General features: G+C 33.5%; 5 protein-coding genes and 1 long non-coding RNA gene across 7 annotated transcripts; 3 read left to right on the top strand and 3 right to left on the bottom strand.

The window, feature by feature from the left end:
- Positions 1 to 4,225: 4,225 nt before the first annotated feature.
- Positions 4,226 to 8,578, top strand: LOC120081677 (alpha-galactosidase-like). Of its 2 annotated transcripts, none has more exons than XM_039036751.2 (16): positions 4,226 to 4,390; positions 4,465 to 4,690; positions 4,910 to 4,968; positions 5,059 to 5,115; positions 5,213 to 5,247; positions 5,329 to 5,432; positions 5,585 to 5,660; positions 5,758 to 5,816; positions 5,884 to 5,949; positions 6,049 to 6,132; positions 6,336 to 6,400; positions 6,783 to 6,865; positions 7,090 to 7,180; positions 7,372 to 7,421; positions 7,528 to 7,668; positions 8,354 to 8,578. In XM_039036751.2, the coding sequence occupies exons 2-16, from the start codon at positions 4,479 to 4,481 to the stop codon at positions 8,435 to 8,437; spliced, it is 1,266 nt and encodes a 421-aa protein (XP_038892679.1). In that variant the 5' UTR covers positions 4,226 to 4,390; positions 4,465 to 4,478; the 3' UTR covers positions 8,438 to 8,578. The 2 variants fall into 2 exon arrangements, with proteins under 2 accessions (XP_038892679.1, XP_038892678.1); XM_039036750.2 differs by having other exon boundaries at positions 4,250 to 4,390; positions 7,369 to 7,421.
- A 2,387-nt stretch (positions 8,579 to 10,965) lies between these two features.
- Positions 10,966 to 15,308, top strand: LOC120082019 (structural maintenance of chromosomes-like protein, putative (DUF3531)). The gene is made up of 8 exons (XM_090315413.1): positions 10,966 to 11,446; positions 11,541 to 11,628; positions 12,422 to 12,507; positions 13,488 to 13,566; positions 13,738 to 13,797; positions 14,598 to 14,719; positions 14,816 to 14,887; positions 15,018 to 15,308. The coding sequence occupies exons 1-8, from the start codon at positions 11,139 to 11,141 to the stop codon at positions 15,118 to 15,120; spliced, it is 918 nt and encodes a 305-aa protein (XP_090171539.1). The 5' UTR covers positions 10,966 to 11,138; the 3' UTR covers positions 15,121 to 15,308.
- A 1,172-nt stretch (positions 15,309 to 16,480) lies between these two features.
- LOC120082018 (katanin p80 WD40 repeat-containing subunit B1 homolog KTN80.3-like) lies at positions 16,481 to 25,642 on the bottom strand. Its single transcript, XM_039037226.2, has 19 exons — positions 25,344 to 25,642; positions 24,738 to 25,021; positions 24,327 to 24,457; positions 23,665 to 23,782; positions 23,295 to 23,521; positions 21,971 to 22,073; positions 21,695 to 21,765; positions 21,496 to 21,570; positions 21,265 to 21,408; positions 20,923 to 21,148; positions 20,078 to 20,746; positions 19,722 to 19,781; positions 19,523 to 19,641; positions 19,041 to 19,169; positions 18,051 to 18,125; positions 17,815 to 17,927; positions 17,497 to 17,613; positions 17,334 to 17,402; positions 16,481 to 17,194 (listed from the first exon to the last, which is right to left on the bottom strand). Exons 2-19 carry the CDS (start codon positions 24,763 to 24,765, stop codon positions 17,131 to 17,133), a joined length of 2,538 nt encoding a protein of 845 aa, XP_038893154.1. The 5' UTR covers positions 24,766 to 25,021; positions 25,344 to 25,642; the 3' UTR covers positions 16,481 to 17,130.
- Positions 19,151 to 26,064, top strand: LOC150035192 (uncharacterized). The gene is made up of 2 exons (XR_016530593.1): positions 19,151 to 19,248; positions 25,820 to 26,064. It is a non-coding gene; the product is annotated as an uncharacterized LOC150035192 (long non-coding RNA).
- An 18,097-nt stretch (positions 26,065 to 44,161) lies between these two features.
- LOC120081931 (uncharacterized) lies at positions 44,162 to 45,063 on the bottom strand. Its single transcript, XM_039037115.2, has one exon. It carries the CDS (start codon positions 45,021 to 45,023, stop codon positions 44,478 to 44,480), a length of 546 nt encoding a protein of 181 aa, XP_038893043.1. The 5' UTR covers positions 45,024 to 45,063; the 3' UTR covers positions 44,162 to 44,477.
- Positions 45,064 to 46,515: 1,452 nt separating this feature from the next.
- Positions 46,516 to 52,702, bottom strand: LCBK1 (long-chain base (LCB) kinase 1). The gene is made up of 9 exons (XM_090315350.1): positions 52,480 to 52,702; positions 51,521 to 52,084; positions 51,065 to 51,436; positions 50,685 to 50,778; positions 50,540 to 50,577; positions 49,835 to 49,981; positions 48,865 to 48,964; positions 47,222 to 48,159; positions 46,516 to 47,094 (listed from the first exon to the last, which is right to left on the bottom strand). Exons 1-9 carry the CDS (start codon positions 52,576 to 52,578, stop codon positions 46,945 to 46,947), a joined length of 2,502 nt encoding a protein of 833 aa, XP_090171476.1. The 5' UTR covers positions 52,579 to 52,702; the 3' UTR covers positions 46,516 to 46,944.
- Positions 52,703 to 72,089: the final 19,387 nt, after the last annotated feature.

Below are 72,089 nucleotides of genomic sequence, written 5' to 3' on the forward strand. Positions count from 1 at the left end.
TTAGATATGAGTAAATGCCAGAATGAAATAACTCTTATTTTATTCATAACAATATGTATAAATTACAAACAACGAGACTCCGGGAGAATTAGGACACAAATCCCAACAATTTAATCGTTTTAGCTACAATCTTCCCAACCCATGAAGCGATTTAACTATGCATGATATTGGTGAAAATGATGGACAAGATGTATAATAAACATGTATTCATACTGCAACTCTGAATTGTCTCCCACAATATATCCCCTAGTATAATAAGAACTTCGAACGCGAAATTCTAACTAACAACTAACGACTCTTCTTCTCACTCCTTCTGCATGGCATTTGCATGGGTATTTATAGGCGTTTACGATCACTACTTTTCTTAAGCTCATGATTGCGTTGATGGGCCGCATTAAATTCCATATCCTGCTGCGCTGACTGCAACGTGTCAATGGTTTATTGAATCTTTAACATAGCTTTTCTGTCGGCCACCAACGCAACTTATGATGTGACACCCATTACCCATGTCATGTCATGCCTCATCACTTGCAACTTATGCGATCGTCTTCATTTTCTTCTCAGGCCACCTCTTACTTTGAATGCATTAATGGGCATGCGATCATGCGATCATCAAACTATTGAAGGGTATATTGCACAGAAGTAGCGAAATTAGTCTGGAATTTAAATATGTTATACGTTAGAAGTAAATGATTGTATGCTTTTTTTTTTTTGTTTAAATTTATTGGCAATATTTATCTAAGTATGTGCCTTTCCCTTATTATGTTAAATAAAAGAGATATAATAACTTGTATTTTTACAAGATATCGTACGCGATGAGTATTGGATGCAAAAGATGTTTATTTATTTTTAAAGATAGTCTCTTCTTGTTTTATGAGGTTTAAATCCTTTACTTTCTCAAGCCTAGATTCATTCTATTTTAGAATAATCTTTCGATTCATTCAAATAGTTTATAAAACATATATAAAACAAGTTTTATATATGGTCTCCTTTATCAGGGACATTTATGCATACCTACAGATAGTGATTTTAAGAATGAATTGTTGGATCATGGTCTCCTTTATCAGGGACATTTATGCATACCTACAGATAGTGATTTTAAGAATGAATTGTTGATAGAAACTTACAGTTCCCCATTCTCGATACATTCTAGTAGCACCAAGATGTATCATGACTTGAAATGGTACTATTGGTGGTTGGATATGACGCTACCGCTCGAGCCAGCCGTCATTCATTCGCCTGGTCTCGCTACCACATACAGTCATGCGTAGTTCTGCTCATCGGAGTCAGTCAGGCCAGATTTGGGTCGTTGCCACTATCGGTTAAGCACCATCACTGCCAGGGTGTTGTGTTCTTGCCAGAGTTTGATTTGGGGTAAGATTGTACTATCTTTAATTAGTTTTTTTTTTTTTTTTTGTGTGTGTGTGAATTTTATGAGGCTTTTATGGAGTTTTTGAGTTGAGGTTGAATACCTAAGAAGTTTTTGGACTAAACTTACTTTACCCATATGATGTTGATTTTAGATTTGAGTTTTGAGCAGAATTTCTCTGTTAAATTGTTCCAACAAATCCTTAGTAAGTATGTAACGTTTCGAAGATTTTTATGGGTTGGTTTAGTTGCTGCAAAATTTATTCTAAATTCCTATTGTTGGTTTGTGCATAGGATGGAATTGAATTTGGAGGATTGGAATTAATTTTGGATCAAGTCACGTTTTAGGTAAGTGGTTTAACGTTAGTTGAGATAAAGCGTGATGTGGAATTATGCTCTATGGGTTGAAACTAACTATGATTTAGGTTTTAGGCTTTGGTTCAAAAAGTTTCATAAACAAATGAACAAAATTACTTGGATTTATATTGAGGTAAGTGATTTACTACCGATTCGTCCCCAAACCTCAAATTGATGTTAAGATTATGAATATGTCGAATGCATGCTTCTATTTGATGGAATGTTTTGCAATGTTGGACTAATGGATGGATGGTTAATAGTGTTATGAAGACCTATGGTTATGTTACTAAGATTATGATATCATGGTTTGGTGCGAGATCTAAATGTCATATGTTGCATGATTAGACTGATGACAATTGTTATTGTTCTTATCGGACTGTGTATATCGCATGTTTATGAACCTCTGAGTTCACTTTATGTTCATGTTTCAGTGTCCCTATGGGATCACCACTCATGCTTATGATTGTGATATGTCGAATCGCTATTTATGAAAGCGTGCTCTCGGGTTCGCCCCTTATGCTTATGCTTATGATGCATAACGTACACTTGTGTCTCGATAGGAAGGCTAACAAATCACCTAGAGGGCTCGGTAGTGGGTCACTTACTGGTATTTTTATGCTCACTCTTTTCCCTTCATGTTTTCAGATAAAGGAAAGGACGAAAAGGCGAATGACGAGAAGAATCCGTGACCAAGTTGTTGGGACTTGACTTCGCTTCCGCATTTATTTTTCTTTAAAAAATGGACATATTTGATTTAGGGGTCAAGCATAAAAAACTCTTTGGTTAATTTATTTATTCATTTTATTAATTTATTTATTTAACTAATTTATTCAAAATTAGAGTCAGTCGAACCCTAAATAGTGAATTTTATGTTCTTTATTCCTCCGACACATCACTTAATAAAAAATGGTTTTTCCTCTTATTTAAGTTTGCAAAGTCTTATTTTTTCTAATACGCATCATGAAGTAACGTTCTTACGGTATGTCTAGAGAGTCGGGACATTATATTCGCCATCTAAATTAACTTGTCTCATCAAATATTTTAACGCTAGAGTTTAAGGCTCCCTTTGGGATTGTTGTAGCTTTTAAAATAATTGTTGGTAACAATACTTCTAGAACAATCAGCTGTGAACAAAAGTAAAATAATGCTTAGTTTAATCTTAAGTTAGAAAAAATTAATTATGATGTTTGGCAAATTAATACTAAACTAGTGTAACTTAGTTACATGAGCCAAAGTAGCTTATTATTTCAATTTTTATCATATTGATAATTAATTGAAAGTTTATTATAATATTTTTATTTAAAAATTTGTATGATTTGAATTTAAAAATTAATTTTTTTAATCTAGATTATTCGATAAAAGTTTAAGAAAAATAATTGTTATAAAAGAAATTGAATTAATTAAACTATTATTATAATTGTTGAACGAGAAATTTCGGCCAATCAAATTTCGCCACATCGTCACAAAGAAAGCAAGTCCTAGGTGAAAATTATAGATGGAATCGGGTTGGGTAACTTTTGCTCGGGCCAAACCCAATTCAAGCCCATGACATAAATTTGGACTAAAGGAAAGACTGGGCCCAAGCCCAACTTTAGCCCAAACCCAAAAACAACTAGGCTCGGGCCCATGGAAATCTTATCCCTTCGTTTGGAGGAGGGGGAATATAACTCTCTCAAATTTTGAAGATTGAAGCTTTAAAGCTCTGAAGACTGAAGTTCTAAAACTTTCAAAATCTGAAGTCCACATGATCAAAGCTTTGAAGATTGAAGCTCTATAGCTCTTAAGATCTGAAGTTCGTATGATCAAAGTTCTGAAACTCTCCTAAAGTTTTGAGGTCGATCCTCGGATCATCAATCCCAAAGGTCGATCCTCTAAGAAATCATCAAGCTCAAACCGATCATCTAAGAAGATCATCAAATCTAAAGGTTGATCATCAAGCCCAAAGCCCGATCCTCCAAAAAAGATCAACAAGCCCAGAGGCCGATTATTAAGAATATCAATGAGCTTGAAGATTGAAGTTTATTTTTTTCAAGAGAAATAATGAAAGAATCATATATTAGATATTGTAGTCACTACACTATACTGAAATTAATATAAATGCAAAGTTCAAATTCCACAAACTAAATTTGTCAAGAAACCTAATGCAAACAACAATATATTTATTCAAATGGTTAAGAAGTAGCATATTTTTAGAAGAACTAAACCTAAAAGTTGATATTTATAAGCTTTTATATATTAGTTAAAATTTAAAAGTGATTCTAGTAAATTAATAAATAAGTTATTTTACAAAATAAAATACACAGTTAAGATTTTTTTTTTGTCAATTACAAACGTAATTCCAAAAGCGTCTAAAACTACACTATTTAATTAAATAGTTTCAAAACTAATATTAAAAATAAAAAAATAAAAAAATAAAAATAAAAATAAACCAATTAAAAAAAAAAACCAATTAAAAAAACTCGAAAACTATTTCTCTCAAATAAAAAATAAAAAAGTAATTGGATGGAATTATTGGGGTACTGGTCCTGGCTGTGTTTGTTAATCATGGTGGGAACCGCCATTAATGGGCTTGCATGGACAAACCGCACTTCCTCCATAAATTGCTTGTAGTTCACTGAAGAAGCATTACCAAATCCTGTCTCAATGGTGCACTGAATGCTATGAGGTAACGAATCAACCTGTTCTGATCTTAAAACTAACTCTGTAAATGGTACATTCACCATTAATGCTTTATCACAGGCTAGGCTGCAACCATGGCTTCTCCCCCATTCCTGCTTTCATCTCCACCTTCGACTATTTTTCTACTCTGCTCCGTCCTTTTCTGGATGTTCTTGCTAGGTAGCAATGGCGGTGCGGTGGCCGGAGCGATTCGATCGAGATCTCTACGGTTTGCCGCTGGGTTTGATTCTGTTTCCACTAGAAGAGTTCTCCTCAACAATGGACTCGCTCTAACTCCTCCTATGGGGTAAGTATTATGCTCTGATCATTATTTTTAAGTCTTCTTCCTGTTTCAAGAGGTTCGATTCGATTGAATGAAATGTTGTTTGTTTGTTTGTTTGTTTGTTTGTTTGTTTGATTGTCGATATTCTCAGTTTCGTTCAATAGTGTTTATTGATAATTTGATGATGGTGATGGATTGCTGATTTTTGTTATGTGTTGCTTCCGGCTTTTGTAATCGACGCAGATGGAATAGTTGGAACCATTTTCAATGTAATATAAACGAGAATTTAATCAAGGAAACAGGTGATCATTTTGATTTGAAGGCGTCTTTCTGTTTGGATTTGTGTATTGTGAGTATGTGACTGAGATACACATCCTATTTCTTTTGCTAAGCGGATGCAATGGTATCCAGCGGCCTTGCTTCATTAGGATATGAATATATCAATTTAGGTGATGATTATATTTCTACTTTGTACATTTCTTTGGTTTTTCAACTTTATGCTTCCTGTTTTTGACATTAATATGATCTTATTTCCATATGAGTTAGATGATTGTTGGGCTGAACTTAACAGAGACTCTAAGGTAAATTTCAATGTCCTATTTCCTGTCTAGGAATGTCTATGAAAATTTCTATATTTGCATTGTTTTCCATCAAAATTTCAGGGTAATTTGGTTGCTAAAGCTTCAACATTCCCTTCTGGTATTAAGGCCCTAGCGGATTATGTTCATAGAAAAGGGCTCAAGCTCGGAATTTATTCAGATGCTGGGTAAGTTTATACACTCATCAAATCAGCTTAAACAACTTCCTTTTTGTCGTGATTCATCAAAATGCTGCAGATGTTTTTTTAGCATATAGAAATTCCACTATCAACACTGTTTTAGTTGAATCTTCTTTACCTAAGTTATATAATTTCTTCAGGATCCAGACTTGCAGTAAAAAGATGCCCGGTTCCCTTGGTCACGAACAACAAGATGCAGAAACTTTTGCCTCATGGGTAATTTTTCTGCTTTACACTCTGTCTTAACTTCTTTAATTCTTGTTTATAATAAATGATTTTTCGTTTAGAAACTGATATATATACAATTGCATAGGGGATTGATTACTTGAAGTATGATAACTGTGAAAATACTGGTACAAGCCCAAAAGAAAGGTAGGATCAGCTTTCAACATTTAATTATCAAAATTTCCAAATGACTGCAACGATTCCAGGGGTACAGGTACCCAAAGATGAGTAAAGCTTTGCAACAATCTGGGAGACCGATACTTTTCTCGTTATGCGAATGGTTAGAAATCTTTAAACACACAAAAAAAAAATGTATTGTTCTAATGTTCTCCATTCTAAAGCACAGACGAGTTCCTCTCTAAAGTTTTTCCTCATTTAGGGGACAAGAAGATCCAGCAACTTGGGCAATAAATGTAGGAAATAGTTGGAGAACGACATCAGATATTCAAGATAACTGGATTAGGTAGTGAGCATATATCCTCACAAGCATATATTTTGTTATCATCTCTGGAAACGTGCAGCATTTTCAAAAAATTTGTCTACATTATTTAATTAATTTCTTTTGTCCCACTGGCCATATCTATGAATATGCCTGTACTGAAGCATCTTTCGAGTTGAGAACAGTTTCTTTAACTAGCAACTAATGCTCCTACTTAATGGTTACAGCATGACAACCATTGCTGATCAGAATGACAAATGGGCTTCTTACGCTAAACCGGGAGGATGGAATGGTAAATTCATAATTGTAGTTCAATAAGAAAACTAGACACGTACTCTCTTGTATAAAGAAGTATTGGCTGGTTAGTTTGTTGGTACTAAAAGATTCAAATGATTGAATAAGTCGATCCAATTAAGTGATGTAAACTGAACTGTTAAACTCAACCTTAAACAATCTTGTTGGAAGAAAGCTAATTGAAAGGAATAGTAAAATATAAAAGTCCGAATATTCATAGTTATTAACTTATTATCAAATAATTTCTTTTTATGATTATGAATAAATAACTTTTTCTATGCCTTCAGAATTCTTTCCCTTTGGCTAACCTCTCTGGAAGAGTACAACAATCTCAGAAATGCCAAGGAAAACAATCTTAGTTTCAAATTTCTTTTGTTCAGATCCTGACATGCTTGAAGTGGGGAATGGAGGGATGACCACAGTAGAATACCGTTCTCATTTTAGCATTTGGGCACTGGCAAAAGTAAGTACCATGAGTAAAACATTTTCCAGAGTCTAGGTTTTAGTTTAGATAGGTAATTTCTTGTCCCATACTAAGACATATTTGGAATTCAAGTTCAATAGATTAACTCAACCGTTTAAAAAATTCATATTAAGATGGGACTGAGTATCATCTGTTCCTTGATTTGTGGGTTGAGTATCTCAATCAAGTTATAACCGATTCCTTTCTGTTCTTCATATATGAAGGCTCCATTGCTGATTGGATGTGACATCAGATCAATGGACAACATCGCCTTGAAATTGTTAAGTAATAAGGAGGTTATTGCAGTTAATCAGGGTAAGTAAAAACCAAAACTGTTTCTGGCAATTCATAGAAAACTATGAAATAGATAACCAATCATAGTATCAATTTCTCTCAATAAAATGGAAATATATATTGTTATATTCGGCTGCACCCAAGTATTGATCTTGATCTTTAACTAAATATGACACTATGTGCGCCATCTAAAAGTTTTTTTATCGAAGTAGATAAGCTTGGAGTCCAAGGGAAGAAGGTCTATAAATATGGAGATCTCGAGGTAAATTTTCATCATTTAACGTATCCCAAAAGGAAACTGAGAGAGAGAGAGAGAAAGAGTAAAATTTCTACTATACTCTTAACTTTTCTACACAAAACAAATGCAGGTTTGGGCAGGGCCGCTGAGTGGTAAAAGAGTCGCTGTGGTTCTATGGAACAGAGGTTTATGGCGAGCCAATATCACTGCATCTTGGTCTGATATAGGTTTGAGTACTTCAACTACAGTTACTGCTCGAGACTTATGGGAGGTAAGATATATGAATTACCTTGTAACTAAAACCATTTTTCAAAGTTTAGGCATTAAGTTACCTAGGTTAAAAAATACTTTTAGTCTCTGAACTTTTATCAAAGTAACAGTTTAATCCTTGAACTTCAATGTGGAGTAAATCTAGTGATTTAGTTCATATACTTTCAAATTTATAAAACTTTACTCACCAAACTTTAGTATGTAACAATTTATATACTCTAGGTGTTGTATTGATTTAATCTCTCACAAAAAATATTGTTAAAATGACAAGTTTATTTCATATGTAGATTGATAAATTGATTAGGGACCAAATGTATTAACCATAAAATTTAAATTTACTTTGACACTTAGTTTAATGAAAATTTTCACAGTGAATATTAAATTGTTACAAATGTAAAAGTACGTCGACTCAATTATTACATCTTAAAATTCAAGAAATAAATGGCTAGAAATTTAAGAGTACAGGACTAACTTAGGTAACACTGGAAATTCATGATTTTGAAGTAAGCACATAATTAGTACAATTCTTGTAAACAAATGCGAACTCTGTCAAAATTGAATTGACCCTATTTTCTATGAGAGTGCATATTTGTTCATCACTCATAAGGGTTTGTTGTTGTTGGTTTTTTTTTTTTAATTTTAATTTTAATTTTATTTTATTGATTGATTATTCATTCCTACAACAGCACTCCAGCCAGGTGGTTCAACATCACCTTACTGCTCAAGTAGACTCTCATGACTGTAAGATGTATGTTCTCACACCCCACTAATCCAAAAGCCATAGTTTAATTACCAAATGTTCTTGTGAATGATTATTATCTTCACAGTTCAGCTACATGTTCTTCCATTCTATGGGCTTGTATTTTTTGAGATTTTACATTACACATTAATTACATTTTTGCTTCCTTCCACTTCAGTTCTAACTTTATTGGTTAAGGCATATGTACGTTTTCCCACTTCACGAGTTTTTTCTCTCTTATTGTCTATTTGTTGGTTTTAATTGTTATATTAGATTTTCTTTAACTATATTGTATTAATGATATACGTTTTGACTCATCTTTTTTGATACTCTTACACAAAAGGGCGGATTTAATATGGATCTTGGGAGTTGAGCTTCCCCTTAACTTTATGCTCTTTATATAATATATATAAAAAACTAATTATCAAAACCACTAACTAGTCCAGTAATAAATTCGTCTTCTAATCCCCTCTAGACCTAGTTCAAGCTTACGCATTGTATTCATTTTTACTAAATTATATAAAGCTCCTCGTCAACAAAATTTTTGGATCTGTCATTGCTTACATGTTTCTCTTGCTATTCTCTACCTTGCCAACCATAAGAATGTTTTAGGTATTTTTTTTTTTTTAAGATAGAAATTTAATTAGTTGGGGGAGTTGATCTCATTACTTATACAAATTTGGAGTTTATTTGATGAAGTTAAATGTGTAAAATGAAAATTACCATATTGTAAATAAAAGTGAGGTTTCCTCAAAACACATTATTGTTTATAAGTTGATATTTTCTTGGTGTTGTATATTCACATCTTAAATAAAAATCTCAAATTTGATTCTACCTAAATAATAATAATAATAAATAAATAATCGATAAAAGAATATTTTATGCCTTATTAAATTCGATAAGGATCCATTTCTTTCCCAATCAAAATGAGTTAATTATCATATAACTCTCCATTTTTCCTGTTGGACGCTATATTTTTTTATTATTATTTTATTTTTGTTGTCTTCACTGCTATTTTCTTTTCATGACTAGAATACGTGATTAGAGATATTTTTACTAGTTCATAAAAGTAAAAAATAAAATTAAAAAAAGAAAAAAACAATACTGGCGAATGGACATCCAAATATTGTCAAAATAAACGTAGTTAAAATAGTTAAAATATATGCCTTTGATTAAAAAGTTAAGAGATGTGAATCTTCTACCTTATGTTTTTTTTTACTCAACAAAATTAAAAATTGGTTCAAGAACACTTTTAATCCCTAAATTTTCATGTGAATGTAACAATTGTATAGTTTATAATGATTTGGTTAATGTAATTTCTATCCCACATAAATTTAGTCCTTAAACTTTAGTATGTAACGATTAATTTAGGTCATATATTATCAAAAATTTTATAATTTAATCCATATCGTGAATTTTTTTTTATCAAAATTAAATGTAGTATTTAAGACTTTGTAACTTAAACATTATTGGGTCCCTAATTAGTTTATTGATCTACTCATGCAACAAATTTCATTAAATTATAACATTAAATTCACTATAGAGACTAAATCTTTACTAAATTTTATAAGAATTAAATTATTATATGTTAAAATTTAGAGACTAGAGCAATATAAAATTAAAAGTATAGTAACTAAATCATTTGCAAATCAAAATAATGATCAATTTGTTAGGGCAATTGTCAAAAATAGCACGTTTAAGTTTTACCTTACAGAACTAGCATCTTTTTTTAAAACTCGTAAAAATAGTTTTTCTTGGTCGATCTAGCCCTTCTCGGTCCATCTCGGGCGAGATCGACTATGAGATTTTAGCTTAAAAAACCAACTTTTTCCAACTTATCGATTATTTGAGGCTTTCTCGGTACATCTCGTCATATTATACACCAAGATTATGTGTATCTCGACGCTAATTTCAAACAAAACAACACCGAGATTCTATATATTTGAGCTTTTTTGGTGAAATTTCAGGCATAATTAACACCAAAACTCATATATTTGAGCTTTCTCAGTGAAATCTCAACCAAGATTAACAATTCTTTATATATCCCAAGTCTTACAAAAATTTTCGAAAATTTTGATCTTTTTCAAAATTTAAAAAGGTTGAATCAATTTGAAAAATCTAATTTGATAAATGAAAAATGCATTTGGAATTTTGGAAATTCATAAAATTGTGAAAACATAAGTTATGATAAAGATTTGAAAAATTACGTAATTATTTCATATAATATTTAGTAAACATAACCGAATTTGATAAATATTTGAAAATACCAAGTTTGGTTAGATTACAAAAAACAGCAAATCTGGTATGTAATCAAGTGAGATGTACTAGGAAGACCCAAAACAATCAATAATTAGAAAAAGTTGATTTTTTAACTAAAATTTCGGTAACTGATCTCGTTCGAGATTGACCAAGAAAAACTATTTTTATGAATTTTAAAAAAGTATACTAGTTTTATAAGATAAAAATCTAAATGTGCTATTTTTTCCCCAATTTTTCAGTTTGTTACTTAGGTAAAATTTCATTAATATGTATATATATGTTTGATACTGGATAAAATATATATAAATATCAAAGACATAGACAACAGTTCAGTTCGGGGTCCTTGAGTGTCGAGTGGATATAACTGTAATTTCAAAATTGGCTTGCGATTTGCGGAGGAGGGAATCATCTTTCCTGAGAATTAGCGCGAGAGTTTCTGAAGAACAAGGAGAAAAGCAGAGAAGAACAAGAAAATGTCCGTGTTCAAGGGCGTCGGATTAGGGTTAGCTTTTACGAATTCCAATTTCCCTTCTAATACAAGAATCTTCCCCCAATCTTTCACTTCAAATCCTGAATTTCATCCAATTTCACTTCGTTCTCGTGCATTGCTTTCTGAAAATGGCGATGATTCTAAGTTCGACGCCAAGAGTACTTCTACACGAACTACAACTGATGCTAAGAGCTCTGGAACCTCTGCTAGAAGTCGTCGATTGCTTAAGCTTCGTGAAGAGAAGCGCAAACGGGAACATGATCGTCTCCACAATTACCCTGCCTGGGCGAAGTCTCTCTCTCTCTCTCTGTGTGTGTGCGTGATTCTGTATGCTTGTGTATTGCTTTTTGTTTGATTGCTAATGAAATCGCCGGGAAAACGGCAGAGTGTTGGAAGATGCCTGCAAAAACGATGCGGAATTACGCGCTGTTCTTGGCGATAGCATTGGCAATCCAGAGGAAATGAGGAAAAAGGTATATCGGTTAGGCTTATATTCATTTTCCTATTTGATTTTTAGTGAATATCGGTTTGTTGTAATTGAATTTGCTCATTCGTTATTTCATTTCCTGTTTGCACATTTCTTATTGTGTCATTTTTTGAACTCGTTGTTCAGATTTTTTTCACTTCCGTCTGAGCGACGAGAGACCTCAACTAAATGATTGAAACTAGTTTGTAGCATATTCCTTCATATATTCTTAATTCATTGGTATGGCGTCTGAGAAGATAAGATTCGCTTTACTATCTTCTCGCAATTACGAGCATCCAGTAGTACTGTTGTTATATATCTTGTTGATATAGTTGAATATGGTGCTTACTGTCAGAAACTTGTTTAGTTCTCTAGTAATTTTATCTCAACGAGGAGCATTTTCTGGATAAATAACGGGACTGTTTAATTAGTTTGTCGTTACATAAGCTCCTCATTTTACTTATATTCTAGTATTGGCTCTTCAAAACATTTGGCTGGGGAAGTTTCTCATATGACTAATAATTCGTATGGAAATATCTTGTAAATAAACTTATTTGACATCTATTGTCAATCATAAGCCATTAGCTTCTTATTAGAATATTAAAAGCAGTCTGAATCTCATGTCTTGAACATTTATCTGTGATTGTATTCACATGCAACTGATGAACAGAACAAGCTTCTTTCTGTGAGGTATCAACCAGAAGAGAAAAAACTTCTAAATTTTTTCATGTAATTCCTGTTAAATAATGGCGTTTTCTCATCTTTCTGCATAGTTACATCTTCCAATGTGATTATGACAGGTTGAAGAGAGAGTACGAAGGAAGGGTAGAGATTTCCAAAAGTCTAAAACGGGTTCCATCCTTGCCTTCAAAGTCAGCTTTAGAGAGTAATCTATTCAATAAATAGTCCCTTATCTGTTTACTGTCCATTTTTGCCCTCACTGGTATAACCTTATATCTGGTGCCGAAACCAAAGCTGGATCCTCCATCATAAAAGAAAAGAGATATTACTCCATTGTTAATTCCATTTTTTTCTTGCAATCGATTGCTCTTTAAATATGATCTAGTTCTTCTCAATTGCTCAGGTTTCAACTCTGTTTTGAAGAAAACCTTTAAGACCCAAAAGGTGTTAAGTCCTGGCTTCTACTAGTTCATTATGGCTTCAATACACGATACGATTTAGTTTCAACTTTGGGTTTCCCGAATATGCAAGTCAAAAACTTTTTCATTGTGCTTTTCTACATTTTTGATACGTCAAAGAATGTTGGATATTGTTACTGCTTTACAGTCCCTATCATGGTTAAAGATTTCTTGTCTTCTGAGCTAATTTGAGGATTAGAATATGCATTCTGGTTTATTGTTTATCTATTTGCTCACAAGTGTACTAGTTAACTATCAGAAATATATTGATGGGGATTAGTCATAATTTAAATGTTTAATCATGATTAATTTCTAGGTCAATGACTATACAATCACGTAAAAGTTAAAACCCCATAAACTAGTTTTTCTTCTTTTTGGTAAATTTTGTAATAGTCCATTTCAGAACTGAACAATCCGGGATACAGGAATATTGGAGTTCAGCTATGCATTTGTTGACATCTTTGAGCATCCTCTTGCTTATTTTTGTTATTGTTTCTTGATTAACTGATCTTTAAGTATAACCATTGTTTTTTATGCACTTAGATTTGTCTATGCTTGTTTACAGCATGTCTTGGGAAATTTTTAGTCATCCTTGAGCTGCTAATGAATTAAAAATTGTTCATATTATCGTTGATGTGGTGATAAATTGTTCATTTAACTTTTCAGACGTTAAAACCTTACCATTTGAAGTTACTGATCATCCTTTTCCCTCTGTTTTGCCGCACAGTTTCAATCCTCTTGATTCCTACATATGGTTTGAGCTGATTGGATCACCATCCGATAGAGATGTTGATCTTATTGGCAGTGTAAGTTACCTCTTATTGCCGTAGAATGATTTTCTTTGTCAGAATTATTATTTTCCTTGAGCTGCTCAAACTTTAATATGACCATCTTCTATTCTCCCTCCATTCTCTGTGCATCAATGAATGGCTTTTAACTTGTCGTCTATATTATTTACATTACAAGTGACCATGCAGGTTATCCAGTCATGGTATGTCATGGGTCGATTGGGGGCCTTTAACTCTTCAAATTTGCAGGTTTCATCATGTATCCTTGAACCTAATTGATTTATACTTCACTGAAGCGCCTTACCTTAATTGATCTGAAGTCAATTATACGTCTTTTTTTCCCACCTATTATGCAATTGTAAAGAATTTGATTTGGTTGACTCTCTTGTGTGCTTTTGGAGTTTATGGGATGAGTGAAACAGACGTCTTTTCGATAGCTTTCTTTATACAATTAATCATTTCATGGACTCTGTTTTATCAATGGCTTTTTCCTAGTGTAAAACAAAGCACCCTTTTATCCACTTTAGTTTATCTTCTTTAGTCAATAATTGGCGCTTTCTGATGTAATCTTTCTCCGTATTTTGGGGTCCTCCTATTATTTCATTCATTGATGAAATGTTTCTTTTATCCACAAAAAAAAGGATTGGAACAAGGGAAGATCTTTTTGCCAGTATTTTCTACATGACATTTTGTCTTGTGGGGATATCATTTACCTGATGAATATATTGCATAACTGCTTAATTAGCTTGTCAGCTTTATATGGTTGAAAGTAGGCACTCTAGTTTGGATGTACTCTTGATCACTGTTCCCTTCATGCTCAGACTACTGAAAAACAGAACTTTGGTCAATGTCAAAACACTTTTTTTTTTTGTTGTAGAAGGAAAAAACAAGGTAATTAAATACGAATTTGGTTTATTCGAAGGCTGTCTATATATCTTACAACGATTAATTTTCTTTGTGCTGATACCCAAAAGAAACCAAATCTTTCGCTGCCGTCGTGAATTGCGAAATTGTTGGATTAAAATTTTTCATTGAATTATTAATTGCAGCTGGCGAATTCATCCATGGAGTACAATCCTATCTACGATGCAGATAAAGGGTTTAAAGTGATGCAGTCATCATTTCATGATATCAGTGATGTTGAGTTTCAGGATAACTGGGGCCGGGTTTGGTAAGAGTTTCTGAAATTAACTGTAATCCATTGTTCCATGTTATTTGGTATGCTCCCCAATTATGGAATTCAAACAAGTTATATAATATGTGGCAGGGTTGACCTCGGTACGTCTGATTATTTTGCCATCGATGTATTATTGAACTGCTTGACTGTTTTAAGCTCAGAGTAAGTTTGAGTTCGTCAACTTTATATTTTTTCCTTGCAACAGTTTCCAGACTAATACATGTATCTAGAGTTTTAGATACTCATATTATCTAATAGAGGAACTTGTTTAATTTTTTACTTTGATCTGCAGATATTTAGGCATCCAACAAGTTGTCTTTGGGGGACGTCGAATGGGCGATTGGGAAGAAGGGATGACGAGCCCCGAGTATGGGTACAAGTATTTCAAAATCTAACTTATGTTTAGAATTCGAGTGTATATAATGCCTCTTCGATATTCTAAATCTTCATCTTTATTTAAACTTCCGTCAAAATAGTAGGAATTTCTTTTTTCAATACAATAGGGGTAGAGAGATTTGTACTACAAAAATCTTGGCCGTTAATGTATTTGTATGCTAGTAAAGCTAGGTTCGTTTTGGGAATAGTAGGGAGTGTTTTAGGCTTAGATTTGAGAATTCTGCATTCATAAAATTTTAAAATGGCCCTTCCCCTCCAAGAAAAGGAATACCAAAAAGTTCAACAAGGGAAAGGAGTATGTGAACCAAAAAGTAGTCCTCCATCAAGAAAGGCAAGTAATGATTAATGTGTGGGCTGGTTAAGTTGTACTCAATAAGAATCTTCATTCTTATGTCTCATCCTCACTTTATGCCCACTTCAATTTATTCGGAGAAAATGAATGTCTAGAAAAATGTCTTGGAAGAGAGAAAAAAAAAATGCATGGTAAAAAGTAAACAGTCCTTGAAATCAAGGATTTCCATGTTTAAATAATCCATGAACATTTTCTTTTGTTAGTACAACAAATGAAGAAAAGAAAAGTCGTCCAACCTCAAGACGAATAAAACACGTCAAAGATGGCTTCGGTGTGCTCACTTTATGAATATTTGTAAATCTATGGTCACGTTTACCTCAGGCGAAATATAATCCATCAATTATATTTGTTGTTTATCTATATTTCGTAATCATAATGAACTATGGGACTTGCCTCTAAATTTGTAATCGAAATGCGTAATTTAATCAATGTTCAATCTGATTGTATTTAAAAATTAATAGAAAGCCTTTATATCAATCATCATTACAAACGTGCCCATATTCAATGTATGTCTGAAGATATGATTTAAAACCAATTTTTCTAATTTTATTTTACAGATTGGATTACTTTGATCTTCCTGCCATTTTAAAAAGAGTATTCCATCATAGCCACCTCTTTAATATAGGTTTCTTCCAATTTCCTTTTCTTTACAAAGTCTTCGTTCATTCACTCCAAGTCGAAATTTTCAGGAATATTCCTGGTCAAGTTTCTGAAGACTATCCAAACATATGGATCATGCTTAATCATTCCACCTCTTTGATGGGTCATTATTTTTATAAACCCCATCCCCAAAAAAGCTGTTTATATAAATTGGCCCTAAAATTATAAGAGTTCTAATTCAAGAGTCGAATTTTAACACTTTCATATTCAAAGGATCAATTTTTACAATTAAAAATATGAGGATATAATTATTACCACCATATTTTAAGAGTGATTTTTACCATTTACTCCTCTTTAGACAGTAAAGTCAACAATAAATGCAATAATAGAGGAAGAGATGCAACTCATTAGAAGAAAATAGCTTATAAATTTAATGAATTGGTGAGTGAGATACACGAGAGGGCATATGTGGTATTACAAGAAAGAGCCCGCCCTCCCTCGACAAAGACAAGACAGAGAGGAAGTGGACCAATATAAACAACACCCACAACATAACTAATAATATTCAGTAACAAAGTGAGTTAGATGAAGAAAATGGTGTGGTGTACAACATTTAGGGAAAGGGAAGGGTTAGCCAAAGAAAAAGGTAGTTTTTAGGGGGTCAGGTAACTCACTCAACTCCTTCACCACATAGAAAGGGGTGGCTTATGAAGATGATGGTTCTCCAAAACCAAAACCAAACGCAGTCCTCTACTACAAATTAGCCCTCCTTTTTCTTTTTTTGGTTGTCTCCTGTTTTAGGTATGTGCAGAATTAGGCAGTGGTCAATAAAGTACCTGTGGCTGTACTTTGTTTTACTACTTACTTATAGAGTAAGAGGAAGGAAGAACTGTGATGTGATGTGAAGTGAAGTGGAAGATGGCAAGGTATCTTCATGATGATGTGTTGCATATGAAATGAAATGAAGAGAAGAAGAGTGGGAAAAACTCTCTTTCCAAAGCAAAGCAAAGGAAGCCACAGCAGGAAGAGTGATGGATTTATTTTGTTTTATTATATGTCATTGAAATTCCTGGAGTGCAAGATTCAACTCCTGTGCTGACTTTGCTACTGATCCCCTTTTTCTGCGAAACCACCATCAAATTGCATAATCATCGTTAATCGTAAGTATTATTATTCAAAGTAATTGCAAGTAATGCATTGTTTAATTTATTAGTGCCTCTCCTCAAATCACTTATTATAAAGTAGTTTGTAACAACATACCTTATAAGGGCTGGCAGGCAGCGCTTAACTTTTTCAAGCTCGATGAAGCAGAGATTACATCGCTCCAACCTACAAACCACCCAATTTAATTTAATACAAATAATTTCTTGAAACAAAGTCGTGTAAGAGCAATCTGATAAATTAAAAGCTTATTAGCAAACACCTTTGCTCTGCCTCAATGTTAACTCCAACAGATGATGTTGCCGATAACGTTGAATAGATCACCGAACCAAACGTCCTCACCAGCTTCACTAGCATTTCCATAGAAATGTCTAAATACCTATTGTTCCAGAACTAAAACAGTGTTAGAAAAACCAAAATCTAAATACTTTTCGAACGAAAACCTAGTAAATGTCAGTTTGAAAAAGTTTGACTTCAAAAGTTGCAATATAAGTTTTCCAGAAAACACTAACCCCATAAATTGTGTGTGTGTGTGTGAGAGAGAGAGAGGGGGGGGGGGGGGGGAAGAAATGGATGAGACCTATCCATGTCACTTTCAAGGAGGCCAGAAAGAACAGGCAGAATACAACTGCAGATATCCAGGGTGACAACTTCAATTCGATTGGTCATAATACTAATTACATCGGCAGCAACCTGTATCGACAGGGATACATGTTAGAACAGTTTACATCAGAAGAAAAATAGTTAAAATAAAATAAAAAAATAAAAAATAAAAAGATAACTTCAATCCACTTAAAAGAACAAGATTATACTTACTGCATGATCAGCCATTTTCTCCATTGCAGAAACCGCCCCTTTAATGTCATGTCTTTCCCAATATCTATAGACGGCCTAAAAAACAATCAGATGGATTATTTTAAAATTTTAACTCTAACTGCAGCAACTCATTTGCAACATATAGCTACTGAAGCGACCATAATGCCAGCCAAAGTGCAAGTGCCAAGAATCTCAAATAATTACACATGTGCCTATATGAACCGAGCCATAACACTTTTCATACTTTGAAGACCCCCTACGGCCTACCCTACTGATTTTGACAATCCCAGCTCATGTAGTTCTCTAAAAGATTGTCAGCTCATGTAGTTCTCTAAAAAATTAAAAATAAAATAAAAATAATAATAAGTTTCTTCAAAAACTCTTTATCTATTCATGTTCCATACAAAAATGCTAGGAGATTAACAAAAGAATCTCAAATTATATAAGTTAAACTATTAGTATAGTCCTGAATTTTGAAGTTTGTTTTTATTTGGTACCCAAACGTTCAAAAAGTTTCTAATAAGTCCATAAACTTTCAATTTTGTGTCTAACAGATTTTTGACAAATTCAATTTTTATTTTTTTTTAAAAAAAAATGATCTATGAATTTTCAAAAATTTGAAAATACAAATACTAAATTTGTAATTTTGAAAGTTCAAGGACCAAAGAGACACAAATCTTAACTTAAATGGCTACATTTACAATTTGACCTATTATATAACAATATTAGCAAAATAATAAACCACTCCTTTAGTTCATTTCTCCTTTTTGTGGGAATATCTAGGGGCAAGCTAATTGTCACATTGCCATTGGTAATATCAAACTTGCTCTATCCTACCTCAATACTAGGAAATTGGTATATTGATTGATACATTGGTTTGGAATTTTAGTTGGTTCATAATTCAGATAACATGATAAATGCATAAAATCAGAGTTAAATCTTTTGCAGATGTAAGCATGCAATAGTATAGTAATTGGAAGTTCTCATTACTTGCAATTTTGCTGACCGAGATTGCATCGAGTTGATAAATTGATCATGTTGTTGTAGAACATCTACTATGGTATCCTCATCACTTGCAGGTGATACTGTTTCTTTCTCAGGAGATCGACGATAACCTCTCTGTCAGAACATTAGATTAAGGAAGAGAACAGAAGTGTAAGCTGATTGACTATATGACAAACACAAGACCACGTGAGAGGTTAAAATTTTAATCAGTATTTCATTTAACTTTTCAGCCACATTTATATTCATAAATCTATAATCATTCGTGGTTCAAGAAAGTCACAACTAACAAACGACCAAATCTTGTTCAACAATGAGAGTTGAGAAACAGAACAAAGAACCTCAAATATCTTGATGCTAAGACCAAAGGCCATCGTAAAATGGTTGTAATAACAGTAGAGCACCGTGAAGAGGATATAAGAATATAAACAAGAAAATGAGTTCCATACAGATGAGTTCATAAATCATACCCCATTATTTAATGGAATATTTTCCAGTGCAGCTGCTCTTCCAGGGGAGGCATTATATGTTAGCCGGCTAAAATTCGATCTCTCTCTTTTCTCCCAATCTACATGTGAACGCAATCTCCCTATATATATTATCCCAAAAAAAAATGTTAGGGCATTATCTGTTGTCAACGGGGAAATCAATATCTAAATATGACAATACCTCCTTTTGTAGCTTCAGGAAAAGATGTATCCCTGCTTATTTTATGGCCTCGAGGATCATCTAGAACAAAGAGAAGTTACAAGAAAGCATGAGAACAGAGTATAATAGAACATTTAAAAGCAAGTTGATAACTAAAACTGGCCAGCCAAATAAAAGACACGAATGCAAAATGACATCATGAACATAGCCAAAAAAGAAAAAGAAAAAATTGAAAAGACTAAGTGGGTTATGAAAAAGAAAATGAAATCAGATAAATGTAAAGACTAAATTATCAGATAATAGACCCATCTATGGGATAACAACTGCCATTAGTTAAAAAACGAATCATATAAACTGATCACTACATTGAGTACAACCTTCGTGTTTGTAGTTTGCTGTTGTCTCTTTTGATTCCGTTTCATTCTTCCCAGATCCAATATATCTTTCTTCTTTCACAATCTTCTGTGGAGCAGATACTCCTTGAATTGAACCAATGTCATGCAAGGAATTCCTATTATCCATGGTGCTCATGTCATTAGCCTTCAAGCCTCTGGATTCAGAAAGGACGGAGATGGTTGGATTACCAACTTCATCTCTACCATTTAGAAACCTCCTATTGTCAGTAGTTTTTGATAGCAATGGTACTGGAACTGCTCTTCCAGCAACATCAAAGTCCTTTCTAGAATCATCCTGCTCATGCCTTGAATTTGACCTGGACAGTGGCATTACTCTTCCAGCAACATCTAATTCTTTTCTAGAATCATCCTGCTCATGCCTTGAATTTGTCCTAGGTACAGGCACTGCTCTTCCAGCAACATCAAATTCCTTTCTAGAATCATCCTGCTCGTGCCTTGAACTTGTCCTAGGTACAATTACGGGTATCACATCTGATTTATTGAAGATTGGGTTGCTGAATGTTGAAGTAGCCTTCACGGAGTTTCTCTTTGGCACCACTGCACTAGGTACTGTTACTGAGCTAACCGGATTAGTCTTTGGGCCAGCATTTAAATTGATCTTTTGAGGAGTACTTGGTCCATTTCCTGTGGCTTCAATCAGTAAGGAAAAAAGATCATGGATATTTACTCCAATTTTTAATAAATGGAGAGGTAGTGCCAATCAAAAACAAGAAAAATCCAATACGAAGGGTATATTTAAAAAGTGACAACGAGAAACAGAAGCGAAATCCTATATATGAAAACAAAGACAAAAGAAAATTGCTTACATGACAAAGATTTTGGATCCTTGACAACGTCTGAATTTTGAGAAACTGACAACCTTCCCAATGTTTTGGTTTCCTTCAATAGTGGATCAGAAGTTTGTGATACCGACAATCCACCAAAACCAGCCTTGGTATTGTTCTCATTTTGCTGTGGTAGATTACTGCTGGATTTAGGTTCTGATCGACCATTTAGTCTGTTAACATTGTTAATTGCATAGGGCTCTGTGCGCTATGCAAAAGGCAAGGAAATTATTATATTGAGTTTTTTTTTTTTTTCGGGAATAATGCATTCAGTTAAAGAATAGTGAGAAACTAGAACGAGTGTCGATGGATAATGCATTGTACCGTAATGTCTACAACCCACACTCCAACACAGCTCTGATTGTATGAACAACCAAGAAGTTTCCCCTCATGAACATTAAGATCGGACAGCCTAGACCAACCAACTTCCACACCATCATGACATCTAATTGGTTCCCATGAAAAAACCTGTGAAGTAGCACAATCTTACAAATAAATTTTTTTAAAAAAATGAAAAATTGCAGTTCTGGACAGATGAACCATTTCAAATATTACCTTCAAACTTTCATGCAATCCGCAAAGCAGTGTCCTCCCATCTGGATTAAACGTTAAACAACGAACTCCACTGGTCTGAAACAAACACAGGAATAAGAGATCTCCTAAAATAAATTATAAGACAGTCCTCTAAAAAATATTCACTCTTAAGTATATTTATTCAAAAGCCAGGACAAAAAAAAAATGCATAAAAAGATACCTCGGGTCCAGCTGAACCAATCAACTCAAAGGTTTCCAGGTCCCAAAATTTAACTGTCTTATCTGCTGAACCTGATCAACAAAAAGAAAATTCAGATAGGATCGAATAACAACCAGATCTAATGTTTAACACATGCAACATCTTTTAGTTAAATTTAAGGCCTCATATGAAATACAGAACTTGATAATGCACATATTTTTTATTTATTTATTTATCATTGTTTCATTTTTTGCTTATATAGTAGTAGAGAGACCAAGGTAAAAGTGCATTACAAACCTGTTGCTAGCAAAAATTCATGAGGGTGAAAATCTATACACTGAACCTGACCCTCGTGACACTTGAAATCATGCAACAACTTTCCAGCAGTTAAATCCCAGAGCTGTTAAAATAAAATATATTAAAGATATATTTGAAGGTTCCTTTGAATTGGAAATGATAATTAAATGAAAATACAACTACAAATTCTGCATGTGAATAAAATATCCCATTTTTCTAGAAATGACATAATAAATATATAATTTTGTTGACACAAATTATACAATAAAGAAATGACATAATAAATAACTAAAATTCCACCTTCATTGCCAAGAGCATTAGCATTATGAAATTGTGCTCAACTAATTCTTTACACTCACCCACCCCAAAAAAAACCCACAGTTGCACCAATTGGTTCAAATACACATCGACCAATGCCTTTCATCAAAATTTGGGGGGGGGGGGGACCCTCTGTATACGTCTAATTGAAGAACCCACGACACAAAAAACCCACAGGAGATGGTTTAAACCAAACATGCCATAAAAAATCGCAATCATCAAACCAACTATCAATACTTTCGATCTTCTCTATCAAAAACCATGAAGAAAACCAATACTACCATACAAAAGCTCCTCCATGGCTTCGTTGTAACTTTTAAGGTACAAAGTGAAGTCCAAACCTAATTGAGCTAAGACATTGAATATATGTGAGGTTAAAAATATACCTAGAAGAGTAAATATCTAGGCATATCAATGTCGTGATCTATTACCATTTAGGCACATGGATATCACCTGCTAGTAAAATAAAGGAGCAAAAGAGCTAAAGAGGACAAAAGTTAGAGAATGGTAGGAATGTGAAAGAAAAAAGAATTAAGAAAAAAAACATTTGAATATTAAAAGAGTTATCCTTGGTGAGCACACCTAAGCAATGCAAATGATGCAACGTTATTGTAAGTCAACTCACTTGGCACCACGCACCAGACAATACATCAAAGTCATTTGTGCCCAATGCTTAGACACTTCTAGGAAGACAAATCGAGGAAAAACATTCAAAGAAACAAATAATATAAACAATATTAATAGAAATGAGCACAAGAAATCCTAGTTCCAAACTATAACCAAGGCCAAGGGTAATAAAGATAAAAGAAAGCTCTCTGGGACATTGAGATGAAGGAAAGGCATTCCAGACTCCTTTGTGAGGTCAATATTTTTTCTGGTAAGAAAAACGAGACTCATATAGTTACACTTGCTCCAAAGGTTTTATCAAGAAATCACTAGTTACTCTCCTCTACAAAGACTAATAATTCGTAAAACTAAACTACAAGGAAAATGATGGATGTCTAACCTTCACTGTGTTGTCTTCTCCACCAGATACAACCCAACGCCCATCAGGAGTAAATCTGATTGCATTGACTCCTCGAGTGTGACCTTTGTATGTGTGGATACACCCTTTCTTCCGGATATCCCATATCTTAAGATTTGTATCCAAGGACCCAGAAGCAAAAAATTCCCCAAAGGGATGAAAATCCACAGAAATGCAATTGGATCTATGACCAGTAAGCGTTCGAACAACTAGGAAATATCACAAGAGAAATCCAGAAAAGGGAAAATATAAGTCTAGCTTCATAGTACAATTATCCATGGAAATCAGCAATATCAAACTGGACACTGTCGGCTAAGATGAAAGAAATACATAGGGATGATAGAAAGCATACTTTTAGCCTCCTCCAAATCCCAAAGCTTGATTGTGCCACTGGCAGCCCCTGCAGCTACCAACACTTCTGATGAGTCAAAGCTTACAGAATCTATTCCGCTCGTATGGCCAGTCAAACTCTGGATGTGAAAGCACAGCTAAGTTAAAGTGCAAAAAAACATGATACTTACAAACACAGCTCTTTTAGCTTTTTAGCTAAAACAGGTCTGGTTAATCTTTGTTAAATTTAAAATAACCTAATATATATATATATATATATTAATTCCTATTAACCATAGTGCACATGGATTTTTTTTTTTTTTTGCGGGGGTAGAGGTATTAACGTGACTGAAATTGGTTGCATGTTGTTTTCATCACAAGATCTGTTAGAAGTGCTATAATAAAACGAGATATGAGTGATTCAAGAAAAAGAAATTCAGAAGAAAAGGATGATAGAACAAGAGGGGAAGAATTCTACACGAGAATGTTTAAATATCCTGGACAAGAAGTACAAGACAAATCTAAAATGCATGGGATTTCAAGAAAACTACAAAATAATTGGTTTGTCAATCTTTGTAATGATATTTTTGTTAACTTGAGAACAAACTAATAGAGCACTTCTTCTGAATTCTACTAACCAGGGCCAAGTGATAGGAAACCATAACAGGAGAAATTGAAACATACCAGTATGGCATTGGGTTTACCAATAGCCCATAGATTGACTTTGAAGTCTTCTCCTCCTGTGACAAGAACACGGGATGACTTCCTTCCAATCTTCAGGCAATTGACAGCGGAAGAATGTGCCACAAATTCTTCTGTTTGAATAATTGTTAAGGCAAAAATGATGGAGCCTTCCTCAGTCTACAACTGTAAGCCAGAGCTATTTCTAATTGGCAAACCATAAACTCAAATCAAATGCTTCAAAATAAAAACATAACACTCGCAGTCACACACTCAGAGATCTGATGAAGATACGGAAATGAAAATCACAAAGTGAAGATAACGAGGCAATACAAGCAGATCAAGTCCAAGTAATAATATTTCAGTTTGAAAATTTAAAATCCTAGTTGAACCCGAGACATTGAGAAAGGATACGTAGCTTGTACGCCCGTTTGGTAGTCATGGCATGTATAGTCAAGAATTTAGGACCAAAATAGCATCAGAACACGAAGAAAACCTAGAAATTGAAATTGCAACAGCGGCATTCCACTGTAAAAATTCCCCAAAGTATTTGAATCCGAGAATAGCGCAATATAATTAGTGACACTGCTTCATCGACTACTTCTAAGAACCGACGATCTCCACTCACAACACCTTTAGATCTCAAAAGTAAACTCCACCTATTCTTCCACCACCGCTCCCAGCCCCAAACAGCGTCACTGTAAACACAAATTTCCAAAGAAAAAATAAAAGTTAAATCAAGAAACCACCAACAGCCAGATCAACGTTAGGGAAAAAAAAACACACACGTAAACCACCAAAGAAGAAAACCAGGAAGAAGTTAATCAGTTTGCTTCAAGCAAGTCAAGAAAAAAGTACAGCACGCTACACTTCCAACTCAAGTTAGCTTCATCTTTCTCCACACTCACAAACATAAACCACAACAGAAACAGAAAAAAAAAAAATCCATAACCAAATTTCAAGACGCGAAGACAAAGAAAGAGAGAGGGAGAGATAGAGAGAGAGAGAAGAGCACAGTACAGTATTCGAGACGAGAAATTCGAAGTTTAAGGCGTCGGTCGAAGTTTCAGAGACGGCAAAGGCGGCGGCGGCGATAAACACTTGGCTTTCTTTCAACTACAGCGGCACCGCCATGGGCATATCCCGCCGAAGCAACGCTCTTACAGAGAGAGGGACAGAGAAGGACAGAAGGCCAAAACTCAATTTCAAAAAAAAAAGAATAATAATAATTAAAAGAAGAAATAAAAAAAATGAATTTGATTAGAGAAGAGAGTAAGGCGCTTTCACGTTTTGTGTCCCCTCTTCCTCCGCCAACTAATAAATAAATAAATAATATTCACATCGTTTTTATTCAAACGAAAGGAAATTTTTTTCAAATTATTATTTTTGTTTTCTTTTTTTTTTTTTAATTATTTTTTAGTTGTCACTGAGAGAGGAAAATTGTAAAAAGAAAAATTAAATCTTTCTATTTATTATTTTTTTTTTTGTGGAAAAAGAGGAAGCAGTGGTTTTGGTCAGTGTGAAAGCGACGTGCCACGGACTGTCCCGTGCGGAGATTTATGGGCCAACCCAAACTTTAATGGGCCGATCGGGTCGGCCCATTTTTAGTTTTCATTATTTATTATTTATTTTGTGATTATTATTATTATTACCACATTAAAATATTAAAATACCGTTTAGTCATGTGGTTTCAAATATTGAATCTTAGTCGCAATAGTTGTAATCAATTTTAAATTTAGTCCGTCTATGTTAATTTTTATTTAAATTAGTTAACTAATAATAAATATTTTCATATAAAAAAATAAAATACGTTAATATACTTCCAAAATTTATACTGAAAATACTAATAAATCATAAAATTCTTTGAAGAAACTAAAAATAACTAGCAATAAGGTCTTTATTAAAAAAAAAAATAGCAATAGGGACTAAACATTATATTTTATCCTAAACTTAATAGTATGTATCAATTTGTATTGTAAATTTTTTAGTTTCATCAAATTAGACCAAAATTTTTTATCCTAAATTTTTATACAAAATTTTTGCCCTTGATACACTTTCATTTATAAATTAATCCATAAAAATACTTCCAAATGCATTTAATGAGTATAAAACATATACATAGCTTAATTCTTTCTAAAATTTTGGTGGGTCTTGAACGACTTATACAATTTTTCGATCTTATACATTAATTGGACTTTTCTTTTTTCTTTTGAGTTGAACGAGTAGTGGAAGATTCAAACCTCACACCTCCTAATCAATGACATATGTTTTATGTCAATTGAGCTATGTTCGTGTAGCCTATAATTAGACTTTAATTTATATAATACTTTTTTTTTATTCAACTTGAAATTAATGAGTTTTAAGAGTGTGTAGATGAGTTTAACAAAGATTGATACATTAACCAAACATGTTTTGGTTCATGGTTCAATTTTTTAGATAAAAATGGATACAAATTTGATGGAATTATTCCCTTTTTTTTATTTTTTTTCTTGTTTGTTTTATCAATAAAGGAATTAAATTGATGCTCCCTCCTCTTGTGATTTAAAATTTGTAAAAGGGGAAGGAGAAGCAATACCGTTAACCCACCACTTTTGTTCCAATGCCTTTGACGCATTGATTAAACTTTACTAAAACTTTGGGTTTTTAAATTTGATATTCACTCTTTATATTCAAATTGTCCTTTACTTGTTTGACGGGAGTTTATGTATAATCATTTCTACTCATTTTTTTTATAAATAATTGTTGCAAAATAATGGTTGGTCTTCTTTTAGTTCTCACAAGGATTTTTTTTTTTTTTTTTTTTGAGAAATTTAAAATAAGGTAGTTGACAATTTTATCATAGAAGGCACGAAAGACCAATTAAAATTATTCTTATGAGGCTCAAATTTGGTTCTCGATTTATGCGTACTTCAGTAATAAAATTTGAGAAGAGATGATATGAAAATAATGAAAAATTATACACAGGTGTGGATCACACTGCCTCCATACTTAAATTAGTTCATGGATTTTTTTTTTAAAAAAAAATGGTAAGAGTTAAGAAATTTTAGAATTAAAGCAAAAGGAAAATATTTATAAGATTGTTTCATCTATGGTTACTTGTTGTCCTCTCAAATTTAGAATGGAGAAGGATAAATTGGGTAACAAAGAGATTTGTAGCTTCCTAGACAAGGTTGAGGTGGACAATTGAGCCTCTTGACCCAATTTTCTTATTCTTTTGAGTCTGATTAAGTCACGAATTAAATTTCGAGGCTTGAATTTCTGTTTATCTTAAGACTCATCCAGATTGTTTTAGAGAAATTGTACTATATGGCCAAAAGAAAAGGCCGGTTTTGAAAAATATAAAAAATGAAATCTCTTTTGTTTATGGCCATCCTAAATTTAGATCTCTTCCTCCTATGTTTTTTCTTCCATTTTTACCCCTCTATTAATGTTGGCAAAGAGGATCCACTATTTATGGAAAATCTTATCTCCTAAAAGGTTGGTTTTTAAATTTCATATCACCCTCATAAATCTTATTTTTATTTATGAAATCCAATATCTCTTTTAAATGGTTATATTATTTTTCCATATTATAAATTCAATTACATTTTCTTTCATTTTCTTTTTTAATCCTAAAATCTAACATGTATCTAGCAAACTTTCTTGTTACATTCAAACCTTTATCTGCAACCTCAACGTCAACATTTTCTGCCTTCAACTTTTAAAGGTTTGTAAATGTAAGTTGTGCACAAAAGAAAGTTGCAAATTCTCTATACAAAATATTCACATATCTACCTTGAAGTAAGCACAAAAGGGGAACCAACGAGTGTGGAAGATAACTTTAAAACTGCCAAGGGAAGGGACTACCATTACAGTTGCAAGAATATGAAAACTCGAAATATTTTGTCAATGATTCATGTGGGGTAAGTGTGTAGTTATTGGTCTTGGTTAGGTGCCATTATTTACTTAAGAATGTTACCAGGTACAATGATGTTATTTTTCAACGTATATACCATAATTACAAATAAATATCATGTGTTTTCTTTTGATTTTATCCGTTGTCGGTCATATTCAAGAATGTTACCCACATAGAGGATTTTCAATATATATATATCGTATACAAATAAATATCACGTGCTTTCGTTAGATTTTAGCATCTACCTACCATATTTCAGGAAGCTAGGGGGATTATGTGTTTTTTATTTGTAACCTATTTGTAGAAAAATACCATGTACTTGAGGTTTTTATATTTGTCTACCATTTTAAGGAACTTGTCCGTTATCTTTGGGGGCTGACTTTTTTTTAATATAGTAATAATGAAAAGTATTATATTATATTATTTATCAAAATTTAGATGATTTTGTGCTTTTATTTGGTTGGTTGGTTTAAATTATTAGATTTTGTTTTAAGTAGTTCAAATTGTTTTAGATGGTTAGATTTTTTTTTTCTTTTTAAATATACCGTGATCTTACGGGTTTGTTAGAGGGTATTTTTGTCCACGGTTAAATTTAAAGAAGTATCAGAATTAGTCACTTGACCATTTTTACAAAAAAAAAAAAAACGGTTTGGACATCTGGATTTCTATCTAAAAGGCCTAAAAAATAGACTCCTTAATATCTTGAACATTTCATTTTTAATATATATATATATATATATATTGGTTTCCATATTTTCACTAATTTAAGTGACTATTTGGCTCTCACCTACGTTATATATATATAATTCTCTCCTATGCTTCAAAGTCATTTCTTCCTTTTTTTCCCTCTCTTTTCTCCTTCTTCCACCATCTCCTTTATCTTTTTTGGCAGTGTGAGTTTATAGGCGAGAGATGAATAGCATGGGGCGATCTAGCGATGAGGTGAGCACAAGACGACAAGAACGAACGACAATGACAGATTCATAACAAATGAACGACGACGGCACACTCGAGCAAACGAACGGCGACGGTAGACTTGGAGCAAATGAACGGCAATGACGGACTCGGAGCAGACGAACGATAGACCCGATTCAACTTTTAGTTTTTTTCCTATTTTTTATATATATTGTGATATGTGTACTTTTTTTTAGCTTCTGTAAGAATTTTGAGATATACTGTGGCATATGTATTTTTTTATTTGATATAAATGAGAGTGTTTTTTTATTATTATTATTTAGACTTCATGTAATATGTTATATATACGGGCTGTTTTTAAATATAGAAAAATAAATCAAAATATTTACAAAATACAGCAAAATTTTAGAATTATCAATGATAGACGTTAATAGATACTGAAAGACTTCTATTAGTGATAAGTGATATTGATAAACACTGATAGAAGTCTATCAGCGTCTATCCTTGATAGTTCTAAAATTTTGCTACATCTTGTAAATATTTTCAATAGTCTTACCATTTGAAATAATTTTCTATATTGTGGTGTAAATGAAATTTATAAAGATTTATATAATGTGATATATTTCATATATTGGTTTATACTGTGATTTATGTCAAACATTGAGTCAATCTATAATTTATAAACTGTAATATATTTCATATATTGGTTAGAATATTTTCAAATATCTAACAAAATGTTCTAAGATATATTTAAAATAACCACGAATCCGTCAAAACAATAAATTGATATGTGAAAACCAATGTAAATAAAAAATAAATTTTCATTAAAGGCATTTTTTTCCAAATTGGAAAATGGAAAAAAAATTACAATAAATGTATTTTCCCTCCCCAATTCAAATGATAAAAACTATATTAAATGCATTTTCTCTCTAATTTTCTCTCCTCATCATTAAAGTAGCTTCGAAAATAGGAAAAAATATATAAAAATCGGATATAAATAAATGAAAAATGGTATAATTGTCCAAAAGTAAACCTACAAGTTGTATAAGAAAAAAATTTAAATTTTAAGACATTTATAAAATATAGGAGTTTCTTTAGGCCTTCTATGTGGAAACCCAAATACCATTTTATGTTGGTCATTTACCCAATCGTCCCTTTGTTTTGCCACAATTTTTCACCCAGTTTCACTTGTTTTGAGCCTCTTTATTAGCCCAAAATTATCCACAACAAGGTTTAGACGTTGAACCGAACAAAGTAGTTAAATTGAGTTAATTCAATCGTACATCAATTATGTTCAGAGAAATAGAAAGGAAAAAAGATCAATAACTAAAAAAGAGCGAGTCTAATTTACAACAATTTTCTTCATTTTGGACGAATCAACCTTTAGTGATCAATTTATGGTGTGTTTGGAATACATTTTCAAGTGTTTAATTTTTTTTAAAAAAAAAGTAATTTTAGAAGAAATTGGAGTGTTTGACAACCACTCAAAATAGTTTTTCATGTGTGTTTTAATTCGTTTTATCGAGAGTCTTTAAATAAAAATGAGTTTTTTTTTTTCAAAAACATTTTTTTCTCAAATCAATCCTAACCGACCTTTAATAATTCCAATTTTCCAAAAGATTATTTCTTATATTCAAACCAATTCACTTGCACACTTACTTTTTATTTATTTATTTTTCATTATTCACCTACTATGCTTAAAATTAAAAAACAACTATTAATAAAATAATTTTTTTTAAAAAAAAAAAAAAAAAAAATCTCTCACCCTCCACTCTTGAAAGTGGCCCACAAACACCTTCCACTTTGTTTTTGACTCTTTTTGATATGAGTCCATACCAAAAGTAGCATCCTTTTCTTATTGGCATTTCAAAATAATTTTTTTTATGATATTAAAATTCCAATATATATATATATTATTATTATTATATTATTATATCATATATAATGTCGGTGATTGAAACTCTTAATTATTAGTGTGGGAACATACAACCACTATGCAAACTAATATTGAGTCTTTTCTTTTTTGGTTATGCTTTTATTATACAAATGTCAAAGAAGCACCACACAAAAATGATTATGCAAATATATCACATTTGAATGTGACACTTAGGAATAATTGAACCATAACTTAATTATATCATGGGATGAGGAAGGATGGACAGGCTTCCAAAATCCATATTTCTTTAACAAATGGTTCAATGAATTTAATGTTTATGTGTATCGAGGAAGTTAATCATATAATAAATCAATAGGTAGATAGGACGATTAAATTCTTAAATAGGACTTGAAAAAAGAGTTAGATATCCCAATATTTTTTTTTTGACAATTTGTAAAAATCACCCCTGAAATATGTTGGTAAATACAATAACACAGTCAAACTTACAATAGTTATAGAAATTGAACCTCCAAATGATAAAAATCAAATCCTCAAACTTTTACAATTGTTACCGTTTCTACCATTATACAAATCAATTATGTGAGTTTAAGGACCAAATTTTAACATTTGTATAAGTTTGAAAACTCAATTGTTTAGATCGAAAGGTAAAGGATATAATTGCAACCACCTTCATACTATTTGGGGTGGTTTTGCAATTTTTTTTTTAAGAACGTGGCTTTTTGGGTATGAGTTTTAACACAAAATTTAAGTTGGTATGGGAGATGGATTCAAATAAATGGGTTTGTTTTTGCTTTGCTAATATTAGGTTCGTTTTATACTTTTAATTTTGGTCAATTTCACTCGTATCCTTTAAAATTTGGTAAATTTTTATCTCTGTATTTTCAAAATTTTTATTTTAGTCCCTTAGTTTCATTTTAGTTAATCTCATTTTTCTCTCCATTTTTACGTTATAGTCTAGCAAATATAGACTCAAATGATCCTTTCCTAAAAGTATATGAACAAACAGAAAATGATATAGTGAAAATACTTGAACTAAATTGAACCGAATTAATTTAAAAGTCAAATTAAATATTTTAAAAATATAAAAACCAAATCACGTAAACTAAAATAATATTTACACGTATTTCAAAGACAAACCATTACTATATGTATTAGTAATCATTTTTCTTTCTTTTCAAGGTTTATTGTATAATTTGTTTCTACCAACCTTAATATATTTACCTAACTCTACTCAGATTCAAAATAACATAATTGATTTTGAATTTCTACCTCACATGTTAATTGTTTTATTGACACAAAAAAAAAAAAAAAAAAATCTTAAAACACAAGTTTTTTTTACTTTTTTTTTCTTCTAATTTAAAAGAAAACAAATCGTCTATTTTTAAATGATAACTATCACATTTAAATGACTAATAACTATATTCCAAAACAAAATGGAAAAGCATTAATACAAAATACAGTTGTTGCAAACATTATAGTACAAGACTATAAGTACTCCTTTTATCCAACAATAAAGGAGACAAGTAATGAGATCCATAAATGTTTATTATTATTTATACTTTCATTTCACACAAATCATCCTTATAGATTATTTTGTGTTGTGAATCTCCAAGAAAAGACTTAATTTATTCTAATGTTTGTTTTTAAAAAAATGGATTTCATTGATTGTTTTCCTTTATTATTACAACCCACATGATCATTAAAAAAAAAAAACAATTACATTGTCTTTTTGTGTACACTATTAATTTATTTTCGTTTGAATTAAATATTTATGTAACATGGCCAATGATTTCTTATCCAACAACTTTACATATGCAATACACTCATGTAATTAATGTCAAAGTGAGTATAACTTAATTGACATAAATCTTGTACTATCGATCTCGGATTAGAGGTTCGATTTTTCTGTTCCACATTTTGTCAAAAAGAAAAAAAAAACGAAAAGAAAACTTTCGTCTTATCATGCCTTGAATGTATAGAGAAGGAGATGAAGGAACTTTAATTACAAAGAACTTTTGAGTGGAAGCGGATCGTCCAAACTCTATTGTGAATAAACTCATACATTCACAGTCAAACAAAACAGATTATGCATTATTAACTAAATTACAACATGCTTTGAATAAAATACAAAGGATAAGATATTATACCTTTGAAGAACCCTTCTTCAAGTATATTCCTTCGATTGTTCACAAACACAGCGAACAACTCGATCCCTCAAATAGCAACAAGTAGAAACTCGATCCTCAGGCAGACTAGACACTACTACAAGATTACCTTGGTATTCTCGGTGTGAGAATCCAGGAGTGGTGGCTCTGGCTTATTTTGGTTTGAGGGAAGGTTTAGAGTGAAGGAGAAAGATGATCGAGCAAACGACAGAACTATCGTGTAGGTGAGGAAGTCTATTACATAGACTAGCTACTTGACCGTTTAGGCTCTCGAGTGATTGTTTAGTAAAACTCTTTTACTCGATTGCTAGACGCGTCTGTTTGTCACTTATCGTTTTAGAATAATTAAAACAATTTTATTTTATCCCAATTTGCCATAGAATCGTATAACTACCCACTAAGGGTGGTTATGGAGAAAAAACAATTAATTATCATAAAATTAATAAATTATAAATAAATATGATATCTAACTTATCATATTATATTTATAACCTATAGTTTTAATATTGCATCATATACAACATACAAACTTTAGTCCTTTTTCTTTATTTTATGACATTTAATATAAATCATATTTATATTAAATTTAATGACTATGAATCTAATTCATAGAAATTATATTTGAATCATATTCAAATATTTTTTCATCCAATTAAACAATAATGTATCAAATACATTATATCAAGTATATCATATATAATTGAATTAATTGAATTATATCATATATAATCAAATTCCCTTTTATTAATTTGAACATTTCAAATTAACCCAAAAACTGATTCTCAACTTGAATCCATTGAGCTACCAAGGGGACCTTATGAACCTGTAGCTTGAAGCTTCAACAGTACGTGAATAACTCACTAAATTCTTTAATCACATTATCCACCATCCGTTAACTATCGGGCACTCCATTAAAGACCGATAGTTGCAATCTTTGCAGTACAGATATATTTCTATGTCCATTGAATATAACCAACCAACAGTACGATGATCTTTCACAAATCGGTTGTAAGTATAATCGGACCAAATTACCGTTTTGCCCCTGTAGGTACATCTAACTCTTTAAGTACCATTGATTCCTCTAATGAACAATATATCATAGTCCTACTATGACTAAACCCTTCTCAGGCCAAGAGAGGGTGTGGCGTCACATTGTTCAAGATCCGAAATCAGCTCTTAAGGGAGCATTTTATCTACTTACCCCTGTTTCGGGGAAGGAGTGAATTTCATCTTGTGTAGCTAAGTTCCCAGCTCCCCAATCAGACGAATCCCCAAAATGTTAGGCATATTGAGTTGGCGATCTGGCCACTCTCACCCATGTAAATCAAAGGACCGCCCTCATAGGCAGGAGTTCACAACTCACTCGGGATTAAGGACATATTACCTATGGTCATCATAGTGAAATGAAAGTCTCAACTATGAGCGACGTTATATAACGAGACTAAACATTTCATGGTCCGGTCTTATACAAACTTCTTTGTATAGAATATCCCCGCTTGCATGTCTAATACATGAATGATCAGGATTAGATCATTTGTAATACTTTACAAAAATTTTAACACCTACAAAGCGGACCATACTCGTAGTGTCACTAGGATAAGGTACCTAGCCTTATCTATATACTACAGACTATTTAGGTTATCACTTAAAACACGATCCACTTGTACGTCTCCACATACATGCTTAAGTTACAACCATAACCATGGATGTAGTTTATTGGTTTATGGTTAATGCAACTAAAATATCATATATTTTATAGATTGAAGTGAATAAAATATCATATATTATAAATCACAAAATGTTTGTTCATACAAGTGTTTACAAACTACAGGACCTTACAAGATTTAGGGCATCAACCCCAATAGGATAAATATCAAAAGTATCAACATTATGAGAGTATGACTAAATTCCTATGTTAAGACTAAGAAAAAGCAACGATTATGAGTATGAAACATATTTGGGTGTATCTTAGTTGCACATCATCTTTATGGAGCTCACCCTGTTATCTACTTGATAAATATCACAAAGAGCATATTTTTACCTTCCATTATGTTATTTTCTTCAGTAAAAGAGTCACTTTTCATGATATTTTGACCCATGATGTCCAAAAACAAGTAAAATGAGTAAACACATGTCCTTTGACAACTTCAAGTTAGTTTAAGATTATTTGGACCAATTTTGTGAATAGTTACAATTGGTTTTGGTATTTTTGCAGAAAAAGTGTTTGATACGCCCACATCGCCTGCTCGAACGAAGTCAATGCTTGCTCCAATTGTTCAGTCTTGATGGTTTTCCAGTCTTCAATTATTTTTCACCTCGATTTCAACTAGAGTTGTTAGAGACATGGATCTTGGCATCCATCCAACCATTATGGCCTAAATTGTGAATAAGTCTTCAAGGGTCATCAATCTCCAAGCCTTTGAAGGAAACCCACAATAATCATCAAGAAACTCTTTACGAACGAAAGTTCCTCTGAAAGTGTAGTTCTTTAGTTCACCTTTACCTGCGAGGACATGTGTAGAGTAAGGAATCACCTTGAGAAAGGTTGAATCCATCCTAAAGAGGCTTTTAGTATGTTGGTTTTTTATTCAATGAGTATTTGTACTCTTTTTCCAACATTCTTTATCTACTATTTTCTATGTTTTCCCTTCATTTCTTAGCATTCTATGAATCGAATACTTTGTAACCTATGACATTTGAATTAATGAAGTTTATTCATTCTCAATTATTTATGAGCTAATTTTCTAAAAGATTCAATCATGTGGATACCCTAAGAAATAATGCCTTAAGGCAATGCAATTGCATCGAATTTACATCTATCTTTTTATTTCTTTTGTTGAATGAATGACATCTTGTTAAGTTAAACTGGACATTTGAGTTAACATGTTAGTGGAGTCTTAATATTGCAAAAAATTAGAACATAAGTGGAACTCACAAAGAATATGAGACTAGATATAGGTTGTCAAACAACCTTAGACATAAGGTACATCATAGGACTTAGAGAATGCATGAATTAATCTAAGATTCAATTAGATGTAAAGATAAAGGACTAGTTGCTTAACTTCCTAAAAGAACTTGTAAACTAAGGTAAAATAGGAGTTGTTATTTGTTCATAGTTGTTGATGTATTTATGATGTAGCCACATGGCCTAAAGAATATTGTCCATGGATTGAAACTTGATCTCCAATCCGTGTTGTCATTCATTATTTACTTTTATTATTAGCAACCAATCCCAAAATCACCTATTTTAAATGGTTACTCTTGATTTGCATTGAAAGTGTTGCCTTAAAAGGAATTGAATTGCTTGTTAATTTTATGGAATACAATATTTGGAATACAACCTAGATTACTACTTTTGTTGGAAATGACCTTTTGGTTTAGGCCCATGGAAAAAATTAAGGGAATGGGAGAGCTTTATCCCACATCGGAAAATTTAGCAATGCCTAAAGGATATAAATATCAAGGCATGCTAGATGTGAATCCAAAGTGTGTTTGTGGTGAAGTATAAACTTTCACCACATGTGTACATTTTTGCCACTACCTGGCTAATCGAATCAACGTATACATTTTCTTTAGCCGATATTCTTCTCATTTGTTCAACACTTGTGATAGTGTATGCTTTTATACTAGATCTTATAAATCCAATATCATATCACTCATGTACATTAATGTATCTTTTGAGTTTTTCCTCAATGTGACTAAACTATATATTTCACAAAGATGAGTGCAATCTAAGATGCGTTCAAGTATTGATCTTAGGGGTATATATAAGTGAAAGGGCATTTTCTTTGTTGGTATAAGGTCTATTGGTGAGTTAAACAATACCATACTATTACAAATTGTTGTTTCTAACAACTGGCATTATTCAGGATCATGTCTTTGACTAAGCTATAAATGTATAATATTTATTTAAGATATGTTTGATTAGATTAAGCATACAAAATAACTATTTACATCGTTATTAGATTACAACTTTATGTCAATGTACAAAAACATATTAAGCTCATAATAAAACTATCAATACATAGATTGAGTGTATAAATATTCTAGTTAAAATGAACTACTCAATAGTAATTGACATGCACTTCTCCTTTTAAGTCGAAGATGAGTTCCTCCATCTCCATAACTGATGTACTAAAAACAATAATATACGAATACTCTAAAATTAAGAAATTGAATCTAGTAAAGTTAAGTATGAAAATCTCACTACTTGCAAGTGCTAATATGAGCATATCTTATTAACGTAAATTTATACCATCAATTTCGAGGTCTAAGATTCAAGCATTCACTACATATTGTCAAACACATCCCTTAGGTCGTCAAATGTTAATTTTTTCCAAATTACAAATCCGAAACACAAAACATAAGTTTTATAAATATAGATGTTTAAAAGGAAATCCTTAGTGCAATTTTAAAAAAAAAAAAAAGAAGAAGAAAAATACTACATTACAAAGAATCCAACGTTTTTAATCTTAAACTACTCAAATTCAAGCATAGCAAACTCATGTACGTAGGTAACGGTTCATGATAAAGTAATCCTCTTCAAAACAAAATATTATTCTCCCTTTAGAAAGAATGTCTCCCTCGAAAGGGTTGATAAAGTCTCAAGAAAAATTCAATATCTTGTCATAATATTTCAAGTGGAAAAAAAGGCAACTTTATGACTCATAAATGGAAATTATAGTTGCTTAGGACTTGAAGAAGTGGCCCAAAATATATATAGTCATTATACTTTCAAAAGTGACCATTTTGATCCCATCATTTTCATTTTTACTTCACTTTTAAGAGGTCAAAATAATTATTTTTAGAAAGTTCAAAGACCAAAATGAATTAAAGTTGAAAGTACAAGGACCAAAATGAACATTATGAAAGTTCAGGGACCAAAATGAACCAAAGTTCAAAATATAAGAACGAAAACGAGCATTTTAAAAGTACAAGAATAAAAATGAACAAAAACTAAAAGTACAAAGACCAAAGTAATATTTAAATCTTTAATTTACCAAAGTAATATTTAAATCTTTAATTTACATATCATCACTACAAGAGAGTATTGTTGATCTTATAGATAATAATATTATCGTTCAACATTTCTTTTATAAATTTTGAAAATATATTTACAACTTTTCTTTTCTTTTTTTTGGTTATCATTTAGTCAATTCTCATAAAAATTAACTTTGAAGATTTATCGATTAGACCTAAATCAAAATCAGTAGCGCAGACCAAAGGGGGGGAAATCCATTGATTAAAAGGGGACCCCTATCATTAAAGTTCAAAACATTACATTATTTGTTGTTAAAGGATGGGGGATGATATTTTTGGTACAACTACTATTTTCGACATTTTGTACCAATCGCCAGCCAACAATTTCGTTCAAGTGTTTCAAATGATTGTTCATGCATGGTATATTCCTCAAATAACCCTTATATATAATTTAACTCTATTTAACAACAATTTCGTTTTTTTTTTTCCTTTGTTACTTATGAGATGTTTATAGTAATTTCTGATTTTTGTTTTATGTTTTTTTTTTTTTTTTTAAAAAAAATCGTTTTTAAAATGGTAAGTTAATTTTAAAAGAAAAAGTTCTAAGGATAAATATTCCTGAATTTTAGACTGAAGGTTCAAGAGTTATATCAATTTAAACTATAGACTTTTATAAACATATTAATTTAAACCATGAACTTTCATAATTGTATTAATTTAAACCTTCCATTATGTTTTATTTAAATACACTTATGAAAGTTTAGGGTTTAAATTGATACAATTATTAATTTAGGGTTTAAATTAATATAACTCTCAAAGTTCAAGGTTTAAGTTGATATGATCACCAAAATTCAGAGTTAAATTGATACGGTTATTAGCTTAAGATTGAAATTGATATGATCCCGAAGTTCAGGGGTATAATTTGATATTTTTCCGAGTTTTAAAAAGAGAATCCATTTTCTAAAACTTGTAATTTTCGTTGGGAAAAAACCTCTAATTTCTATCGTAAAAATAAAGAGGAAAATAATTGAGAAATTAAAATAAAACAGTAAAATTAGGAAAGATAGTAGTTTACATGGAGGACTCTAAAAACCATGATCCACAAGAAAAAATCTGAAAATTTATCAAAATCACACAAAATAGTTTTCTCACCGATCTCAATTACAAAATCACTCATTTAAATCTTTTCTAACTTTTAATCCCACGCTTAATTAGAGATACAAAAAAAAAAAAAATTAAATAGAATTAGCACACCCGAACTTAAAATACTTCTAGCTAGGATAATTTGAACCAAAACCATATGCACTCTCTTGAATATTTTTTTTACGTGAACAACTACTTTTTTAATATTTTTTTTATAAATCCAAATTCAGACATTTTGGTTGAAAGTACACATTTAAAATGAGTTATGATTCTCACTTGCTGGCAAATTCTTACTTTTTTTCTTATAACATTATTCTTCATCTTTGATTTTATCTTATTATTTCTTTCTAACCTTTCTATCTCTCTAAATTTTCCCCCTCCATAAAACTTTTAGAAATTTAATTGTGTAAAATTTTCCATCTCTATTAATTTTCTCTCTCTGAAACTTCAACTTTAAAAAGAAAAAAAATTCAAACTTTTTCTTTAAAAAATTCATTTCTCACTTTACTTATAACTTTTCTCCTCTTTTTCTCTAATTTATCTCTCTTTAGTATATCTCTCTCTCTCACTGAAATTTTCATGCCTATAACTTTTATTTCAATCTCTTCTAATATATCTCTCTCACTTTTTTCTCTCCAAGTTTCAATATTTTTATCAAAGCCTTTTCCTCCAAAACTTGTGCCCTTTTTTTTTTCTTTTTCTTTTTCTTTTTTTTTTTTTTTCTTTTTTTTTTTTTTTTTTTAAAAAAAAAAGTGTCTTCTAATGTCTAACTTTACTCTCACTTTTATCTCTTAACATTTATTCCTCTCTTTCTCTAGTTAATATTCTCTTTCCCAATTTTTCTCTCAAAATATCTCTCTCCCCAAGATTACTCCTCTTGACCATTTGCGGAGTAGTATTCCTCTAACATCGAAGTTGACTAAGGGTGTTAGTAGATTGGGTTAAAATACTTTTTAGACCTAAGCCAATTATTCGATTTGTAAATTTTTTCGACCCATTATTAAGAAATGAACCCAACTCAACTCAACTATAAAATATTTGGGTTGAGTTAGTTCAGGTTGTTTGGATCATTTATTTAACTTTTTGTTCTAAAAATAAGTAAAATGTTAATATGTAGAAATTTGATTGAATTATTTTTATATATTGAATTAAGATTGACAACTCCATTTCAATTTATATAATGCAAATTTTCTTTCCAAAGTGTTAAAAAACTATTTTTTATGAGCCGTTAAAGAATAAATTATCTAAAAATAATGAAATTAAACAAAGAAAAAATAAATATATATGTATATATAATTGAACCATAAGTAAGAAAACATATACATTTTAAAGTAAATAACAAGTTCGAGTTGGTTCAGGTTGGTTTGGGTTACTTTACGTGAATCCTTGAGTCAACCCAACCCAAAAATTTTCATTTATTTGAATCTAATCCAATCCAAATGAGTTGATAGTCTAATCTAAACTACACGGATTGGGTTGGATTGATCAATTTTTTCTAGTTATCGAGTTTTTTAAACACCTCTAAGACTGATAGTACAAAATTGTACCAATTGAACTAGGCTCATTTTCGCTAAGATGATTGTCTCTAACTTTTCTTTTCAAAACAATTAATCTATCTCCCTAGACTTTTATTAATCTATTTTCACATCTATATTGCCTTCTCTAACATCACTCTTTACATCCCTGACCTTTTAAGAAACATAAATCTAATGCAAATATCAAATACATTCAAATTTTTGTTTCCTAGCAAAAAGCATAAAATAAAAACTAGTTACCAAACATATAAACCAAAAACCATCTACCAAACATATATGATCTTTTTTTAATGAGATAAAACCTAAAACCTAAATAGTTATCCAATAAGCCTTAATTTTTCATTTGTTTTAATGTTTAATTACATTGATTTCATTGTCCAAAAAAAAAAAAAAAAACTACATTGATTTTATATATACTTGAAAACATTTACTTTTTTAAGGAAGTCTTCCTCATACTTTGTATTTTTTAAAATCAAATTTTTAAAGACTTTTATTAGAAATAAGAAAGGCATGAGCCTAACTATACAATGGTAGAAAAGGCAAAACTATTTTTCAAAATCCTTTTAAGCTGCTTCCCACCTAATTAGAATTTATTCCAACTTATAAGTAAATACTTTTAAAGCATTTTTCACAAACAAACAAACAAAAAATCCAAATTCAGGAGTCCAAAACATGCTATAAATAGCTTCCAGAACCGAAGTACATTTTTTTTCACAAAAATCATCTAAAATTCTCTGCTAAAGCACTTTTCAAGAGTGCTGACACACGCTATAAAGTAGCTTCCAATGCTATTTCTAGACATGAAAATTCACCAAAAACACATTCATTTACTTAGAAAAGTTAACCCAGATTATCCCCTTAAGCTTGGATAACATTCTAAATCAAGAATTTAGAAGGTGGAAGTTAAGGGCCTTTAGTTGGGGAAATGAATTGAAATTGAAGCAAGCAAGAAATTCACCAAACTTCACAATGGTAGGATCAAACTAATCCAACAATCCAAATGATTTCAAACACCCAACTCCATCTAACCCATGTCAGCCACTGTTACTTTCTCTTTAAACTTAGTAAAATCAACAAAACAAATCATGGTAAATAACCAAAGAGGATAATATAACATATGCTCCTGCTACTACTACAGATTAATGCAACAATGACTTCACAGATATATCCTCATGATTTAGCAGATTAATGAAGTTGAGTGTGGAGCAGAAGAAAATAGATATTTTCTTTGTATCGTTCCAATTTTATAGGATGTCCTTGAAGAGACTAGAAGAAAACAAATAGTTCTGTCAAGTTTTTGTTGTTCCTCACTGTCTCAATTCAACAATGCATTCATTCACATACATCAATGAAGTTCGATGTTATATTATGTTACTATGGAAAGTACTTCTCTTCTCCTTGTCTACCTTGTGCTTTTCTAGTTTTAGATTCAATTACTCGAAAAATGGAACAGAAATGAGAATTCCAACAAGTCATGTAATGAAGCATCATATACACTATATCAGGCTGGAACCAAGTAAGTTCAATATGAGAGAGAGAGATCACCGTTTCTGTTTGTGGTGCTTCATATTTTCTCCTCAACTTTCTCAAATGTTGTCTGTCATCAGTTCCATGCTTATCTCTAGTCAGTTCTTTTAATTAAATGAATACTCAGATAACATCTTTCAAATTCAAAAACACAAATGTACAACCTACAGAACAGAACCTGTTCAAGTAAGGTCATGACTAAAGGTTGCTCTAGAAATGAACAATTGATACATCATGTAACAAAGGTGAAAATTTATTAGATGATGTACCCTGCTTGCTGCTTGAGCTTTAACAATCACATTTCTAATGCATTCAAAGCAGCAAAGATATATAATGTTTTGCACTCATTCCACTAAGAAAATATGTAATTGAAGATTTCAACAAACAAACAGTTAATTGATTCCTTTCCAGTTTCAGCAATACTAGGAAGGTTTGTCCTCAAAACTACTCGATGAGATTTATTTCCCTCCTCTTATCTGCAGAATGCACCTTTCCATCTCATCTAGAGTCATTCATTCTCAGCACTCAAACTCTTTTGAGCTAGGACAGTCATATAGGTCACCATGTACAGTTATCAATATGCACATTGTAATATTTCAATCATAGCAAATAGACCTTTCAGTTTGCCAATTTAGATGAAAAGAGCATTCATTGGTAAGTTCCTACTTTTGTGAACTTCAAACGACATATAACCTCTTTCATATTACGTTTCCATCCCTCCATTTCGCCTTTTAACATATTTTTACTTTGGATCATCTTCATGAATAGGTTTAACACAGAGTTTTAGAAGAAGCCTAATGTATTGACCTAAATCTAGAACTTAGCAAGTTTCTTCAGAAACTAAAGAACAGTACAAGATTTAGTTCAAGCCTTTTAACATATATTGCCCTTAATTGAGAATGCAATGAACTATTTTAATATCCTACATCAGAGTAAATCAACAGTATGCTGTATGAAGTTCAAGCGAACTTTTGACTTATGAGTTCTATACACGTGGACACTCCGAAGCCTAGTCAACTAGATTCTCACCATATAGTAAAAGAAACCCACGATGATCAGAACAAATTGAATTCTTAAAATTATATGCATGTATGATTTAAAGAAAATACATTTTTTTTTGGATAAGAAACAATTTCATTGATGAATGAAATATCCAAAGAGTACAAAAGGGATAAACCCAATAGTGAAATCACCCAAATACAAACAAATGTGGAACCCAAATAAGAACAACATAATCAAGGATGAACAAGGAAAGGATAGTTAAAACTACATGCCAATCCAAGCCAGTACATCAGACACCTTATTAAGCTATTCATCCATAAAATTCAAAACCCTTCACAAAATCAGTTCAATACGGACCAAGCCAACTTAGACATATCTAATCAACCATCCACCAAAACCAGAACCCAAGAAGTGGCTATAACTATTCTTATAATAATCATATTTACAAATACCCCATCAAATGGGTACTACATACCTCAAGTCCATACTCAATAATCATCTAAAATCAGGCTTCATATTTCCTCCCAATAATTCTTCACCTCATCAGTAATTAGCCACAAACAGAGAATTATTGTGTACAAACATGATTAGAGACTGTTGGACAGACAGAAATTTCTTATTCAATGCAAATATAAACAGCAGCAAGTCACAATGAAGCAAGTAAGCATTAATCTCCAAACTGGAAGGCAAGCTCAACCACTTCAAATCCCCATCCTCCCTCCAAGTAAAAGATGAAGCACAACAGGTCGTTGAAATAACAGCCATACAAGAGTAACCAATTTTGAAACCTTTTGGTTCAGATATGTATTCGATGACTAAATTTCCCTCTTGTCTTGGTTCAATTATTTTACAAAGCCACATCGAGAATTGAGAAAGTTAACTAGCTCAAACGAAAAACACCCGAGCAATTTTTCTACATTACAAAGGCAAAGAGTAAATGGTGTAGATAAAATTATAGAAGAAGATCAAACCTTAAAAGGTTGATAGTAATACTGCACAAGGGAGCTTGGTATTAATACTGAGATCGAAAAAACAATAATTGTCTTGGCCTGATGATTCATTAGAATGAAGTAAGACGCGGAATAACAAGCCTGATTAAAGGTATTCAAATTCTTCCTCCTTAAGATGAGCAACGAATTTGACTGGTGGACGGCCTTCAACTGGAACAACAAACTCCACCTTATACGGAAGATTAGCAGATACACGCTTCCCCTTCCAAACACGTACATAATCCTTCAGCACTCCTTCCATTCCCTCAAGATTCGCCTCTGGTAACTTCGCTACATGATACACCTTCAAAGGCACCTTAACCCTAACTCTGGCTCCAATTCTAGCGGCAGCCGCTTCATCAGTCTCTTCCTCCGACAATGACGTCGTCGCCGCCGAAACAGCGGTAGCTGAGGGCGAAGTTCCGGAATCTGATCTAACTGGAACCTCGCTAAACAATCTTCTCCCTCTTCGAATCGAGCAGTTGAAAGGATTAACAACAACTGACGAAAGAGAACAAACGGACGAGGAATAGGACGATTTGACATCAGCACAAGAGAACACCGTCATCGAACAGGCAGAACGAGCTGCCGCCGACGCCGACGACGGCGCCGGCGTTGGTATCACGCCGATACTGTTCGCAATACTGATCATTTCTGTGTCGCCGGTGGAGTCGTTCGCTGAAGAAGGAATTGTATATTATTGAGATTGAGAGTTTTTAATTTTTAATATTTACAGAATTTTCCTCTTCCTTTAATTTCATCCTATTAATTTATTGCCACTTTCCACACACACACACAGCCTTACCTTACCGGATATTTTCCTCTTCGTGAAGAGCCAATTTAATTTAATTTCTTTTTTCTTTATTTAAAAAGTAAAAAGAAAATAGAAATTATTATTATTATTCCTTTTTTCCATCTTATCTGGAACAAGAGAATCTAAACGATGCCACGTGTACTTCCTTATCTCGTGGATATGTGAACGTGAGATTATCGCGTTGTCGTTCTCCATTCCATCGTTACGTTACGACAAATCGTCCGAAATTAGAATTTTTAAGAAACTATTCCCCACTTCACATTTTGTGTATATCTAAATTATAACCATGTTTTATAAAGTACCTATTATTTTTAGTTTAGGAAAAATGGAAACTATCTATATATATTACCTTTTTTTAATCAGTTGAACTATAATTCGGCTGACATTTTACTAATTTACTTTTGTTTCTTAGAATAATCATTATTATCATTACATAAGTGAGAGAAAACGAGATGCTTTTTACTTAAAAGAAAATGAGAGGCAAAATTGGTAAAACGGTTAAAAAATATATGCTCATGCAGTTGGCTATATTTAAAATTTTTTGGCTATTCTTCCATTTGAAAGCAAAAAATATAGCCACCTACAATCAAAAAAATTAAATAGTAATGCATACATAAATACATATACAGGTCTATTTGATTCTAATCTTTTAAAAATACCAATTACCAGATTTCTTAGATCTCAAGAATCTCCTAAATACAAAATTGAAAAAAATAATATTAAATTAAATTAGACAAATTTTTTTGAGAAATTTATTGATAAACTTCTATCCACTTCTATCAAAGAAGATTAAAATTTTATTATTTTGTACCCCTAAAATTTAATAGATAAATTAATTTTTAAGAATATTAAATTCATTAGAAACCTACTGAGAGATTAAAGTTTAGAAACTTTTTACTTCTAAAATGCTCAGGAATTAGATATTTCATAAGTTCATAAACTAAATATTTCTATTATAAATGACGAAATTCACGAGTAAATATATGTTGGTCAAACTCATAATTCATGAAATCAATAACGGCTCAATGTCAAGGATTTGCCAATAACGTTTTTATGACACAAATCAAAGCTGAAATGAAAAAAATTCAAGTTCGTTCATATCAAAGCGTTTCAAGTCCACATAACCTTAATAATAATAACCAAACAAAAACCAACTAAATAAATAATATTAACCAAACACACCTACCAAGAAATATGTCAACTATATTTCAAACCAGCTACAAAACATTTTTAATCACTAACATTAATAACTAATTAAGAAACTCTCACTATGATTAAAATAGGCCTAACTAGGAACATCAAAGAGGAAGAACTGGAAAGGTGAGAAGGGTGGGCCAAAAGTTAACAATCACGTATTTACAATATAAGTATCTCCAGAAAACTTGTGAAGAATGTAAATAGAACTAAATCGAGTTGACCGGGGCACTGAGTGTGCAGCTTATCGTGCTTGTACAATGAAAATGATATGATGGGGATACAAAATACACAACAGGGGAATTCAAGAGGGGATAGGACTGCAGGACAAAAAGCAACGTGTTTTCTGAACAAAAGATTTACAGAGACCTCAATTTTGTTCGAAGGTAGAATAGGACTGTGAGACGGGAAATGGGTAGGAAATAATGCACAAAGATTCTCTATTATGATATAAAGGATTGCTCCGCATGTTACACAACCACACAACGAAAAACGACTCAGTTAAACGGAATGCGATCATCAGTCAGTGGCACATCAAAATATTTCAGATAAGAGGATTACTTGGTTATACGTGATGGCCAGGAAATCGACCAATAAGTCTGCATTGTTCTGGAAGCAAAGAAGAAACGACTTGCCCAGTGAGGGGGAAGAGCTCACCATCGATGCCACACCCATTGTGTGTATGCTTACCAGGTTTAATTTTCACAGACTTCACCTGTATCGAGAACAAACGATGTTTTAGGTTGTGCCATTTGAAGCTTTACCTGTCACTTTCACCCTTTTACAGAATCCTAATTGCAGCCTGAAAATGCAAGGGAAAATAGGAATGTAGAGTAACATACCTTGACATATTCAACAAACGGCAGTGAAAGGTGTCGACCAATCTGAAGCAGCAAAAAAAATCGCAACAGCCTAAGTCGTCCACTCCCATGAACCAAAACCAAGTCAAGAGTATTGTCATCATGCTCAGATCTTGGGGCCACTACCTGAGAACTTTGAACAGTTCTACAAGCATGGTTGCAAACTATGATTCCAAGAAATTTACCCTTCTTAGTAATCCATTTATCTTCAACCACTCGCACAGCTTGCTCTGTTGGACCTTCTTCTGCATCATTTGTTGGACCTGGCAATTCAATTGGATTTTCAACAACCCAATTAGGCTCAGTATCCCACTTCGGTTCGGCATCCCAAATCGGACCAGGATCAGACAGTGTAGAAGATATATCCTCTCTGTCATTATTTGCAGCACTGCCCCAAGAACATCTAGTGGTATCTTGTGTGGTTATCAAACCGGTCCATCCCTTGTCTGTTCTGGACTTCGACCTGGTTCTTGGCCAGTTGGGAGTAGTTGAAAAGGGTGGCTGTGGATGAATAACTTCGGGCTCCGCTGTAACATTACTCCTTCCTGATGAAAGGCGCTTGGATTTGGGATCGAGACCACGCACATACTCAGATGGTTCAGTGCTAGCACGAGTGCTACTACAGGTTGTATCCAAGTCTCCACCAGACATTCGACTAGGTGTCATTATTGAATCAATACTTGATAAACTAGACGCCCTAGGGATGCCCTCTTTGCTCGATCTCCTCATTATATCTGTGTATAAATCTGACATGTCTACAACTTCACGTTCGGCAGAGCATTTTCCTTCATCCTCTAATGATGCAGGAAGGTATTCCACTTCAAAGCTGTACTTCGGTAAGCATAAGAATTTGAGGAATCCAGCAACAAAGTAACGTAGAGGACCAAATCCCTTCTGATACTTTTCAGAAAGTTCCAACACTGTTAACAAATGGACAAATTCAGATCATTCTCTTTTATGAAACAAAATCCATTTCAACATTAAGAGAAAATAATTAAAGTAGGTTTCTTATAAAGAAAAGAAAGGTAACATGATGTCCACAAAAATTGGTGTAACATGGAACTGAAGGCAGGCCAACCTATTCAAAAGCCATCTGCAGCTTAACAAACGCGACAAACTTATCTACTATAGTAGTGAAACATTTTTGAAGCTTCGAGTAATAAATACTTGTTTCAAACTTATATATCACTGGCTACCAAAAATAACGAGAGAGAGGATTGCCCCAGGCCCCCAAGAGGAAGAACAAGGTGCTTCCAACAACGATAACTCAATATCAAACAGAAAGTAGGCCTCATTATTTTGTTACTATTTTTTTAAATTTTTTTTTAAAGATTAAGGTTATAAAGGTTACATCTAATCTATGTTCTTTTATTTTTCTTCTCAAGATACTTTTGAAATGGGGTTAGGAATTCACCATAGCTGTGAAGTGATAAGAGAACAACAAATGACCTATATCATGCAATGCTGCATTTTAAAAGTAGGAAATATAAAAATTGATTGATAGCATAAGCATAAGGCTCAAGGGAAATAACAACTTCCATGAACACCTCACCCCTCGAGTAAATTCAACATTGGTTCAGAACAATAATCTTAAAGACACAATGAACTCCGATATCATTACTTACCATCACTGACAAATCCATAATACGAGACTGTCAACCCAAAATGGATAACACCTGATTTGATCCATTCAACAGCAAAAACATCGGTTGCAGTAAGACCACCCTATGAATAAAAAAAAAAAATCACCGCACAGCATGAGAGAGAAATATAGCTAATAAATCTAATCTTGAAAAAACCAAAATAAAGGTAGTAAAGAATAGTCAGAGTAAAGTCTATAATATTTCCCATGTGGAGTTTATAAAAAGTTCGGTAGTAGGTTCAGACATGGTGATCAGCTGTGCTTCCGCACAAGCATGAATGTACAAGCATGTATCTAGCAATAACATCATCGTGCAGTTCAACTTTTTGTTATGGAATTATTAATACGTTGATATAACTGGTGATTTGTAGTACTTCCCACATCAGTATATCCTAAACTACGTTTCATCCAGGAACCGTAAATGTAAACCCCAATATTTACCTTTGCAAGTACAGGCCTTAATTAGAAAAGTAAATACAACAAGGAAATTTCAAGTTGTAAGACTCCCAAAAAGCATAGAAATCTTATAAACAACAAATGTAGACAGATACTGCATTGTAACCAGGTTCCATGTAGCTTTTTCATTTATCTCAAGGAATACAATAACAAAAAGTGCAAGAAATCTATTTGTTCATGGTGTAACTTTTTTTTTCTTTTTAAAGATTATCCACTGCTTTTTCTTTTTGTTTTTTGAAAAATAACAACTTTCATTGAAAAACAATGAAACAATACAAGGGCATGCGTAAAGTCAAACCCACAAAAACGGAAATCCCACTAAAGAAAGGGTCTCCACCTATACAAAACCATGCCTAACACATAATTACAAAAGGTCCTCAAAATTGAAGCCTAAAGGGACACGTGGAATCTAACAAGGGACCATGCATCACAAGAATCCCTCTCCACCCCTCTAAACACTTTGTATACATCCTAAGTTAACCATAAAAAGTTTTCACCTTCACAATAGCCATTGCAGCAGATATTGGATCTCTAACACCAAGAACAGTCCAAACTAACGAGTTATCAGAGCCTGCAGGAATTATTCCAATTGGAATAGAAATTCCTTCCTTCTGGTTGTCTCTACTTAATAGACCATTCAAAACCTGCATAACCACCAAGGTCGAAATGATTTGTATTTCTTAATATACCACTTAAGAAATAGGTTAAATTACAAATTTAATCCCTAAACTTTTGATCTTTTCAAAATTAATGGATCTACTAAATACTAAACACAAAATTGAAAATTTAAGATTCCATTAGGCATAAAATTCAAAATTTAATCTAATAGATCAATTTTTTTTTTTTTTTTTTTAAAAAAGTGAATATTTTAAGGATCTATTAGATACAAAATTGAAAGTTTAAGGACTTATTAGACACAAAATTGAAAGGTTATGGACCTATAAGATGCTTTTGAAGGACCAAAATAAAGCAATCTCTCTCTCTCTCTCTCTCTATATATATATATATTATATTATATATGTACATAATATATACGTATATATAGCAACTAACTTTTAATGAGAGAAATAAAAGATGCCTCATAGAAACCGAGGGCTGAAACAAAAAGGGGCAACTCAAAACTGTACAATTACATATAAGAGCCCCAACAATTGTTCATACCCAAAGAGAAGCATGAGAAAAAAAAAATAGATGTGGCTAACCTCATTAATAATCCCATCACCTCCGACACAAATAATTCCTGAAAATTGAAGGGTTGGGTTCATCATTTAATGAGGGTAAAGATAATCACATACATACATAAACCAGAAATAACATTGTTTATCAGAGCACATGAAATGGCAATACCATCAGGGCAACTGCTTATGTCAACACTAGATGCGAGCTTCCTAGCATGGCCTGCAGATGTCGTTTTAACCACCTCCAATTTGAACCCTGCAAGCTGTTAAGTTTTGCAATAAATAAGTAAATACATAAGCTTGCACAAGATACTGAATCTTTCAAATCCGTGGTAACCAAGGATGGAAATTATCCAAATTTTCAACTTCATTCAAGAGTAGAAATGTTAACTTCCATATGAGTTTGCACTAAATCAGCAAATCTTAATACAAAATGACATTAATGGCTTTGTACTCCATGGTCATTTGTGTGGTATTCGCTCAAGGAAAGATCTAGTCGAATGGAAACAAAGTCATGATATACAACTCTAGTGCATGAATAAACCATACCTTAAATATTGGTTCAACAATCCCATGAAAAACTTTAGTTGACCGACCCCGCCCAGAGCGTGGATTTAATATCACAAGCATCTTTGGTGGATTCTTGCATTTGAAGAGTAATTCAGGAGGTGTATCAACCGGAATTAATTCTGAAGATGCCTGCTTCTTTGATGAGAGTAAGGGGTGAGGCAAACAGTTTACATAGCAGTGCTGATCTGCAAAACCACCAACCCATTGAACTGCCTCTTCTACGCTAGAAGCCAAAAAGCGATAATTTTTCTGCTTTCTCCTGGTCTTCATAAAACAAGAAAGTCCACATGGACCCTTCTGCAGTGGGTAGGAATGAATTGTAAAATGCCTGAGACCAACATTGTACGAGACCTGTCATAGTATCATTAATTCATCAATACTTCTAACAGAAAATCTTGGACCTTGTGTTTTGGTGAGATGTAAAGAAAAGCTTACTGAAATGACATCCTCCAGACATAGCATGTGAGAACCCCATACCAAGGCCGTGCTAGTAAGTTTAGCATCAAAACCTTCTTGATCAGCTACACCAGTGTCATCAGAAGTATTCTTGTCCGAATTCTTTCTCTTATCCAAAACCAGCTTACCCGATAATACCGTATAGCCCAATAAATCCGACTTTTCATCTCCTCCACCTATGTCAATCCTGTGCTCGAAACTCTTCGGTTTGTCGCGATCATCACTGGAAGTCATGGTGAACTTGGGGATAGAGGAATTAATCTCACTCCCTCTCCTGGAAGAAGACTTGGCCTTGCTGCGCTTCTCAGGGAAGACTATGGGCGAGGAGTGTTGTCCACCAGTTGTTATTTGCGAGCACAACCCCAATCGCCTAATAGACTTCGGAGGCGTTGTCAGCCTCAAAGACGACGAAGAAATATCGTTTTCATTACTGTTCCTAGAGAGGCCTTCACTCTGCTGCATAGCTATACAATTCCGCCCGAATATATGAACAGACAAGCACCGCGAGAAACACGCACATCCAAGCCCCGCACTCAATGTCCTCTGTACACGAAGAATGAGTACGAGACGGAAGATTGGGGGAGTAATTTTTTGGTTCAAGTGAACAACAAATGAGCTGTATATGGCGATCCGACTCTCCAAAATTCCAACTGAACTAACAATTTTTCATTCATTCAACAATAAAAGCTCACAATTACCTACGCAGTTGCGTGAAAGATCGGATCAGCCAACAAGTGCACGCAATTCAAAATTCTAGGGAATACAAAATGGCCTTCAATTCAACAATTAAACGACGAATCAAAGAGGAAAAAAAAATCGATAATTCAGAACGAATTTTGATGCAGGTGCCTGAAAAAAACCTAGGGAGCTAATTCAGATCTTATACTAGTCGAATCTGAAAAAAAACCGCGGCCAAATTTTCGATCAAAGAACCCTACCAATTTCAGTTCATGCCCGCCGTAGATCCTTACTCCCCAGATTGTTTTGCTGGCGGAGAAACGAAGAGGTTGCCCACTCAAACCTAAAGCCTCTGTCATTCGGAGCTCGGCATCAAAAATAATTTTTTGCTTTAATGGCGAGGAACCTTCACTTTGTGTTCCATTTTTTTCTTTTTCTTTTTTCTTTTATATATATATTTTTAAAAAATCCCCCCGTGCTGGGTTTAGTGGAATAGTTGGTGGAGAAAAAACAAAATTGGATAAATAATAAAGAGGCTCACAAAGCTTCCAAATATTATTTTTAGTTGAATTGTAGAGAAGATTGCAAAATTATCACCATGCCGTATGGTAGCAGTACCGTTATATTCTTAAATTTTTAATTTTAAAAATTGAATCTTTTAAATTATATAAATTATAAAATTGAGTTAAATTAGACCTTTGAATGGTATAAACTATAAAATTTGTATAAGTTTAAGAGTTCAAATTTTATAAATAGTGGTTCGTTTCTACAATTATTATAAGTTTGAGGGTCAAATTTAATACTTATAGAAGTTTATGAACCCAATTTTTACAATGAAAAGTTTGATGGTATAATTGTAACTACCAACATATTTCAAGAATAGTATTTTTGCAATTTGTCGTTAAATTTATATATATATATATATACACACACACATAAATACACATACATACATACTAATGGGTTGGTTTCCATAATACCTAAATTCTAAAAAACTTTAATTTAGATTTTAGCCTTTGATGTTTGAAATTTTTTCAAATCGGCCCTGGAAAGCTTTTGCAAGTTAAATTTATTAACAAAAAAGTTTGTGCCCGTTTATGTGTTGCTTAAATGAACAAATCTAAATATAAATTTGGAGTTAATACTAGCAACAAAAAAAATTGTAAATGAAAGACAAGAATTGGGAGTGTCGGGTTTTTTTTTTTTTTTTAGTGAATGAGTGAGGAGTTGAAAGGATGTATATGACAACATGTATGATTCACATGTTTTTACATATATTTGTTAGAATAACTCAATACAATTTTTTCATCAATGGATTTAACATGAAAATCTATCGAAGGTTGTTTTGAAATAAATTTCAAACTACAATGTTTAAAGTAAAAATTTTAAAAATTTAGGGTATAATTTAAGCCAACTCGAATATTTATGGATATTTTTAACCATTTAATTGTTGTTATTATTATTGTTATTATTTTTTGTAAATTACATTATTGGTCTTTGACATTTAGGATTTGTATCAAATTAATGTTCAAATTTTAAAACCAAACCATCGATATCAATCTCTCAATGAATAAAAATCGTTAAGTATCAAGAGAGGTGCTAACATATAAGTTCCAAAAAATTAAATCGTAATAATATTTTTCAAGATGGGAACTACATCGTCATGAGTTAAATCGTAATTCGTTAAAGTTTAGGGACTAAATTGGTACCAATTTAAAAATATAAATACTAAAATTTCAATTATCTAACTAATGTCCAAGGCTAACCCGTTATTTTTATGAAAGTTTAGAGATGAAAACAATTTTTCTGAAAAATTTTCACAGATAGAAAAAATGTCAAATTATTTACAGAAATAATAATAAAAATACTAATAGGTACTGATAGACTATCGGTGTCTATCGGTAATAGACTTCTATCAATTTTTATCATTAATAGATACTGATAGACTTCTATTAACATCTATTACAGAACATTAAAATTTTGTTATTTTGTGTAAATAATTTTATTTATTTTTATATTTTTAAATTACCCGAACAAAAACTATATCATGTTGATTGAACCATATACCAGATTTTACACCTACCGATCATTTGAGGAATCCAATATATCAAACATGTAATTTTTGTGATTTTTAAATTGTAGTTCATACTTGGAAGCATAACCGTGAAATTCATTTTTTATGCATGTCATTATTTTCCAACGAGGATAATGACGGTGACATCATAAAATAAGATATTAAAGAAAACTACAAATTGATTAAAATATTTATGGCGTGGGGGTAACAACGTAATTTTACATAGTGTTTGGATAAACCTAATATCAACCTATCAACGAAAGTGCATGTTATCCTTGCAAATAAACAAATAAATAAATTATGGCAACTTATTAAATCCACCCGTAAAATACGTTTATGATTATAATCATATCTTATGATAATATGGGTTAGATGTATAAATTAATTTAGTTTGAGAAGGAAATAGCAAATACGATAGAAAATAATTAAAAAAATGGTGAAAGTAAAATAGTAAAAACTGTAGCAGATTTAGGATTGGCAAAATTCTTTGCGGGGTCGGATCCCGATCGGGGCGGGGAATCCTTGGTTTGATCGGGGATGGGGTCAAACCAAGAAAATTTTTCGGGGCCCCATCTAGGGACGGGACGGGGACGGTATCCCCACCTCGACCCCGACCCCGATTTGGTAAATTTATGTTTTAAATATTTTATAAATATATATTTATAATATATAAAATAACTTATTTATATGTATATTTATAATGTATAGACTTATAGTATTGTGGAGCCTAATATTAAATATCTAAATTCTAAATCTAAACTCAAAGGTCAGACCCAAATTTTAATCAAATTTTAAATAAATTTTTAATTAAAAAAATGGGAAATCCGCGGGGAATTAGTAGGGACTCCCAGCGGGGAAACGGGGAATGGGGCCTGCAGGGACCCCGTTTCCCGACGGGGAATTGGGTGGGAATGGGGGAGAATTTCCTCCACGGGGCCGGGGACAGGGATGCTCCCCACCCCGGCCCGACCCTAAGTAGACTATAGCTAATTGAGAACTACAAAATAGTATTTACTTAGGTTATTATATTCTTAAGATAATCCTTGCCCCAAGTGTCCCATTAATGGTAAGAATTGAGCTCTCGGATTTATATAAGTGTTAAAATTTAACATTCAAACTTACAAGAAAAAAAATTATTCTACTATATAACTAATACTTCATAAAATACAAATTTGTACCTACGGTTAGGAAAAAGTTATAATTTAGTTCCATGTGTTTATTAGTTATAATTTAATAAAACCTCATAAATAGTTTATATAGTTTGATAAACCCATCATAAAATAGTTTTGGAGTAATTATGATGATTTTATCAAACCATAAAAAATAAATTATAATTATAAATTATATGATCCTAACTATCTCCCAACTATGGGACTAAATTATTAATTTAAAAAAGAAAATGCATGTTAAGTTAGTTGAGTTTATCGTTTTCAAAAGCGCATATCAAATTTTTATTTGATAACTGTTTTATTTTGTATTTTTAAATTTTGCGTTTATATTCTCACAATGTTCTTTTTAGTAATTTTCATACCTTTTAACTAAGCGAAATTCTAAAAGAAAAATATAAATCTTTTTTTAGTTCCCAATATTTAACTTGAGTTTTGAAAACATTCTCTTTATTTATTTATTTATTGAAAACATTCTTAAAAAAGTAATACCAAAACAAATGAATTGATGAGTGGAATAAATGTTTATAAATTTAAATTTAAACAATTAAAAACTAAAAACAAAAGCATTATCCAACCAAATTTTTTACAAGTCTCATTGATTTGTAATTACAAACGATTTCAAAATTCAAACTGAGTTTTAAAATCTAAAAGAAGTAGATCGGATTTGACAACACAATTTGACTTATGAAAGCTGAGATATTTTTCTTTCAAATTAGATTTCATCTCTCTTACGGAGATACATGATTTTTTAGCCAAATTTTAAAAATAAAAATACTTTTTTTTAAGTTATTTCTTTTAGTTTCAAATTGTGGTAGGGATTTTAAAAATATTTGTGAAAAGTAAATAATATAATAAAGAAACTTATGAAATTAGAAGTATTGTTTACAGGTTTGATTTTTAAAAACAAGACCCTAACTTTTTATTTTTATTTATAGAATTGAGAGGAAGACAAGTTTTATTTTTAAAATAGAATAGTTATCCGATGAGACATGAGTCAGTTAAACCAAAACCAAAATGAACATAGCTCAATTGACAGAGTGTTTGTACTATTGACTCGAAGTTTGAGGTTCGATTCCCCTACCCTACATATTGTTAAAAGAAAAAAAAAGAATAAGAACAGTTAGATGAAGTTATAAAACTTACACCTTGAGTTGGAGACTGACGAGAATTTTAGTATTAACAAAAATCTAATACACTCAACTTATAAATACTTGTATTTATGTACTTGACAAAATTTATCATTTTGTATCTTAAAGTTTAGATTGTATCAAATTTCTCTTAAAACTATGATAAGCATAACCATATTTTTTTGTTAGAGATCGTAAAAACAGATGTCAATGAGTTATTGCGTCATGGAAGAATCATTGCCCTGAAAGCAATTACATTGCGACCTTGATGCCAATCGTTGAACCGGTTGCTCTTCAAGGTTAACACAACATCTAAATTCAGGTGTGCACTCGTCGAAAGATTAATTGGAATCAAGAGAAAATAAAGCTTATAACAGACTAAGGAAGATAGAAAGCAAAGTCTCAAAAACGTTATTGAAAAATCATGTTTTTTTACAAATGGTTATTGGTTTATGAAGAAGAAGTATATGAAAATGGCTATAGTTGAAAAAGAAACGGGAAGAAAACATTTGCAATAATAAAGCATAACGGGAAGAATAATAGAACTTATTTAATATTAAAACATTTAATTTTTAGGTTAAAATTTAAACGGATAAATAATAAAAAGTTATTTATTTTTCATGCAAGCGTGGTACCCGAACCTGCCCATCCGCGGATGACGGTGACGGCAGCACGTGCGTGTGGTGAAATGGTTATACTTCCACATCCACCACAATTTGGAGTAACCTCTAGCATTCTTTGGTATTATAACTTTAAGACATTACTTAATTCTCCAATGCATTGGTTTCCTTTTCTCCAGATGTCGATCAAGAATGGTAAGGTCCTCCGTGATCTGTCCAAGCTTGAACCACTTGATGGAGCAAATTATCGCCGCTGGTCCCAAAAATTGCCGATCTTCTTCGGGCACCCGGAGGTTGATTATATTCTCACCACAAAAGCACATGATGCTACCAATAAGGTATTTATTATAAATGATCCAGAATCCTCCAGAGAACCCATCTTTATTTCTGACCAACTGAGACAACCATCCGAGATCGATCCTGATAAATATGAGAAAAACAACAAAACAGTCTGTAGATCCGCTCAACCATATGACATACCCCATGTTCGATTTGTTCATGGTCCAAAAATCAACTAAGGCAATCTGGAACACACTAGAGTCTCGATATGGAGGAGATGATGTTGGACGAAAAAATACGTCGTCGGAAAGTGGCTACAATTTCAGATAACCGTCGAGAAACCTGTTGTCGATCAAATCCATGAGTATGAAAACTTGGTAGCAAACATTTTGCCTGAAGATATGAAGATATGCAAAATTCTCCAAGAAAATGTGTTGCTTGAGAAGTTTCCCCCATCTTGGAGTGAATATCAAAACCATCTGAAATATAAAAGGAATGATCTAACACTCCAGGAGCTGATCAGTCACATATGCACGGAAGAAAGCCAATAGGCTAAAAGATAAGTTAAATTCTAAAATCTGAATTCCGTTGGTGCTACCGTGGTTGAATCTTCTGCTGTTAACAAAGACAGGTTCAAAAATCGCAACAAGCAACCTGGTAAGAATAATTCCTCTCAAAGGAAGGGACATCACAAACCTGTTAATAGGAATATTGAAAAGAATAAATTAATTTTCTATGTCTGTGGGAAGCCTGGGCACAAATCCTACCAATGCAATCAAAGGAAAGAAAGGCCAGATCAGCGATCCACACCACAAGTCAATCTTGCCGAACAAGATGACATAATAAATGTGTTGGGGTTGATGCCCTAAAGTTTCGTGTCCTTTAGTTTGTAAATAGTTTGTACGAACGCTTGTGTTGTTAATATATGATATTTACTTCACATCTTGTATTTTGCTCTTTTACTTGTTTTATTTGCTTTACCACAAACCAATAAACACAAAATCCATGGTTGTCTGTATGTGACTCAAGCATGTATGTGGTGACATACAAGTGGATCATGTCTTGAGTGATAACCAAAATGGTCTGTAGTATACGAATAAAGGAGGGAAACCTTATCTTGGTAACGTTACGGATGCAACCCACTTTGTGGAATGGTCACAAGTGTTATGACTTGCTACAGATGATCTGATCCTGATCATTCGTGTTGGGGACATGCGAGCGGGGGCGTCCTATACAAAGAGTTTGTATAAGACCTGACCACGAAGTGTTAACGTCTCGTTATATAACACCGTTCATGATAGAGACTTCACTTCACTAGGATGACCATAGGTAACATAACCTCAATCCTGAGTGAGTTGGGAACTCCTGCCATTGAGAGCAGTCCTTTGATTTGTATGGGTGTGAGTGGCCAGGTCGCCGATTCAAACCTACCATTTTGGGGATTTGTCTGATTTGGGAGATGGAAACTCAACTACACAAGATGGAATTCACTCCTTCCCCGAGGCAGGGTTAAGTAGATGGATGGCTCCCTTAATGGCTGATTCCGGGGCTTGAACGATGTGGCACCACACACCTTCTCTTGGCCCGAGAGGTGTTCACACATAGTTGGACTATGTTGTATTGTTCATTAGAAGAATCAGTGGTACTTAAGAAGTGAAATGTAACTACATGGGCATAACAGTAATTTGGTCCAGCTGTACTTACGAGCATCTGTGAAGGGTCATCGTACTCATGATTGGTTATATTCGATGGACACAAAAATATATATGTGGTAAGAAGAGTTCAGTTGTTTGTCTTTAGTGGAATGCCTGACAGTTAACGGATGGTGGATCTCGTGGCTAAAGAGTTTAGTCAGCTATTCACGTACCGTTGGAGCTTCGAGTTACAGGTCCATTAGGTCCCCTGGGTAGCTTGGATAAAGTCGAGAACCAGTATTTGGGTTAATTTGAAATGTTCAAATTGACAAGAGGAAGTTCGATTATATATGATATAATTGGACTGGTTAATTATATATGATATAATTGGCTAAATGTATGAGATACATTATTTTGGAGGAAATTAGATATAAATATGATTTATATCAAGTAGAGGAGAAAACACTATAGTAGATATGTGATATCAAACTATAGAATAAAAATATAATATGATTATATTTATTAATTAATTAGTTGGTTAATTATAAGATAATTATGCCAAATTTCATGTTCGGACGTGGGTTAGTGGGCAACGTCGGTTATGGTAACCGATGAGTTAAAATGAAAAATGTTTTCATTTTTGAATCGTTCAATCGATCGTCCGTTAATCGTCCAAAGTATTCGTGGGAGAGCGCGCGTTGGAGAATTGTTGAACGATCGCTTAAGCATTTCAAGAGACTATATGATAGCTCTTCTCTGCTTGAACGATCGTCCACCTCGCGCTAAACGATCGCACACTCTCGCTTACATGATCGGATAGCTTCTCTAAACGATCGTATAGTGTGCCGATTTAGCTAAACGATCGTATACCTTTTCCTAAATGATCAAACAATAAATCCTACACGATCGTGTAACTCCTCCTAAATGATAAGCAATCTGCTATGCAATAACGGTCTTTTTCCCTCCCACTTGCTTATTGCCTACACGATTGGTGTTTCCTCCGTCCTCTACCAAATTCACCAAAGCCCACCCTTTGACTTTTCACTCCGAGAATACCCGGGGCTCATTAGTGGTGGTGTCGTCCCCGTTGCGGTCATGAGTTCGCATTGTTTGTGTTGCTACAATCAACGTTTTTAGCTGGGCAGAACACTTGGAGGGTTCCGCTGTGTTGGAGTTCCGAAGATTGAAGATTGTCTTCAACTGGTATGAAACTCTGTCCCTTTGTTAATTTGTTGTTCGTAGCATGCCGTTAATTAGAGTTTATTTTTCATAACTGTATGTGTTGAATATATATATTTGTATTTCGGTCACTATGAGATCGGAGCGATCCGAACGCGCTCATAGAACTCTGCGTTATGAGATCCTTTAAGATGCTGCCGTGGAAGCCAATCTGATGGAAAATAAATTTGACTAGAATCTTGATACCGGAGCTCCATGACACTTTTGCTGAAAACGAGAGCTCTTCCAAGACTACCAGGACTCTACTGACAGAGAGTGTGCATTCATGGATAACTTTATCATGGCAGAAGTACTTGGAAAAAGGAAGATTCTTTTAAAATTAACCTCTGGAAAAACTTAACCCTTAAGTAATGTGTTGTATGTACCTTTCTTATGTAGGAAGCTTGTGTCTAGAAGTCTATTGAATTAGGTTGGGCTTAAAATTGCACTAGAAACTGACAATGTTGTCCTCACCAAGAATGTATACTTTGTTGGTAAGGTATATCTAGCTAATGGTCTTTTTGTCTTGAACATTGTTCTTGTTGTGAATATGATGAATGTAAGTGCTTCTAATTTTGTTTACATAGTTGAGTCTCTTGATATCTGACATGGTAGATTAGATCATGTGAATATTGCATCGGTTAAGAAACTTAAAGAATTAAAACTGATTAATGCATCTAAAACATGTGAAATTAGCAAATGTTCTGTTTGCATAGAAGCAAAGTTTATCAAGAAATCTTTTAAATTTGTTACTAGAAGTACAGAATTGCTTGAATTGATTCATTCTAATTTAGTTAATTCCAAAAACACCACAAGTAGAGGCGGGAAAAAGTACTACATATCTTTTGTTGATGATTTCTCTGTTGGGGTTGATGCCCTAACTCTCGTAGGGTCTTGTAGTTTGTAAACACTTGTATGAATTAACATTATGTGATTTAATAATATATGATATTTTATTCACTTCTGTCTATGAAATATATGATATTTTATTTTCACTAACTGCAAACAATAAACTAAGATCCATGGTTATCGTTGTAACTCAAACATGTATGTGGAGACATACAAGTGGATCGTGTTTAAGTGATAACCTAAATGGTCTGTAGTATATGGATAAGGCTGGGTATCTTATCCTGGTGACACTATGAGTATGATCCGCTTTGTAGGTATTACAAATGTTGTAAAGTACTATAAAAGATCTGATCTTGATCATTCATGTATTAGACATGTGAGTGGGGATATTCTATACAAAGGAATTTGTATAAGACCAGACCATAAAATGTTTAGTCTCGTTATATAACGTTGTCCATAATAGAGACTTTCATTTCACTATGGTCTTTATGATTTTTAGAAATGCGATCAAGGATATTCTTGGCCTCATCGTATGTTTTATCAAGCAGACCTCCAGCAGCTGCCGCATTGGCAATCGTTTGTGATGCAGGGTTTAATCCGTAGTAGAAAATCTCCATCTGTAAGCAGTCTGGTAAGCCGTTATGCGAGAAATCTCTTACCAGCCTCTTAAACCTCGCCCAAGCGTCGTTGAGCAATTCGTCAAGTGGGAGATGACAGAGACCTATCATATAGGTCGATGTCCAAACGTTTAGATAAAGATATGCAATCGTCTAGCAAAATCTATGCGATCGTTTAGTATATCGTTTAGCTCGGTCTGTCGCCTACAGACACTACACGATCGTTTACCTTGGGCTATCGATCATCTAGTAAAACTATGCGATGGTTTAGTAAATACTATACAATCGTTTAGCTCGCCCAGCCGTCGTTTAGTAAATCCGAATCTACTTGACGACTTCGTGAGTTTATTTTTTGCGAGAAAAAACTCAAAAAAATTTTCAAATGTTTGTAAAAAAACTTTTTTTTTCAAAATAGAAAACCACTTTCCTTTTAAACTCACGGTTACCATGATCCAATAACCACCCACTACTTTGGTTATTTAAAAGAAAAAGAATTAATTATCCAATAATTAATATTATTATAAATATAAATGATAACCAACGTATCATACTATATTTATAACCTATAGTTTTAATATTTCATCTTATGAAACATATAAACCATAGTTCTTTTTCTATTCCATGGTACTTAATGTAAATCTCATTTACATCAATCCTCCACTAGATGTATATTATACATCATACTGATTATATTATATATAATGAAAATACCTCTTGTCAATTTGAACATTTCAAATCAACACCAAGAACTGATCCTCAACTGAATCCAAGCTACCAAGGGGACCGCATGGACCTCTAGCTCCGAAGTTCCAACGGTACATGAATAACTGACTAAACTCTTTAGTTATGGGATCCACCATCTCTACTTATCCCTATTTCAGGAAAGAAGTGAATTCGATCTTGTGGATTGAATTCCCAGCTCCCAGATCAGACAAGTCCCCAAAAAGATAGGCATGTTAAGTTAGCAATCTGGCCATTCTTACCCATACTAATCAATGGACCGCCCTCAAAGGCAAGAGTTCCCAAAACACTCAGGATTGAGGTCATGTCACCTATGGTCATTTAGGTGAGATGCAAGTCTCTAGTATCAACGGCGTTATATACAGAGTCTAGTCATCTCGTGGTTCAGGTCTTATACAAACTCTTTGTATAGGATACCCCACTTCACGTCTCCACACGAATGGTCAAGATCTACCATATGTAGTAGTTTACAACACTTACAAACCTCTACAAAGCGAGCCGTATCCATAGTGTCACCAAGATCAGGTATCCCACCTTAATTCTTATACTACAAACCAATTTAGGTTATCACTTAAGGCATGATCCATTTGTATATCACATATACATGCTTAAGTTCACATAAGATAACCAAGGAGCTTTTTTTTATTGGATATGAGTAAATGCCAGAATTAAATAACACTTATTTTATTCATTGAATAATGTGTATCTTTACCATACAACGAGACTCTAGGAGAATTAGGACACCAATCCCAACAATCTCCCACTTGTTCTAATGACTCGAGAGACTAATGTACAATACAATATAAAAATGTACAATATACAATAAACTAGGGCATACCCCAGTATCATCTCCCATTTTCCCTAGACAAGATGCCGCATGTCCTGTAGACCCAGACTTTCCAGGTGACTCTCGAACAGTTTAGTCGTGAGGGTCTTTGTAAAGGGATCAGCAATGTTGTATTCCGTAAGGATCAAATTCTTAGCTTTATACACAAGCATGTAGACCCTCGTTCTCCAAAGATACTTGAGGATCATCTTGACACATTCATCTTTGTCAACATCCTCCATTGCTTTCTCAAAAGACAATGGATCCTCGACCCAATCATTCGTAATGACGTTTTGGGCTTCAGTCAAACCCATGTAGTGATCCGGTGGGTTCATAACCCTCTCACTACGTCGAGGCAGTCTCAACTCTTGACTGGTTGACTAGACGTCTCGACCTCAACAACGTTTGTTGATCTATCAGCCTGTTCAACAACTCTTGTTGAACCCTTAGCAGTCTCAGTCTCACTTGAGATCTCACGTAAAACGAGCTTACTTCATGGTTTATGATCCCTCATGTGATCTTCTTCTAAGAAGATAGCATTAGTGGAAACAAACACTTTGTTCTCACTTGGATCATAGAAGTATCCTCCTCTTGTTTCCTTGGGGTAGCCCACAAAGAGGCAAACCTTCGAACACGGTTCCAACTTCTTTGGGTTAGTCGCTAGCACATGTGCCGGATAGCTCCAAATCCTGAAGTGGCGTAAACTACCTTTACGGCCTCTCCATAATTCAAAAGGTGTTTCAGAAACACTTTTCGAGGGAACATTGTTTAGGATATAACATTCAATTTGCACTGCATAACCCCAAAATGAGTCTGGAAGATGAGCATAACTCATAATAGACCGAACCATGTTCAACAAGGTCCAGTTTCTCCTTTCTGATACACCATTCTGCTGAGGTGTACCCGGGGCCGAGAGTTGGGATGCAATCCCATATTCTATCATATAGTTCTGGAATTAAAGGTCCATATACTCTCCACCACGATCAGATCGTAGTGTTTTTATCCTCTTACCTAACAAGTTTTCAACTTTAGCCTTATACTCCTTGAACTTGTCAAGGGCTTCAGACTTACGTTGCATTAGGAAGAGATACCCAAACCTTGAATAATCATCTATGAAAGAGATGAAATATTCATACCCACCTCGAGCTCTAACATTCATTGAACGACAGAGGTCTGAATGTACAAGCTCCAAGGCTTCCCTGACTTTGTAACCTTTTCTAGTAAAAGGTCGTTTGGTCATCTTGCCTTCGAGGCATAATTCACATACTGACAAGGAGTTTTCTTCTAAACTCTTTAGAAGTCCACTTTTCACCAACTTCTCAATCCTATTGAGGTTGATGTGACCTAACCTTAGATGCCAAATATGGGCATTTTTCTTTGGAGAAATCTTTGGTCTTTTAGCTGTTGTTGCCGTACTGAACATTTTAGTGTTAAACAAGGATTCTATGACTAACGACCTTAGTATATATAAGTTATTTTCCATTGAACCATAACCAATCTCCATTCTATTTTTGAAAATAAACACTTTATTCTCAGAAAAGAAGATGGTATAGCCTTGTTCAATGAGACAAGAAACCGAGATTAAGTTCCTCTTAATATGAGAAACTACAAAAAACATTATCCAGTAACAGATAATGTTTCTTGTCAACAAATAACTTCAGCCTGCCAACAGCAAAAATTGAAACAACCTCACCAGTACCGACTTGAAGAGTCATCTCTCCTTGTGACGACGTTTGCCAGGAACTGAATCTTTGGTAGGAGGAACTGACATGATTGGTAGCACTTGAATTGAGGATCCAGGCAGAATCATCATTCTCTACCAGACATGTCTCCAAGACCAATAAATCGTATTTACTGTCTTGTCTCCTCTTTTGAAGAGTAGTGGGATGGAGGTCGTTTGCCATGAAATTCGTTTCACACAATTCTTTCCACTGTAAGTAATCAGTCATTTTTAAAAACTTTAAAAGGAAATACTAACGAGTTATTGAAAAGAAAAACACATTGACCTACGTTAGGTTTTAAGCAAATACCCATTGTAAAACAAAACAACATCCAATAAGATTTTAGCAAAACTAACATGAACCCTGTGTGACATCTAGTTTCGCAATGACGCTTCAAAGGTTTAGAACAAAAGCCGCCTAAGGGAGGTCAGTTATCCCTCCTCTGAATTGAGAATATCTCAACCAGTCATTAATACCAGAACAACTCTTGCTTCTATAATGACTAGCCATCATTTATTTGACCAAGAGATCATTAACTTACTTAAGAATCTTCCATAAGTGTGACCCGCCATTTTAAGCCCTAGAAGTCCGTCCCAAAAGGCCAATCCGAAGGGAAAAAATTCGATTGGGGCAAAACCTAAAATGACCCAATCCATTTCTAGAGTTCACCTTGATATTGACCAACTGCACAAAACCCATCCTAAGGGGGCCGCTTCCAGGGCGACACGAGGGCATACAGAATGATCTCACGGTGTGAACCAATGACAGAGACCATAGAATATGTTGACACACACCCTTCACCCACTTACTATAAATACTCTTTTCGTCCACCTTGATATTGACTCAGGCAAACACCATCCTAAGGGGGATGCATCCTGGGCATCTCGAGGCCAAGCATGAATCTCACAGTGTGAACATACAGGGAGAAACGTGAATGGAATCATAGACATATCTGATCACTTCCTCCTCCCACTGAGTATTTTATAACCTAGGGTTTAGCTTACTTAGAAAAAATACGGCTAAGGATTTTAACTAAGTGACTTTTAAGTTTTCCCAAGTGTAACATTTACCTTGGATAGTTGAACAACTTTTGATCATCATTCATTAAACTTTTTAATGGAGTCTTTGACCAAAACATTGCATGCTTGTTGAAAATCTATCTAATTCACCTTTCCAGGTAGGTTCCCAGGTAGGGGTGTTACGTTTCCGTCAACTTAAGAACCCCAGCCTAGCCAGAACCCGCCTTTGACAAAAGGTCCCTTATAGATAGGTTTACAATAAATTTAATCTTTTATTCTAACCAATTTAATCCCATTAAACCGATTTTAAAAGATTAATCTCGGTTACTAAACTCTTTAGAACCACTTGAACTTAGGTCTATCTCAATCCAATTTTAAAACCCTTTTAAAAAACTTGAGTTCACCCTAAGTCCGCATGCAACTCTGAATTATTGATTTTAGGTCTAATTTCCTTTATAACACTTATAAACGGAAACAACTACAATGCTAAGCTAACACATGCAAGACATTCATAACGCTTATAAACAGCCTAAGTGTCATGCTCAATGCATTGTCCATTCATTGCTACTTCTTTTATATAACACTTATACAAAACTGCAATGAAACAAGCAAAACATGCTTCCATTCACCCTTAGACTATAACACTTATAATAAAAGGATGGTGCATAATAATGCTCAATGCATGCAAAATATAACTCTTATATTTCATGATGCATGCACATGCTTTCAAGTAATTTCTTCATGCTCGATTATAACATTTAGAATATATGATGCATGAATAATTGCACAACCTAAGGTGGGTTTTTAACTATATGACAAACACTTTGACATATAAGAACCATACATCACATGTATAAGCTATAAAAGTTGATGAACCAGGTAAAATTGCCTTAGAAATACAAAAAGGAAAGCTAACTATTACAAAGACAAGGAGTCTCCGGTTCAAACAAGCGAACTGGGTCTTGAACCGCTCAGCAAAGCATCGCTTCTCCAACCATCTATCGTGTACTAAGCACCCCGCGATCATCTAGACGATAAAACAAACTCTTTTCTCTATCGCATACCAGTGCTCCCATAGTTAAACGATCGTTTAGCATTCACTATACGATCGTCTAGAAAAATCCAAACGATCGTTTAGTTATTACTACACGATCGTGTACCTTTACAAAGTGATGAAGCCTGAAGTACACGATGTTTCGCGTGCTCCACATAACGCCCGCCTTCTGCGATTGTCTAAGTGACTACGATGCCGCACCTTCTACTAAACGATGAGCATCACATGATAGGTTGTAATTAAGCGATAAAGCTTGCTAACTACACGATCGTCTAGCACGCGCCTTCTACTAAACGATGAGCATCGCATGCTCTCACTACGATCGCTTACCTCTAGCGCCTATGCGGTCGCGCAACCAACGCTACGCAATATGGTAAACTATTTACCCCATCGCTTAGCATTAGCTAAAAGATCGACTAGAAAATACTACACGATCGTCTAGAAAAAATATCTAAACGATCGCTTAGTAAAATCCCAACTATCGTTTACCTGAGGCTACACGATTCGACCAACGCTTGGTCTTCTTCTTCGTTGAGAACTACATCGCCATGCGCCGAACCTTCATCACGAACGACTCGACAAACTCAAACGTTTTGAATTACAGACTCAATTGAAAAGATAATTTCGCCTAAAAACACAGAGGCCCTTATAATTAACACTTTGTAATACCGAAAGCTTTAAGAAAAAGGCAATTTAAACCCGAAACGTTCATCATATTCATCCACAAATGCAGAAAACGATTAACCACAAATGTAAGAACCCACCGCAATTGTAAAAAAACGTTCGATTCAGATCTGTAATTTGGAATATCAGAGAACCTGGCTCTGATACCAATTGAAGGAAATCGGATCTGAGATTTCCATGAGTAGCGGAACAAGACTATTTCAAATTACAATCATGAATTAACATATATTTACAGTCGACTTCAAAACAAGCAGTTATGCAAATAATTCCAGAAATTACAGCATGAATATCTCAAAAGCACAAAGGGAAAACTGTATAAACAATGGTAGAAGCATCTCTATGCTCCGATTGCGCACGAACGCTCGAACAACAGCAGCCTCGAACGCCCAATCTACACGATCGCAACACAACAATGAACACAGCACGAACACTTCGCCCTCGTCCTCAACGATCTCCTCGGTCACGAACTCCTCCGTAACACGAACGGCCTTCAAAGCACCATGAACGGCCTCCAGAAAATCTCAAAGGTGTCGAGTTGAGTCTGACACCACCAACAAAGCGACCTTGGTATTCATGGTGTGAGAATCCAGAGGGTGGGCTCTGTTCGGACTTGGTATGAGGAAGACGAAGGAGGAAACAATTATAACGTACACAACTGGGCAAGTGGGAGATGGCAGAGACCTATCGTATAAGTCGATGCCCAATCATTTAGATAAAGCTATGCGATCGTCTAACAAAAGCTATACGATCGTTTAGTATATCGTTTAGCTCGGTTTGTCGCCTACAGATACTACACGATCGTTTACCTTGGGCCAGCGATCGTCTAGCAAAACTATGTGATCGTTTAGTAAATAGTACACGATCATTTAGCTCACACTTGCACGATCGTTTAGCTCGCCCAGCCGTCGTTTAGTAAATCCGAATTTACTTAACAACTTTGTGAGTTTTTTTTTTCGTGAGAGAAAACTCAAAAACCTTTTCAAATGTTTGTAAAAAAAACTTTTTTTCGAAATAGGAAACCACTTTCCTTTTAAACTCACGGTTACCACGATCCAATAACCACCCACTACTTTGGTTAAAAGAAAAAGAATTAATTATCCAATAATTAATATTATTATAAATATGATAACCAACTTATCATACTATATTTATAACCTATAGTTTTAATATTTCATCTCATGAAACATATAAACCATAGTTCTTTTTCTATTCCATGGTACTTAATGTAAATCTCATTTACATCAATCCTCCACTAGATGTATCTTATACATCATACCGATTATATCATATATAATGAAAATACCTCTTGTCAATTTGAACATTTCAAATCAACACCAAGAACTGATCCTCAACTGAATCCAAGCTACCAAGGGGACCTCATGGATCTCTAGTTTCGAAGCTCCAATGGTACGTGGATAACTGACTAAACTCTTTAGTCACGAGATCCACCATCCGTTAACTGCCAGACACTCCACTAAAGACTGACAGCTGAACTCTCCTTACTACAGATATATTATGTGTCCATCTTAACAAATCAGTAGTGCGACAACCCTTCATAGATCGCTCGTAAGTACAGCTGGGCCAATAACCGTTATGTCCCTGTAGTTACATCTGTCTCTTTAGGTACCACTGATCCCTCTAATGAACATAAGTCATAGTCCTACTATGGCTGAGTATTCTCTTCCAAAGAGAAGCTATGGCCACTATGTTTAAGCCCCAAAATTAGCCCTTAAGGGAAAATCTCTCTACTTATCCCTAATTCGGGAAAGGAGTGAATTCCATCTTGTGGATTGAGTTCCCAGCTCCCAGACCAGACAAGTCCCCAAAAAGGTAGGCATGTTGAGTTGACAATCTGGCCACTCTCACCCATACTAATCAAAGGACCGCCCTCAAAGACAGGAGTTCCCAAAACACTTAGGATTGAGGTCGTGTCACTTATGGTCGTTTAGGTGAGATGCAAGTCTCTAGTATCAACGACGTTATATACAGAGTCTAGTCATCTCATGGTCCAGGTCTTATACAAATTCTTTGTATAGGACACCCCTGCTCCATGTCTCCACGCGAATGGTCAGGATCTACCATATGTAGTAGTTTACAACACTTACAAACCTCTACAAAGCGGGCCGTATCCATAGTGTCACCAAGATCAGGTATCCTACCTTAATCCTTATACTACAAACCGGTTTAGGTTATCACTTAAGGCATGATCCACTTGTATATCACATATACATGCTTAAGTTCATATAAGATAACCAAGAAGCTTTGTTTATTGGATATGAGTAAATGCCAGAATTAAATAACACTTATTTTATCACATTTTTAATAAGATTAAAAATCTAAGTTTAATCTTTTAAATCGGTTTAATAGGATTAAATTGATTCTTAATAAAAGATTAAATATGTAACAAATGTATCTATAAAGGACCTTTTATCTAAGGCCGATTCTAGCTAGGTTGGGGGTACTTAAGTCGGTGGAAACATCACACCCCTTCCTGGGAACCTACCTGAAAAGGTGAATTAGATAAATTTGATGAAAGTCTGTTAAAGAGTTTAATACGACTTGAATCAAAGTTGTTTAATCATCAAAAGCAAATGTTGTTTTTGAGAAAATTAAACAAATCACTTAGATAAAACCAGTAGCCAAATTTTCTACGTTAATGAACCCTAGGTAGAACACTCACTGGGAGGAAAATGGAGTTTATGATACTTCACTTTAACCTCTACACGTGTCTCCCTAAAAGTTCACACAGTGAGATCTATCCTCGGCCTCGAGGCACCATGGGTGTCCCCCTACGGGTGGCATTTGGGTAGGTCAATACCAAGGTGAATGGAGAGAGTGTTCATAGTAAATGAGAGCAGGACGTGTGACAACATATCCCTCGGTCTCTCTCATTAGGCTGGATTAAGTTTTGTGCATCGCCTCGTGGCATCGTGGGTGTCCCCTAAAGAATGGCAGTTTTGCATAACTCTTTATTTAATCTCCAGAAATGGATAAGGTTGCTTTAGTCTCTTATTCTAATCGGCTTTTCCCTAAGGTTGGCTCATTAGATCGAGACTTTAGGACCTAAAATGAGGGGTTACACTTACACAGAATTGTTAAGGATGTTAACAAATTCTAGACCGAATAATGTGACTATTAGATTCAGTTACAAGGAGTTGTTTATGCCTAATGGTTGAGAATGTCTCATTTTAGTGAAGGGACACTTAATCACCCTACGGTGACTTTTGTCTCGACTCACTGAAGCATCATTGAAAAATATATGTAACTTAGGTTACACTAGACTTTTTTGCTAAAACATGATTGGTTTTATAAAACTGGTTTAATGCAAGTAAACTTAATTGAGTTTGTTCTGTTTCAGCAATTATATTATGGCTACTGCGACTCTTAGCTTACTTGCCGTCGACAAACTAACTGGTGAGAACTACGCTAGTTGGAAAAATACAATAAACACGATTTTAATCATCGATGATTTTAAATTCATCTTGACGGAGGAGTGTCCTCCCATTCCAGCTCATACTACACCTCAAAATGTTTAGGAAGCGTATGAGCGATGGACAAGAGCAAACGAGAAGGCCCGAACGTACATTTTGGCCAGCCTTGACGAAGTTTTGGCCAAGAAGCATGAACCATGGTCACTGCACGTGAGATCATGGAGTCCCTGTGGGAGATGTTCGGACAACCGTCCGCACAACTCAGGCATGACGCTCTCAAGCACATCTTCAACTCACAGATGCAAGAAGGGTCATCTATTCGGGAACACGTTCTCAACATGATGATCCACTTCAACGTGGCTGAGATGAATGGGTCAAGCATCAATGAGGTCAGCCAAGTTAGCATGAATCTTTACCAGATAGCTTCCTTCATTTCCATAGCAATGTTGTTCTGAACAGGATTAACTACAACCTTACTAGTCTACTCAACGAGCTGTAGCTTTCCAATCCTTGTTGAAAATCAAGGAGAAGAAGGGTGAAGCAAATGTTGCTTCATCATCCAAAAAGTTCAACAAAGGTTCGACCTCTGAAACTTGTTGGGGTTGATGCCATAAAGTCTCGTTTCCTGTAGTTTGTAAACAATTTGTACGAACGCTTGTGTTGTATAATATATGATATTTTACTTCACATCTTGATTTTACTCAGTTGTATGTTTTATTTGCTTTACCACAAACCAATAAACATAAAATCCCTTGTTATCTATATGTAACTTAAGCATGTATGTGGTGACATACAAGTGGATCATGT

This window comes from Benincasa hispida, chromosome 7 (assembly GCF_027475165.1).
Source record: "Benincasa hispida cultivar pf3 chromosome 7, pf3_genome.v1.1, whole genome shotgun sequence".
NCBI classification, from domain to species: domain Eukaryota; kingdom Viridiplantae; phylum Streptophyta; class Magnoliopsida; order Cucurbitales; family Cucurbitaceae; genus Benincasa; species Benincasa hispida.

Excerpts from the sequence above, each read along its gene's own strand:
- LOC120081677 (XM_039036750.2), top strand. The coding sequence starts at position 4,479 with ATGGCTTCTCCCCCATTCCTGCTTTCATCTCCACCTTCGACTATTTTT. Across the intron at positions 5,433-5,584 it reads GGAATTTATTCAGATGCTGG|GATCCAGACTTGCAGTAAAA; the intron begins GTAAGTTTATAC and ends TAATTTCTTCAG. Across the intron at positions 7,669-8,353 it reads CTGCTCGAGACTTATGGGAG|CACTCCAGCCAGGTGGTTCA; the intron begins GTAAGATATATG and ends TTCCTACAACAG.
- LOC120082019 (XM_090315413.1), top strand. The coding sequence starts at position 11,139 with ATGTCCGTGTTCAAGGGCGTCGGATTAGGGTTAGCTTTTACGAATTCC. Across the intron at positions 11,447-11,540 it reads AATTACCCTGCCTGGGCGAA|AGTGTTGGAAGATGCCTGCA; the intron begins GTCTCTCTCTCT and ends GGAAAACGGCAG. Across the intron at positions 14,720-14,815 it reads GATAACTGGGGCCGGGTTTG|GGTTGACCTCGGTACGTCTG; the intron begins GTAAGAGTTTCT and ends AATATGTGGCAG.
- LOC120082018 (XM_039037226.2), bottom strand. The coding sequence starts at position 24,765 with ATGACTACCAAACGGGCGTACAAGCTAC. Across the intron at positions 22,074-23,294 it reads GAGAAGACAACACAGTGAAG|CTCTGGGATTTAACTGCTGG; the intron begins GTTAGACATCCA and ends TTATTTTAACAG. Across the intron at positions 18,126-19,040 it reads CTCGGTCAGCAAAATTGCAA|GCCGTCTATAGATATTGGGA; the intron begins GTAATGAGAACT and ends ATTGTTTTTTAG.
- LOC120081931 (XM_039037115.2), bottom strand. The coding sequence starts at position 45,023 with ATGATCAGTATTGCGAACAGTATCGGCGTGATACCAACGCCGGCGCCG.
- LCBK1 (XM_090315350.1), bottom strand. The coding sequence starts at position 52,578 with ATGACAGAGGCTTTAGGTTTGAGTGGGCAACCTCTTCGTTTCTCCGCC. Across the intron at positions 48,160-48,864 it reads TTATGGATTTGTCAGTGATG|TGTTGGAACTTTCTGAAAAG; the intron begins GTAAGTAATGAT and ends ATTTGTTAACAG. Across the intron at positions 47,095-47,221 it reads CGTTTGTTGAATATGTCAAG|GTGAAGTCTGTGAAAATTAA; the intron begins GTATGTTACTCT and ends TTCTCGATACAG.